This window comes from Gastrolobium bilobum, unplaced genomic scaffold (assembly GCF_033153095.1).
Source record: "Gastrolobium bilobum isolate Gb01-03AN ecotype WA unplaced genomic scaffold, APGP_CSIRO_Gbil_v1 utg2530, whole genome shotgun sequence".
NCBI classification, from domain to species: domain Eukaryota; kingdom Viridiplantae; phylum Streptophyta; class Magnoliopsida; order Fabales; family Fabaceae; genus Gastrolobium; species Gastrolobium bilobum.
The window spans coordinates 333,001-391,948 of record NW_026899712.1 but is presented as its reverse complement, the minus strand read 5'-3'; the positions used below and the strand labels follow the sequence as shown (position 1 = coordinate 391,948).

Genomic DNA, 58,948 nt, shown 5'->3' with positions numbered 1-58,948 from the left:
TTCTTCTTCTGACTCATCTTCTTCTACTAATTCTTCTTCTGAATTAGATTTCGTTTCACCTAAAATCAAGGAAATCATGACGAGGCGTGATGCAGGTGACAAGAAAAAGCAAAAGCTAAATCCCTATACAAAGAAAAAAGCTCTACAGATTAATCCTGAGGCAAAGAAGAAAGCGCTACAAATTGGTCCTAATGAATCCCCGGTCAAACGTAAGCGTAATCTTCGGAATGAAGAGTCCCTGAGCTGGGTAGCGGATACTGTTCTGGATACTGCCTTAATATATTGCTCTCCAGAAGAATTGGCACAATTGAAGGTTGCCGTCCACATCACCCCTGACAAAGCTTTTGATGACCAGTGGGAGATAGATGTCGTCCCCTAAATGAACGTGTTTGTTCAACGCGCACTGAGGGATCTTCTAGGCATTACATAATGATGTATGCCCATTTTTTTCTATCACCCGGAGTTCGTCTGCCGTTCTCCTCATTTGTTTGTAGGTTGTTGGCGCATATAAATGTGGCGTCTTCTCAATTAACGCCCAACGCCTGGGGTTTTATACGAGTGTACGAGATAGTGTGTCAGGCGTGCAATTTGTTTCAATCTCCAGAGTCTTTTTTGTTTCTTTTTAACGTTATGGGGCCACATTCCAGCTGGGTCTCTTTCAGAGGAAAGGATAAGTGGAAATTCTGCTCTTCCTATCAAAGGAAGGTGCACAAGTGGTCTACTGACTACTTTAAGATTTTACCCACCGCAGACTCCCAACCATTTTTCTTGAACAGAGAAGACAATTCTCTTGTTTTTCCATTATACTGGAGCCAACAACCATTAGAGGGTCGAAAATTGAGCTACAACTTTGATGACTACATTATGTAACATCGCGCGTGAAGCATCAGATGATTCGGGTTACTTAAGTACCTTTATGATTTTGAATGAATATACTGATGCAGATATTTGAGCCTTTTTGGGTAATTTGACTTTTATTTGTTGTGTATCTATCACATTTTTGTATATGTCTAACACGGACTCTTTGATTTATTGCAGATAGTTCAATGGCGGCTTCTTTGATTAGGCTACAGAAGATAGCGATAGTGCGAGGTGCGATAGATGCCAGTCTTTCTGCTCCTAACGCGGCCCACACTATGTCTACTTCAGTTGGTGCCAAATCGAGTGACGGTGCTGCCACGCGAATGAAGTCGCCAGGTCCTCCATCTTCCACCACCCATGTTGTCCCTCTTGAAAATAAAGAGGTGGAAAACTCCGCAAGGGGGCAGAAGAGGAAATTCGTTGAGGCTGACGTAGGATTTTCGGACCTAATTTATTTTGGGGAAGGCTGGGGTTTTGATAAGGACATGCATGCCAAAGGAAGAGAGATTGGTCCACGCATTGAAGAGTTGTCGATGGACAAATGGTTGGCGACCTCTGGGAAGCTGAGAGTGGCCAATCAGCTCATCATGTCTGTGCCTGGTAAGTTATTTCTACATGTGTTTGGTATATATAAAACTTTATGTCAATCGTTTTAATGTAACATTTCCTATATTCTAGGGTCTGTTGGCTATTTGAAGGAATGTATCGTGGACCTGAAGGGTGATATTTTCCTTCAGCGCACTGATTTTGAAGAGAAGCTGAAGAAAGCAGAAGATGAGATGGTGAAGGTAAAACAAGAATTGAAAGAAATGAAGGCAGCGAATAAAGAATTAAAGACAGAAAAGATTGACTTGAACAAGCGCGTTTTGGAGCTGGAAGGAGATGCCGATGCGTGGAAAGAGAAGGAAGCCCACTTAAATGATGAAGTAAAGAAGTTTCAAGAATTGTTTGAGAAGGAAGCTGAAGGGACTTATATTAATGTTGCCTTGCTAACAGTTGTGCAAGTAATGCGCGCAAGTATACGCGACAACAAGTAATATAGGGCTGTTATAAGTCCCAGTTATCGTTCCCACAAGGATCGTTGGCGTTTTGAAATGACTAAAATTTGTAATTGCTTAAAACTGAGTTACTATTTGAAAATAGAAGAAATAAAATTGTAAAGTAAAAAATATTCTAAAATGGACCTAAAACACTATTGTTCACTTTTCTTTTAAAATTTTCTGAATTACTTTCCTAAGTTATAAAATACGAATGAAGAATGAAGCAACTTAAATGAAAGATGTGACAAAAATATTGAAAACAGAATAGAGATTGAAATATGAAATAACAAAGGAAATTGGAAAATCTGAATTGATAAAGAGGTTTAAAAAGGTGGGTTGAGTTTTGGTTCTCCTTCCCCACAGTGCTTGAAAAATAATTTGATTAACAAAATGCTCATCCTAAGATTCTCAGTTAACAGAACTGTATTGTTAATTTTTAATCTCTTAAAAATTATTTTAGCCCAAAGTTGCCCACTTCCATATCTCTATGCCAAGTGAGATTAGGACTCTTGAGACTCAGGTCCAATATTACATGAGGACTCATTCATTTCTGAATTGAGATCCCTTAGATGATTTCTCATCTAAGTCCATGTGTCTAATGCAGAATCCAGAATTAGTTATTTCTCAACAACTAAATCCTAACCAAACCTCTGACATTTGGCCAAAATGCAGATAATTTTAAACATAAAAAACATTAAACAACTGAGATATAAAAATTAAAACCAGGAAATCAAATATTTGACAAGCACTGAGGTTTGGGTATCACCTAAACCCAACCTCTAAAAAGTTAGCCACTATCCATATGGATGAGGCTTACACACAGTAACAGAGAACTACAGAAATCACAAAATAAAAATTCTAAAAACTAAAATTACAGCACTGGCCTAACAACCGGCAATCTCAGTGCTGTAAAGACATGCATCAAGTTCATCAAATGAACCAGAATCTCATTACAAAACAGAAATTAAAAGAAAATAAAAATTGTTCAGAAAACAAAAACTAAGAAAAACGATAAATCAGAAATCAGGAGTGGGAAGAAGGGGCCTGTTTGACTCACTCCTCTTTCCCTTTTTATAGGATTCCTTTCCTTCTTTGCGCGATTTTCCTCTCCAGCTCAGCAGGTATACACGCGCTCCTTGCGCGTTACACACCGGTGGTCCCCAACAGCTCCCTCCTCAGACAATCTAAATGGATTGTTGCTCCTTCACCCCGTACGTAAACTTGTGCCCAAAAATCGCTCAGCCTTACTCTCGAAAAGTATCCAGCTCACCACTCAGTAACGGTTTTCCTTTGTCCTTTTTCTAACTCAAGATAGTGGCTAGGTTCTGGTTGTTTGCGAAATTGTGCGGTTTGGTGTGTCAATCGGGTAGAAAGGGTGCAAACGATGGAGATGGGTTGCATGAGGGTTAGGGCTCGGTCAGAGAGAAAAGGCGTTAGGGTTTGCAAGTCTCAGTTTTTCTTTCTTTTTTTACGCTGCTGATTTGTGACAAGGCTGCTTGCTTTTCTTTCAACCTCTTCCTTTTCTTCAATTTGGGCCTCTGACTTGCCTTGTAAAAGAGTGGCCCAATCTGTTTCTTTTGCTCTCTTTTTTCTATTATTTCCTTTCTCTTTCCTTTACTTTTCTTTCTTTCCTTGGGCTGTATCACAAGTGGGCCTGAAGAATGCAAATAAAAACCCATTAGCACTTAAATCAGAATCATTCATCTTAATGCAATTTGGGGTATCTATTAACACAAAGTGTATTCTTTTTTTACATTTTCATATTAAAAACCATACATTGTAAGTATTATTTCATGGACTTATCAATTAATATCATGAAGCAAGTGCATCTTTTCAATCTGACGGCCAAGTTGGATAACGTTCATTATTTCAACTATGTCAAAGATGGCCAACTGATGACTCTGAATGACAAAGATGAAGAAGTTTTGGTGGACTTAGTTAGCGCAATGGATACAGAGACCATCGCGCCGTCCATTCCGGAGCCAACCCCGCAAGGGCCAAATATTGAAGGTGATGGTGTAGCTGCTAATGAAGATCCCCAGATGTCTATCCAAACAATTTGAATTTTATTTATTGATTAATTCAGGATCTTGTTTGTAAGGGGATTGTCCCATATTTTATCAAACAATGGCTAACATGGTAGTTTTTTGACAATCTGATTGCTAATGTTGTGTAAGTCGCGATGTCTTTACCTTATGTTTGAAATATATGAATTGTCTTGTTTCTGCATAAGGATGCTTTATGTCTTTATACTATGTATGTATCGTTTCGTAGAATGATTGTGGATATTTTTCTTTTAAGATATACCTTCCCTAAATGAATATCTAATTTAAAACCAAATTCTTTCAGCGTACTTTACCGTTATAAGACTTTTGGCACAATTGAAGAGGTAGCTTTGAAAGTTGATAACCTTCGAGGGTTATTACCCTTCTCATCCTTCTTCTCTTCTTTGCTGTGAGTCTTCGTCCTGTCATAACTGGAGGAAGTTTTATTAGCTTCATTTCATAATTGGAGGAAGTTTCATTATCTTCCTTTCATAATTGAAGGTCTTCATCGCGCTTTCATTATTGGAGGAAGTTTCATTATCTTCCTTTCAATATTGGAGGAATTTTCATTAGCTTCCTTTCCTAATTGGAGGAAGTTTTATTGGCTTCCTTTCATAGTTGGAGGAAGTTTCATTAGCTTCCTTTCAAAATTGGAGGAAGTTTTATTAGCTTCCTTTCATAAGGAGGACCTTTCATAATTGGAGGAAGTTTTATTATCTTCCTTTCAAAACTGGAGGAAGTTTCATTAGCTTCCTTTCAATTTCTTTATCGCGCTTTCATTATTGGAGGAAGTTTCATTATCTTCCTTTCAATGTTGGAGGAAGTTTCATTAGCTTCCTTTCATAGTTGGAGGAAGTTTTATTGGCTTCTGTTCTGTCTGAAAGACAGAGATGTCCAGCCGATGGCTGGTATATTTTATGTAGGATCTATGTTCCCTCTCTCAGGTATATGAATGAGATACCTTTGATGGTAGGTAGATCACTGTGCACAATAATAATCGACATAGTCAAGACGTGGGGTGTGTGCACAGTGACAAGCTAAGAGAGAGGGTTTTGAGAGTCTGTACCTTATTGGTTTAACCCCTTATTTATAGATGGGTTACCTGAAGGAATGTACTTCTGGGCCTCTTAGGAATATTGGGGGCCCAAGTCCAACTGCTTAGCTGTCTGGATAGGATTGTCATTAATAGGAGATTCTCTTCCTTTTGTGTTGTCCTTTATTGGTCCTTCTAGAATATGGGCTTTTGTCAGGTCCATAACAGCTTCCTTTCATTGTTGGAGGAGATTTCATTATCTTCCTTTCAATATTTGGAGGAAATTGTAACCGTCTTCCTTTTTATTAGAAGGAAGTATGTGTTATGCGCGATGAGTATAATAATCATGTATTGTATAAATATTCGCGATGAATGCAATAATCATATATAAATCAACAGTCTTTATTTGATGAATGAGAATTACAAATGTTAATATAGAGAAAGGTTTTAACGGTAGAATATTTTAAGTTTATCTGCATTCCATGTACGTGGAATGGTAAGTCCAGATAATGTCTCAATGACGTATGCACTTTTCTCAGTCTTGCTCTGGATGCGATACGGTCCTTCCCAATTTGCGACCAGTTTACCTTGGCGCGCATTTTTATTTCCAATATCTGCTCTTCTTAGGAGTAATTCTCCTATGTTGAAACTACGTTTAATAACTTTTGAGTTATAGCGCACTGTTATCCTTTGTTTCAGAGCTGCCTCCTTGACGTGAGCAATTTCGCGTATTTCATCAATTGCATCTAAATTATGCAGTAATGCCTGCGAATTGCCATCTTCATTTGTGTACATCCTTCTCCAGGATGGTTCACCAATTTCAACTAGGATCATTGCTTCACTCCCATAAACCATGTGAAATGGAGTTTCACCAGTAGTAGAATGTGGGGTGGTTCGGTAGCCCTATAATACGTAGTCCAATTGTTCCGGCCATTCTCCTTTAGCTGCTTCTAATCTTCTTTCTAATCCTCGTTTCAAGACTCTATTTGCGGCTTCTGCCAAACCGTTCGCCTGCGGATGTTCAACAGATGTATATCGAATGGCTCTAATTTTTTAGTAATGTGAGTCATTAGATACAAGTGGATCAATGGTTAAGATTGAGTGTAAGACTTCTAACTCTTACACCGGTGTAAGAATATCGTGCCATATATATATATATATATATATATATATATATATATATATATATATAGGGATAGGATCAACTTACACCGGTGTAAGAATAATAAATCTTACACGAAATCTTAACTGTTGATTTTCGTGCATCTAACGGTTGAGATTTATTGGGAATTAAAAATTAATTAATGAGTGAGACCTAATAAATCTTAACCGTAAGATGTAAAAAAATTAATGGTTAAGATTTGATTTAAGACTTATTATTCTTATACCGGTGTACGATGATCCTCCCCCATATATATATATATATATAGGATCTTTTTACACGGGTGTAAGACTAACAAGTCTTACACTGCATCTCAACCATTGATGGAGGGAAATCATCAGTTGGTATTTTTAGTGTAATTAATGATTAATTAATATTAATTAATTCATATGACTTCCTAAATTATAATCGTTGGATGTACGGAAATCAATGGTTGAGATATGGTGTAAGACTTATTAATCTTACACCGGTGTAAAATGATTCTGATCCTATATATATGGGATAGGATCAACTTACACCGGTGTAAGAATAATAAATCTTACACCAAATCTTAACCGTTGATTTCCGTGCATCCAACGGTTGAGATTTATTTGGAATTAAAAATTAATTAATGAGTGAGACCTAATAAATCTTAACCGTTAGATGCAGAAAATCAATGGTTAAAATTTGGTGTAAGACTTATTATTCTTACACCGGTGTAAAATGATCATGCCCCTATGTATATATATATATGTGTGTGTTGTAAAACCCATATTTTTTTTCTCTGTTTTCTCGTCTACACATTTTTATGTCAATAGAAAATAATTAAGATAAAATTATCTCCTACTATACAAGAAACATTGATCCAAAGGTGAAATCATTTTGCTCGTTATGCATTATGATTTGAACATTTGGGCTGAGCATCCCCCCTCGTCTATGATTTCGTTGATAAATGCTATTTCGCAAGTTAATCGAATTACCTTTTCAGATCGAATTCTTTTTAAACATGTAATAAAAAAGAGATTATTTTTTAAGAAATTAATTCAACTCCAAGTTACCATAATGTTATAGTGGTAGCGATCGGTAGATGGCGGCAGTGGACCGTGGATGCTTGTGCATGGAAGAAAGATAAGAGCGAGCAACGAATGCGTTACGTGATTTACCACATACGATAATAATAATCAATGGTGCACCACTGCACCTCAAGTCAAAGGATGCACCATAGATTTTCCTATCGTTTTAATTAGGCAAAACTAAGCAGAAACCAATGGAAGCTTTACTACAGAATTTCAAGAAGTTAGTGTCAAGAAAGCATTATATACGCATACAATATGTACTATCAACATAAAATTAAAACTATATATTACCTACAACTGAATTCCTAAGCCTCCAGATAAGCTCAAACTTATACACCATAAGCCCATTATTAGTTTTTCTGAATTTTATACACCATAAGCCTCCGTCATATGATACAGATGCTTTTTAATAGTAGCAGCATAGTCACCGAAAAGTTTGGCAGCCGGAGGATGCAGGCCAAAAACATATGAGAAAGGCCTTGATATCAACATTGGCTTCTTAGAGGGAGCTGCGTCATATAATGCCCCAAAGCTTGTTTCGTCAAAAGCAAACGACTCTTCAAGGATAAAGAAACAGTCTCTTCCCAAGTTTTCTACCTGAAACCACGACATAGCAATCAGTGAGATAACATATCACTATTGCCACCATCATAATGATTGGTTGCATGAGGAGTTCCGCATATATTCATTGACATCTACTTTCTCAGCACATATATATCAATTAAGTGACTATAATAGTCTCTAACGTGATAAATAACGCTATTATTTTGTGATCATTCAATAGTAAGAGCACAAGCAATCACCTGAAGTTGGGAAAATCTGATATTGTTCATGGTTATGATAACTTGCACCTCATACAGATCATCAGCCAAAATTCGAATGGCTAGATACTCAAAAAAGTTCCGCAAAGCCTGCTTTTGACCATCCAAATCTTCACCATAGCTATCAAGGCAAGGATACCACAGCACACATTGAACTTCATTCCAAGGAATAAGGGTCTGCCCTGCTTTGGAAATGATTGTTTGGTATGGGTGATATAGACCCCATAAAATTCTAACTCCTGCAAGTGATGATTCCGATATGGTTGTTTCTGCCAAACGTGAAGTTGAAATTATTTTGGATGGATCATAGCAGGAAGCAAGGCATGAAGAGAAATGCAAATCAGTGTCATCCAATATAAGAATTGATCTGTTGGTAGATTTGGGAAATAGACTTAGAAGAGATGCAGCATTCACGTCATTATCTTCTGGCAGGCAGACGTTTGAACTGAATGACACTGCTGATCGATCCATATCATGTGAATATAAACAAGACTCTCCATTTCGGCAACCCTGTTACGATGAATAATAGTCATAATCATATTAAAGTTAGCATCTTAATGAAGTCAAACTAACAAATTAATTACCTGCAAGGAAAAGAAGAATTTGCACTGGGGTCTCTTAGCTTGAAATGAGTGAGAAAATGAACATTTACTGCCTCTATTGCAGGATCCACGGATGAAATATACACAAGTAGAAGCCTCCCTATTGACAAGAAAATTATCAACGTCAACACCTTCAGGTCGATGAGCATCCTCTTGGTATTGAGCTCTTATCTGTTTCATACAATAAAGAAAAATCCGACCATTTTCAGAGAATGGAAAACCTTTTACAATAAATTGTATGGAGAAGAGATCCAAAGGACACTACCTCTTTTATAATTGCAGCAAACACTTTTGCCACATCGTAACTGTGAAAGTGATTTGATGTGACATATGGTACCGTAACACATTTTTTTGTTTCACTTGATGGTTCAAGGCCTTCCTCATCTCCAGCAACTACATCTATATGTCTATTTGGCTGACTTCTGAACAGGCATGTGTGTTTGAATTCATAAGGATCATAATAAGGTGGTGGGCCATGAAAAGAGCTCAAAAACTTTGGCCGGTAGCGATGTACTGAATTTAGCACATCATTATCTGAGATGTCAGAACTAAGGAGCATTACAAGATTGAAAATTTTAAAAGAAAACAGTAAAACAAATTCCACTAACAAAAATGTGATACACTTTCATCAAAAGAAAATCCAAGAGTACATAATCTGACATTAATATAACATAGATACATACAAATTTCCCACAGTTGATGAAGAGATGACCGGGAGAGATTATGTAAAGAACACCAATCTTCCTCATGCTTAGGCATCAGTTGTGTGGCAGGATATACATTATTAGTCCTCAGAACGTGCTTCAAATGTTCTAGCCGGTACTCATCCTGCGTATGACAGAAAATTTTCACCATCAAACTCATACAACCTCTACAGCTTACATACCACATAAACACAAAAGGCAAATCTTATTCCCAGGAAAGATGCGGCTACTTGCACCCACTCACTTGTGGGTATTCCTCACAAAAAGAAGAATACTGTTTGGTGAGCAATAAATAAAATTCTTTCAATGAAAAAGCATCATTTCACAAATTTTTTGTCTTCCACCTTTCACTAAGAAATCCTCAAGATACTGAATAATGACAATGTATTTGGTAGTACAAACAGCAAGGGCATACAACTTTACCCTGAAAACATGCTGCCAAAACTCAAAAGCACAAAAGTTAGCCACAAATTCCATCTCCTTTCGACCAGTTAAGATTGTTCGTTCACCATAATACCAACCAATGTACTTCCAAAACTGATGAAAATAAAAAGATTCAATTAGAAGATGATTCAGAGCAGTTGGAAATGGTAAAGCTGATTCAACTCAGAAATTACCAACTCTTCCTCTCCAAACGGATGAATAATGGGTAAAGGCTGTGTATCCATCATTACACCCAGCAGGATGCCCTCACGTAGCATACCAATGTCTCCAAACTTAAGGACTAGAACAGAAGTATCAATAGACAAAGGAAAACTAGCAAGTAATCGTCCATAAAATGTAGGTTCATGACGTCCCCTCGGAGGTGTCCTTTCCAGTGCATGTATCTGAACAAGCGAATTCAATGCATCTTCAACAACTTGAGGATCTGGTGGATCTAGAGCTTTTTGCAACAGAACTGCCATCAAACCCATCAGTCAGGGCAACATACTCATAATTGGTGTGAATTGGATGACCAAATATTTTGTCGAGAGTATAGTGCAGATAGTTAACTTGTTAAAACCAATACACATAAAGTTCCCTTCACAAACTCTAATTATACTCATAAAGGTGCTGTTGTTGTTGATGTTAATAAAACCCAGGCCTTACACATTATACTTATTGTGAAGGTACTCATTAATGGGGTTCTTAGATGTAAAAAATAAGTTTAAACACGGATTTCAAGTCAAATTGACAGCCTCTTCCTATATTTTTGTAATGTCCACAATTACTAAGAGAGATCATAGTTACATTTATTATTTATACAAATAAACATTAATAGTAACATCATTTTCTACCCAAAAATAGGATCATATTAACTTACCATTGGGATCATTGATAGCCTTAGATCTAGCACAGCACATCAAAAGAACTTGCAGCCTCAATGATAATTTAAGAATAGCTGGACTCTCATGATCCTCAAGCTTGTTGAAAAACGATCCAGTAACCAACCTATAAACTTGGCCATCACAAGTTCGACCAGTTCTTCCTCTACGCTGTTCAGCCTACAAAATCATATGAAACTAAGAAAAATGTAAGAATAAAACAACATGAAGGAATAAGAAAATTTGTACCTGAGACTTGGAAACCCAAACCAGCTTTGTAAATTCCTTTTTCCGGGACTTGTCCCAATACACTTGTAATGATCGGCACGAATCAATGACAAAAGCCAATTTAGGTATTGTCACAGAAGATTCAGCAATATTGGTAGCCAATATTACCTGACAGACAGCAACATCAACCGTAGATTTTGAATAATTATAGTAGAAATTATATCTTTCAGAAATAATTTTAGATGAAAAAAATCCACTGAAAGTAAAAAATTTCTACGCTGCCAGAGGTAATTAAAAGAAACATCAAGGGACAAATACAGTAAAGACAAATTATACATACATATAAATTAAATTACATAACACAATTAATATTGGATATTTAGAAAGTGAAAACAATTGCTGTGACATTTAATTTACAATACAATAAAACTAATAAATTTCTGCAGCATATAAATGTTCACAAGATAACAGCCAAATTTGCACAATTAAAATTTACCATAAACAGAAAAGAAAAATCCAGTTAAAATCAAGTTGTGATTCATACATTAAAAATGTATAACCTTAGCAACATATAATTTTATAACAATAAGCTATACACATGTCCCTCCATAGTCTAAATAACCTCCTACTATTAACTGCACAACTGGCTGAGTTAACTAACATCTACCTTTCGATGTGACCTACAAATCTTCATAGCCATGAGAGCTTGTTCAGTATCAATGCTACGATGTAAGATATGAACTTCAAAAGTTGATTCAAGTGGCTTCAGAAGGCGCCATTGTTGCTCCAATGAATAGTAGGTTGGAAGGAAAACCAGAATGCTTTTCTCGATATCTGGCTCATTCTCATGGATATGAAACACCAGATCATGAATAAGCTGGTGCATTTCAGACTTAATGGAAACATTGGCTGTGGAAGGATCTAGATCACGAGAATATGTTGAACGCATTAATTCAGAACTTATCCCAAGAGATTGAGCTACCTGTGCAAATAACAGTAGCACTATCATCACTGTTATCATATCCATGAAATGTGTTTCAGAAATAAATAAATGTGAGGGGCATATTGAACAGCATATATCATACATAATAATCTACGACAGAAAAGACTTCTATTCTTTCACTTATACTGCAGCACTCTAAATTGTTTTCTGTAGTTTTACTTTTGTCTGAACATATTAGTATGGACATGGTCTCCAGCCTCTTTTTTAGAAAAAAGCACATCGGTCTTCCAAAGCTCCCATAGTCCCATCAACTAGCTAATAACACGCAACCAGCCAACTTATAAATGTACATCAACTAAAGCTGCTATGCACCAAACAAAGTTTAGTAACATTCCAAGGTCAAAACAATATAGAGATGCTAAAAACTTTTGGTACTTTACTTTTGCGTATACAGAAAATATTGTTGATTAAATACTAAAGAGTATAATCCTAAATAGATTCATGACAGCATGTAACTCACACAGAAACTGAATCCTCTTACTTGGTGGGTAATTTTGCAAAGAACAACTGGCTTTCATATGCAGGATATAAGGAAGTATATGGATCGTGAACGTTTCAAATGTCCATTTGTTTTGTGCCCCGAAATTTTTTTTGAAGGTGCAGCATAAATTTAAAACCATTCAATATAAGTGTGAAAATACTTGATTCACCAATGAATAGGTTACAACATATATGCACATTACATGTGGGGAAAATAAGGAAACCAAATCAATCCTAGTTAATTTAATTAAGGGTACAACGAAACGGATCCTAATTGATCATAACTGATTCCCATAAATCAGGCAATTGATGGTATCCCTAATATATGGAAATAAATATAATATTTTGATTTTCTACAATAAGTAACATATTTAAGATATACAAAACTAGTATTGAGATGGGATGCAATTAAAAAGAAGAAATTTTTTGGCTGAGTAATATGCATGCCTGCTCAATATATGAAACACTTCGCTGAAAAACAATTTTCTGATTTGAGCTAGGAATCGCAAGTACTTCAACTCGTTCGCCTCTGCCAAGATCCCTAAAGTAATCCCTGTATCTAGAAATATCAGCAGTTGCAGACATCAAAACCACCCTGCAAAATCATACAAATATTAGATCCACAGAGCAACTATTTCCCTCCTACATTAAAATGAGAGACAGTGCTTTCAACCAAGTCCAGCCTAGCAGTCAGGGATCAGAAGTAAATAGAGTTTCTCAACTTGGGTCCTCTTAATAGGTAGATAATTGGAAATATGTAGTGAAGTCTTTTAAAACTAAAGGAACCGATAGCAGTGCAATTAAACAAACAATTATATATCCTTCTCCTGATCTTGAAATATACAAATAATTTCTTTCAAATATTCATATTAAACAATGTTTGATTAACTCTTCCCAGCTTGAAGAGAATCTCAAACAAGATAAATAAATGAACGGAATGAGAATCAATCTAGAAAATGATAGGTTTGCCACATATCAGTACCATAAGAAATTCCGCTGAACACTTATGAAACCAAGATGCTAACCTTAGTTCATTGTTCTTTAACAAAAACTGCTTCACACAAACAAGGACGAGATCAGACTCCACTGATCTTTCATGTACTTCATCAAGAATAACAGCCTTGTACTTCAGTGCAGTTAAGCCCTTCTCTCGCAGTTCATCCAACAACACTCCAGCAGTTTTAAAAACAATCTTTGAACTGTAGTACGGAGATGTAAATGCATGGAGAAAAAAGTTAAGCATGAGCTTCCGATGCACAATCTAAACAAGATAATTATAAGAATCATACAAATAAAAGATAAGTGCCACATCACTTCCTTAAAAAGGTTTCCCTGCGACAAATGACAACATAGTCAACTTCTTTATATCATGTAAATCAACATTATCTTTACCCCAAAGACTCAAATTAATTGGGGTTAGCAGTTGATGAACCCAAATAAAAGCATGAACAGGTTAAGGGAAGGAATAATAAATAAGAAAAATCACACTCACACACACATATACATATATATAATATATATATATATATATATTATGTATATGTATATGTATATGTGTGTGTGTGTGCGTGCGTGAGAAATAAAAAAATAAATGTACTATTGTCGTAAGGTGAAACTTGTCTCTCAGTATGATATATCGCTATTAACACCCTTGTCAAACAAAACTTCTTTAACTTAAAAGAAATATACGTTAAGAAAAGATGAAAGCCAAATTTCTTCCTTAAAATACTTCTCTGAGACAAATGACAATGAATTCAACTGTTAACTTTGTTATATCAAGAAAATGTTAATAATTAGTATACTATTTTAATAAACATGCATGTTAGTAATGATATTGGATAATAATATTCTATTATTTTCAAACAAGGTGTCCTCCACAGTAAATAGTGATGACTGACAAGGCCTCTTACAAATTCGATCAAAATTTAATCTCAGTAAAATATATATATGTATATGTATATGTGTGCGTGTGCGTGCGCGCGTGAGAAATAAAAAAATAAATGTACTATTGTTGTAAGGTGAAACTTGTCTCTCAGTATGATATATCGCTATTAACACCCTTGTCAAACAAAACTTCTTTAACTTAAAAGAAATATACATTAAGAAAAGATGAAAGCCAAATTTCTTCCTTAAAATGACTTCTCTGAGACAAATGACAACGAATTCAACTGTTAACTTTGTTATATCAAGAAAATGTTAATAATTAGTATAATATTTTAATAAACATGCATGTTAGTAATGATATTGGATAATAATATTCTATTATTTTCAAACAAGGTGTCCTCCACAGTAAATAGTGATGACTGACAAGGCCTCTTACAAATTCGATCAAAATTTAATCTCAGTAAAATATATATATGTATATGTATGTGTGTGTGTGTGCGTGCGTGCGCGAGAAATAAAAAAATAAATGTACTATTGTTGTAAGGTGAAACTTGTCTCTCAGTATGATATATCGCTATTAACACCCTTGTCAAACAAAACTTCTTTTAACTTAAAAGAAATATACATTAAGAAAAGATGAAAGCCAAATTTCTTCCTTAAAATGACTTCTCTGAGACAAATGACAATGAATTCAACTGTTAACTTTGTTATATCAAGAAAATGTTAATAATTAGTATACTATTTTAATAAACATGCATGTTAGTAATGATATTGGATAATAATATTCTATTATTTTCAAACAAGGTGTCCTCCACAGTAAATAGTGATGACTGACAAGGCCTCTTACAAATTCGATCAAAATTTAATCTCAGTAAAATATATATATATGTATATGTATATGTGTGTGTGCGTGTGCGTGTGCGTGCGTGCGAAATAAAAAAATAAATGTACTATTGTTTTAAGGTGAAACTTGTCTCTCAGTATGATATATCACTATTAACACCCTTGTCAAACAAAACTTCTTTAACTTAAAAGAAATATACATTAAGAAAAGATGAAAGCCAAATTTCTTCCTTAAAATGACTTCTCTGAGACAAATGACAATGAATTCAACTGTTAACTTTGTTATATCAAGAAAATGTTAATAATTAGTATACTATTTTAATAAACATGCATGTTAGTAATGATATTGGATAATAATATTCTATTTATTTTCAAACAAGGTGTCCTCCACAGTAAATAGTGATGACTGACAAGGCCTCTTACAAATTCGACCAAAATTTAATCTCAGTAAAATATATATATGTATATGTATATGTGTGCGTGTGCGTGTGCGTGTGCGTGCGGGCGCGCGAGAAATAAAAAAATAAATGTACTATTGTTGTAAGGTGAAACTTGTCTCTCAGTATGATATATCGCTATTAACACCCTTGTCAAACAAAACTTCTTTAACTTAAAAGAAATATACATTAAGAAAAGATGAAAGCCAAATTTCTTCCTTAAAATGACTTCTCTGAGACAAATGACAATGCATTCAACTGTTAACTTTGTTATATCAAGAAAATGTTAATAATTAGTATACTATTTTAATAAACATGCATGTTAGTAATGATATTGGATAATAATATTCTATTTATTTTCAAACAAGGTGTCCTCCACAGTAAATAGTGATGACTGACAAGGCCTCTTACAAATTCGACCAAAATTTAATCTCAGTAAAATATATATATGTATATGTATATGTGTGCGTGTGCGTGCGGGCGCGCGAGAAATAAAAAAATAAATGTACTATTGTTGTAAGGTGAAACTTGTCTCTCAGTATGATATATCGCTATTAACACCCTTGTCAAACAAAACTTCTTTAACTTAAAAGAAATATACATTAAGAAAAGATGAAAGCCAAATTTCTTCCTTAAAATGACTTCTCTGAGACAAATGACAATGAATTCAACTGTTAACTTTGTTATATCAAGAAAATGTTAATAATTAGTATACTATTTTAATAAACATGCATGTTAGTAATGATATTGGATAATAATATTCTATTTATTTTCAAACAAGGTGTCCTCCACAGTAAATAGTGATGACTGACAAGGCCTCTTACAAATTAGATCAAAATTTAATCTCAGTAAAATATAAGCCTTTGCATCTACAATAGAAATGAAGAAACAAGACCAAAGATGGAAGAAGTGATCAAATAACTATCACACACAAAAATATTGTTAAGGAAATAAATATGAACAGGTTTAAGTTAATGTGTGTCTGGAATACCCTGCTGAGAAGTGCCTTGAATGTCCAATATGATATCCAACTTCTTCTCCCAATTCACAATTTCGAGCTTTTGCAACCATTTTCGCAACAGCAACGACAGCAAATCTCCTAGGCTGTGTGCACAGAATGGGTGACATGTTTTCTTCCAGAAGAAACTGTGGAACTTGTGAACTTTTTCCTTGAGAAGAAAGGAAGCAGATCCATCAGCAACATGGTAAGAATAAATCAACAACTAATGCATGAAGTGGACCTATTCCTTATAATTGGCAATTCTAACATACCATAAATGTTAGCCAAAATTAAGACAGGTAATTTTCATTATATAATGCATGGAAGTGTACAAGAGGGACAACTAACAATCCTGCACAACCATTTAGCTGAACTTGGCCAAGATAGATGGAGGATGAAGGCATAGAGCATAGTTCATAAAGGTTGTAAAAGGTCCACTATCTTCCAAGTTTTTATATTGCTCTCATATAAAAAAAAACCCACTCTCCGTTAAACCCGACTAGCGAGTGTGAGTGGAGGCAATCCTTGTACGCAGTTTTACCCTTGCATAATTACAAAGAGGTTGTTTTCTAGATTCAAACCCATGACCTTTCAGTCATGAAAGAACAACTTTACTACTGCTCCGGTTCGCCCCTTTTTTATATTGCTCTCATATATTCAAGTAATTTTCCTTTTTCTTTTATTTTAAATTTTTAATGTTTATGTCTACAGATCTAAAGAGGGCAAGCCCACAGTAGTGATAAAACTGCTTCGTTGTGACTTAAAGGTCACGAGTTTTAGGAAATATCCTCTTTTGATATATACAAAGGTAATGCTGTGTATAAAGATTGTCCTCACACTTACCATAGCTCATCTGAATTTAATGAGGAGTGATTTTTTATTTTTATTTTACATCGATTTCAAAGGTTTTAGGTAACTTCTTGGTTGACATGACATCATATCCAATAATTTATAGCAATAATAATCATGTTCATGGTAACTGCAAATATTTGGTTTTATCCACAGTATTTGAAGAGTAGATAACAAGTCTATGGAAGCTACCAAATTAGTATATGTTAAGACCAAAGTACTAAAATTTAGCATAATTATTGTTTATAAATACAATGATAAAATGCAGAATGAAAATCCAATAATTATCATTTTTTAATGTAATTTAGTGAAAATATGTATAGTTGAATTGGTAATAAAAAAAAAAAAAATACAAGAATGGTTGGACTTGTAGTTGATTTTTCTTGCAAATAGAAAACTTATACACTAGCAAAAGTAACAACAATTCGAAAGTGATTTTCCGAGTTCTTTGATGAGTTAAGCTGAATTTTCATTTCATAAATGCCTAAAATTCTCTCTTCAATAAAGCTAGCGTTTGGCTCAGCTTCATTTTTATTTTTTTGGTTTACTCCTCAGTTTATTGGCTTACAAAAATCAACGATCGCAAGTGAGATTATTCAAAACTAATCAACACCAAAAGGATACGAGACATTAGATTACATGAACACGAAAAATACATAAGAATAGCAAGTACTAAATTTTCAGGCAGTACTTTTCGGTGATGTCATCGTCCAGACAAGGTAAAAGATCCAGCAATATACTCAATGCAGGTAGAACGTAAAATCAAATATAGTCATGCAATAAAAAGGAGTTAAGAAATCAAACCAAAAACCAAAATAAATTAATTAATTAAAAAAAATGCACAGTTAAGAATGCTTTACCGCAGCCGGTCTCGCCGACGATGAGCGTGACGCGATTTTCTTGAATCTTCTCGACGATCTTCTTCCTGAGAGACATCACAGGTAGGTGGGAGAAATTCGACTGCGAAAATGAGGAAGAGCTGGACGAGATACGTGAATGAGGTGAATTAGATGGAGACGACGACGACGACGCCATTCTCAGAATTCAGTAACCGTCACACACTCTGCGTTTTTGATTTGGTGAAGAAGACGTATGCACTGACTCTGTGAGAAGCACGGAGGGTGTAGTGACTGTGGTACAGTTACACGTCACAGCCCTGACATTTTAAAAGAGGAGAGAGGTGATGGTTCAGGTGAGCTCGATTGAGGGGTTGACTGCAAGTCAATGAATTTTCTTTTTTAGGCTCCTCTTTTAACCAATCATTGCGCTGGTTTGGGAGTAGATACAATGTGCGCGAAGTACGCGGAAGCTCTCCATAATACTTACCTAGCAAGTTTTATGGAAAATAAGGAGAAAAGAAATAAAAAGGTGATTGTTTCTCCTTGCTCGGCAAGTTGGCAACTGCAAAATCGAATCGGGTCGTGGGTTCGGATCACAGCACATTTTCGGGTGAATCAGCATTTCGCTGGGCCAATAACTAGAAAACTTTCTCTGTAAATATTCCATTTTTGATTTATCAAATTAATATTTTAAATTTAATTCAATAGTATATATAATTACGTTGTTTTTTTATTTTCAATTTTAATAGACTGAGAGTTTCAATAGCACAACTAACAATAAATTGATAAATAAATGTCACAAATTGAGTTTTTCATACACATGGTAATAATCATATCATTGAGGTTGTCTTGTTGGACCAATGAAATTAGAACTCATCTTAACGTCTTATATATCTTGTTAATCTTTGAGATTCTTATTATGCAAATGGATATACAAATTTATTTATATATTTTAATGGGAAATATTTTCTGCATTTGTGGTATAAATTTGGTATCTGTCATATAGAGAAAAAAAAATAGGGTTCATTAATTACCATATTCTTTTTTTTATGAGTTTCTCTTTCTCTTTTTTTTTTTTCTCCATGTGGCAGATAAAAAATTTCTCCTACAATGCAGAAAACATTTTTTCATATTTTAAATATTGTTTTTTAATTTTGACATTTACATTAGGTTTCACATCAAGTTTAATTTCTCGCGTTTTATCTCGTTCAACTATGAGTAAAATACGGAGAAATCTCAATAAAGTAGAGAAAAAATTTGAATTGGCATCTATTATTCTATGATGATATCAATCGAAATATAAATGCAGGATGATACTTACATATACATATATTTTTTTATCACACGTGCATCTTGGACTGAGTGCAAAGAGAGGTTAAGTCTTGATATTTTCTTGTCCGTACAATCATTAATCTCCGATACATAATCTTGGACCGAAAAGAAATAAATTATGTTCAAAAAAAAAAAATTCACTTTAAAACAAATTCTATATACCGAAGTAAAGTATCCCTTAAAGTTAGATACATATTGTTAATTTTCTATTCTTGGAAAGATAAAATGTTATTGTTTTCATACATATGTAATGAAACCAAGGTGTGCTGGTGACTATATATAATTATGTTTGGGAGGGGTTATTGACTTTTACACCAAAAGCTTTTAAACGGAGGTTATATATTGTAATTACTTTTGAATTTTTCAATCTAACTCGGATACAACACTTTGACATTATTCAATATTCTTTTAAGTTAACATTTTTCCCTGATTATAATTAGTAATAAAAAAGAGGTATGCCATTTTTGTAATTGGAGTTGAAGCTGGCCGGTTTAAGCCGGGAAATCAGTGATCGGATCCATCTTGGTGCGATCAACACTAAGTATTGAAATTTGAAAGTGTGTAATGGAGAGAGATCAGAGATGGCTTTAGGGTGGGGAATAACAAGGAACAAAGGTAGGTGCTACGATTTCTGGATAGACTTCAGGGAGTGCAAGTCACGCTGCCGTGAGCCCAACGGCTGTTCTCTTCTCCGTGAAGACTACCTCGAGTGCCTCCACCATTCCAAAGAGGTCAACCCCTTCCTCCAATCCCACACTCTCTCTTTTTTTCTTTTTTTTAACATCTTGAAATAGAGTATATCAGGTTCTTGAGATATATAGTCTAACATTGGTGGTATGAGTAACTAATGTTTTATAAGGACTTAGACACTCTCATCCTTTGAGCTAGTTTTGGGGTGGTATATTCCAAGGTTCTTTACATGGTATCAGAGCTTGAGTGACTACAAGGTCACAAGTTCGATCCTCACCACCTCCCACTTTAAAGTGGAATTAAAAATAAAAAAAAAGCACAAAAGGTAAACCAAACCAAAAAATTGGGCCTGTGCAATTTCCACGCTTCTATAGCCTAAAGGGCTCTTGCGTGAGGGGGGCATGTTGAGATATATAGTCTCACATTGGTTGTATGAACAACTAATGTGGAGTTTATAAGAACTTGGGCACTCTCACCCTATCCCATATAGATTGTGACTTGAATCAGATCAATTCTTTTTTGAATCTTTATTCGTGCAATTCCCTCGACGCCGGAAGAAATTCTTGTATTTTTTTCTATAAAATTCGTGATACAATCTCGTATTTTTTTACCTTATTGTAGATTCTCCATCATCTTTCTTTGGCTTAGTGGCATGTATTTCCACTGTGCTCGTTTTTCCAATTATGAAGCGTGGCTAAGCGATCCTACTCATATTCGACCTAGTGCCCAGGTGGTTTGGCCAATAGTGGACCAAGAAATATTGAATGGTGATGTAGGTGAGGGTTTCCGAGGAATACAAATAACCTCCGGAGGGTCAATCTACGTCTGGTCCGAGGAAACCTTTAGCTTTTGGAGTGGTGTATCTCAAGGTTCTTTACGAACATCGCTAAATAAATATCACTATCTTCCTTTGATTCATTATAGCCTTAACATTCCATTGAAATTGTTTATAAATCTATCTTTTTTTTTGTGGTCTTGGGATATTTGAGCTGCAAATGTTCTCTACATTACAATTTAATTAATCAACCTACTGATTTTGTGCTTTTTTGAAACGTATGGAATTTGTTATCACCTGCTTGTTGATATCTTTGTAGTTGATTGCTACACACACATTAAAGAACTTAAGCTATATATTTCTCTAACACGCCACCTCACACAAAAATTCATTGGACTTGAAGGGTAGATAATGCATTAGGTCCAACTTAAGAAACTCCCAAAAACTTAATTAATTATTAATTAAAATAGAGACGGTGAGGATCGAACTCGTGACACCAAAACTCTAATATCATATAAAAAATCAATTCAACCCAAAAACTTAATTATTAATTGAGGCTACATTAATGATTGATATTATTCTCTATCACACAAATTAGTTCATGGCATGTTTGGACTTTGAATTGTTGATAGAAAGGAATAGAGAACTCTATATCAAAATTGCTCAAGCTAGGAATATCACTTCTTAGATATAATTTGCTTGCAGTTACTCAAAGTAGCATAAATAATGTGAATTGTTCATTTAATTCTTATCCTGGGAACTCACAATATCCGCACCGCTTTTTAAAATGTGCACACTTCCCTTCCTTGTTAGTATCCACCTCATAAAGTGAAGACAAATGCAGTGTTGTGGAAATATAACTGAAAGGGGAAAAATTCCTCTTAACTGAGTTTGTCTCTAAAGTGTCTATTCACCCTTGATTTAATTTAAAGTACATCTTGATCTTAACCCATTAAAATTCAAAGTTAGGTTTACCTTTACCTGTGTACTTTGGAGACAGTAGGAGCTTTATCTAACTGAAACCTCTGTTATCTGATTTGTTATGGGGAATTTCTTATACATAAACCCTTATTATTGTATGCTAAATGATATATGATTGCATTAAAACACGGTTATCTTAAAACCTCTGTTGTGGAATATCATTTTAGAATTTTTTTTTAAAGAAACGGACAGAAATTAATCTAAAATTAATCAATTTTTTTTTTTTAAAGAAACAGACAGAAATTAATCTAAAATTAATCATGTTTGATTTTTTATTATTAATTTATTATCGTTCAAACCCATTTTGATGCATTCCTAAAGGTGCAAAGAAACATTTTGTGTTCAGGTATAAGCTTTTCTCTCTGTCTGTGACACTAAAAAATATTTATATTTTGAAAATATATGTGCATTTAATTACATTTGAATAACACATATCCATTCTGTTAATTGGAGACTAGAAACAAAACAAATTTTGTAGTTATCTTTACTTTGAATTTGTTTTTTTTAATATAGTCTAGGTATGTATATTGTCTAATAGCAGTTTAATAAAGGTGCGAAGTGGTACAGTGGGACAGGTAATTTGTAAAATGGGAGGGTATGTAACATTTTCTTTTCCAAGTGAAATCTCCAAATATATAAAAGAGTGAAAAAGTTCTTTCATTGTTCTCCATTCAAACAATTTTTGTATTTTTTTTAATATCACAATAAATAATAATACAAATAATCTAATAATAAATATAGAATAATATACAACATATAGTTATGCATATGCTATCTTTATGTATTACTAATTTCTTTGCATAAAAATGAATTTTTTCCCCTCCACCCACTATTTGTCCTACTTTTTCCTCTCTCAAAAAGATGAGAAGATATACTGAGTAAAGCCCATCTAGTGATATTGTACCTTTAGGTGCTGTTTGGCTCGCGGCTTTTTACAGTTTTTCTATGCAAATGTAATAAGGAATCTTGAAATGTCTTGTTTGGTTTAGGGTGATTTACTCAGAAAGTCATCCATCCAATTTGCATTGGTTTTTAAATTTTGGAACGGGATGACAACTTTCTTTACTATTTCGAAAGCGTTTTGGAAGGTGGGTTTTTGTTAAAAGCTGGGTAAACAACTGTTCACTCAAATTTTTCACACCCATTATACCCTCTGAAAAGGCAAGAGAGTGATAGGATTTTTGCTTGCTTGTGTGGTCAGCAGCTTAGGGCGTGAGTAGATTCTGATCAATTTTTATACAGCCATGGTTCTCATTGTTCATCCGCTTTCTTTCGTTACGCTCCCAGGTCGGTTCTGATCACTAACGTCTATTGGTTGCTCGTGTCTTCTTTGTATGCTTTAATCTCACTGTTGAACACGGCCTCGACGTTCCCCTTGCTTGCAGAGCGGAACCCTTGACGAAGAACAAGCCCACACACATAGATATTTTTTCCCCTTTCTTTTTTATGGTCGCTGGATAGAGTCAATTTTTTCACATTGAGGACATTGGGATTTGACAGCTGTGGGGTACCATGCCACCGAAATAAAACATTTAAAATCAGGGTTATTTTTGTAATTTAAGATTGTTTTCTCATCTATATATTACCTCCAACCAAACATACATTTCTTAAAAGTTACCTAATTTTCCCAGTAAAGTTTTTCCCCACCAAACTACTTTTTTTAACATTTTCCTATCTATCTCACTTTATCTCACTTTCTTATCATTCTCCTATCAATTCTATTTCTCTAATATTCAAAAAATTTATCCTCGACCAAACGCCCCCTTATAGTACTTGTTTCCCTTGCGTCATGAGCCATATTTTGGCCTTTTGACCCATCTCCAAATTCATGTTATGTTATTATGTTGGTTTCAGTATTAGACTTTAAATGGGTGTTTCAAGACTTTAACAAATTTTGTTTCCATTAAATCTTAAAACTATTGTGTATTACTTTGTTTCTATATTCATTTTGTGTATTACTTTGCTCCAGATGGCCAGAATCATGAAAAAATATATGTATTGTTTCACACTGCGTATGTAAATTTTGTGATATGGTGATAATTTGAGTAGAAAATATTAACCCCTTTTATTTTCACGAATTATTGATATTGATAGCTATAACCGCTTTTGGTCTCAAATCTTTGGGGTTTCTTTTTCCAATAAACGTTGGTTACATTTCTTTGCCCGACTTATCAATTTATCTGGTAAACTACTAGGTGCCCATGTAGCCCATGCCGGATTAATAGTATTCTGGGCTGGGGCAATGAACCTATTTGAAGTGGCTCATTTCGTACCCGAGAAGCCCATGTATGAACAGGGCTTAATTTTACTTCCCCATCTAGCTACTCTAGGTTGGGGGGTAGGTCCCGGGGGGGAAGTTATAGACACCTTTCCATACTTTGTGTCTGGAGTACTTCACTTAATTTCTTCTGCAGTATTGGGCTTTGGCTTTTCCATTCTTCGGTTATGTATGGAAAGATAGAAATAAAATGACTACCATTTTGGGTATTCACTTAATCTTATTAGGTATAGGTGCTTTTCTTCTAGTATTCAAGGCTCTGTATTTTGGGGGTATATATGATACCTGGGCTCCAGGGGGGGGAGATGTAAGAAAAATTACCAACTTAACCCTTACTCCAAGTATTATATTTGGTTATTTATTAAAATCACCTTTTGGAGGCGAGGGTTGGATTGTTAGTGTGGACGATTTGGAAGATATAATTGGAGGGCATGTATGGTTGGGTTCCATTTGTATACTTGGTGGAATCTGGCATATCTTAACCAAACCCTTTGCATGGGCTCGGCGTGCACTTGTATGGTCTGGAGAAGCTTACTTGTCTTATAGTTTAGGTGCTTTATCTGTTTTTGGTTTTATTGCTTGTTGCTTTGTCTGGTTTAATAATACCGCGTATCCTAGTGAGTTTTACGGACCCACCGGACCTGAAGCTTCTCAAGCTCAAGCATTTACTTTTCTAGTTAGAGACCAACGTCTTGGGGCTAACGTAGGATCTGCTCAGGGACCTACCGGTTTAGGTAAATATCTAATGCGTTCCCCGACCGGAGAGGTTATTTTTGGTGGAGAAACTATGCGGTTTTGGGATTTGCGTGCTCCCTGGTTAGAACCTCTAAGGGGTCCGAATGGTTTGGACTTGAGTAGACTAAAAAGGGACATACAGCCTTGGCAAGAACGACGTTCCGCGGAATATATGACTCACGCTCCTTTAGGTTCTTTAAATTCCGTGGGTGGCGTAGCTACAGAGATCAATGCAGTCAATTATGTCTCTCCCAGAAGTTGGTTAGCTACTTCTCATTTTGTTCTAGGATTCTTCCTATTCGTAGGTCATTTATGGCACGCGGGAAGAGCCCGCGCAGCTGCGGCAGGATTTGAAAAAGGAATTGATCGAGATTTTGAACCCGTTCTTTCCATGACACCTCTTAATTGAAACATGAAATCTAGTGTTGGAACTAGGAATTTTTTGAATTTCACCATACGCATTGAATTGAGTCAAGAAGGTAGGTCATATTGAAAAAGTCTTTTCTTTTCTCTTTTTTCAACTCATTTATATCTATTATCTAATCTTTTTGGGGGCTCGGCTAAATGGTGGTATGTATAGCCGAGCCCCCAAAAACCGAGCTAACCAAAAAAAAAAAAAAGAATAAAAAATACATTCGCCGAGTAAAAGGAGAGAGAGGGATTCGAACCCTCGATAGTTCTTTGTTTTGAACTATACCGGTTTTCAAGACCGGAGCTATCAACCACTCAGCCACCTCTCCAAAAGATAATTTCTATTTTATCTTTATTCCACTGAATAGAACATGACCATATCTATGATATCTCTATTCTCTATCTATGGTAAAGATATCAGATGTGAATTTTTTGGTCTAGTTTTCTATCTGTATATCTATATATACATACATCTAGATGCGGTATCTAGCATGCGAGTAAAAAAAACCCTTGATCCATGCCCCCAAAGACCAAAGAAAGAAAGGGGTAGTAATAAGTCATATAAAACAAGTGGATTCATGATAAAACCCCACAATGTTCGGTTTTTTATTACCCATTTTTTTTTAGGGGATACAGGGTTTTTTTTGGGGGGGGGTCAAATGGTATAGTTCTTTTGTTGGTAAATTAGAGGATTAGAAACATGACTATTGCTTTCCAATTGGCTGTTTTTGCATTAATTGCTACTTCATTCATTTTATTGATTAGTGTACCTGTTGTATTTGCTTCTCCCGATGGTTGGTCGAGTAACAAAAATGTTCTATTTTCCGGTACATCATTATGGATTGGATTAGTCTTTTTAGTGGGTATTCTTAATTCTCTCATCTCTTGAAGATATTTGTTCTAGATCAAAAAAGAAATGACCTAGATATTTGTTCTAGATCAAAAAAGAAATGACCCCCCGAATTCTTTCGGATTTTGAGGCACATTAAATTGGAATATAAGTCCCCAAAAATAAAGAAAACGAAAATAGTATTCGGGGGGTCAAACTTCTTCTATTGGAAGAATGTTATCTCATATAGTTAATAGGGTATATCGTAAAACCAAAAAAAACAATCCAAAATGGAATAAAAATAAAATAAATAGAATCAAAATAGAAAATTTGGAATATGGAATTCGAATATTCTCTGAATATTCTAAATATTCGATAAATACTATTAATAGCAGAATATTCTTAATATAAATAGAGTTACTATTTATGAAGCATTAATAGATTATATAGACTATATATCTATAATAGAAAGAATACATATAAGTTTAATTTAGAAAGAATATATAAATATAGAATTAAAATAGAATATTAATAAGAATTCTTAATATTCATTAATATTAATAGAAAAATAGACATATAGAATTGCAATTTAATAGAAACTAATATGAATCTAAAATATTCTATTTAGAATAGAAAAATTTAGATTATAAATATATATGGATATCTATATATCTTTCAACTTTATTTTGAATTTTATATAGTAAAGGAAGGATTTCTTCACCCATGTTCTCGGAAAAAGCAGCCAAAGCATAGTATGACTTTTCCTGAATAAATTTAAATGTAATGCTCAGATAACATGCAAACAATCCAATTAACTTTTTAATTTTAATTTTTTTTTGCACTAGCACATAATCTAGCAATCTATTGTATTGAGCAAACCGCTCTCTTCTCCAACGTGTACCTTTGCTTCATCAGATGCATCCTCAAGAGCATTTAAAAAGCAGGGAAAAACACTCTCATAATGGGATACAATTTCAGACTGCAAGTGCTCACAGTAGAAGATCGACCAGCTGTCAAAAAGGAAGGATATAACTGTCCAAAAATATCAGATTACAAATCCTTACATTGGGTATTTCACAAATACCACCTTTTTTGTGGTAATTTCATAAGGTAAAGTACAACACATTTTGCTCATAAAAGCAATTCCAGGGCAAATTGAATACCCATGCAACTAATGTGAAAACTCCTACCAAATTTGGCCTTTTATGATACCCATTATAACTTTCCTGGTATTTTTCTAAACATACCTCTACCAAACAGTAATGGATCACCGATCACAACTATATTAAATGTGTAGTCTTATTCTTATTTTGATATTTGTTCTGATTTTTTAAATTGTTTTGGTACACACTCCAAAGAATATTTTCTTTTTTTGCAAGACTTAAACTTCTGACCTCCGATTAAGAGGTATAAATATCTTATCACTTGAATTAATAGAATTAAGTATGTATCATTTGAATCAATTTCACTACTCAAAATTCTTTTTCAATTGCTAAAGAAAATGACAAGCAACAATAGTCATAATTTACAAGTGGACTGGGTTAAAGCACGGGCTAAGGACAAAAGAACTGCAAGGTCTTATTTAAACAGAATTAAGCATGTATCATTTGAACAAACTCCTTTACTCAAAATTCTTTTTCAATTGCTAAAGAAAATGACAATTCTTGTTTGCAACAATAGTCATAATTTACAAGTCGACTGGGTTCGAACACGGGCTAAGGACAAAAAAACCAGCGGCCTCAGAGTTATTGAACAAAAGCGATAACAACTAGAATTTTTTTAAATTTTTTAAAGAAGAGATCACTACCTGATAAATGTAACTTAGTTTACAACACATGTGGAGGAGAGTGGGAAAAAAATTGGGTTGAATTTTTACCTAGTATATCTTTGGGGAGGAGTCAAAAATTTTAACTGTAACTATGTCCGACTCGGAATTAATTATGCCTAAAACTCAAAATTAATTCAAATTAATTTCATAACCGATTCAAATAGTCGAAGTTTATATAAATATCAAGAGACAACACACCTAAAAAAAAATAATTAGAGTCAATATATAAAAATAAAAAAGAGATCACTGGTTAAAATTATTGTGAAGAAGAAACCACCCGTTGAAATTTTTAATTTTTAATCTAAGTCCAGATAGAACCTATCTAATTTTTAAATTGTTTATGTCCATTTTCATTCTCTCTTCATGACTTTGTTCACTCTGCACTGCTCCCAGGAGGAAAGTAGGTCTGCTGCTATTGGAAGGCAGCAGATAGTTACAGAGAAGGATGGAAATCTGATTCAGACACTTGGTGGGGGATCTGTTCGAAATGAAGAGAAAACTCGCAGATTACTTGCTGGAAGTGAAGGGTTGGATAAAAAATAAAGAAGAAGAGGTGAGGGTGAAATCTTGTAGTCATCCAACTTAACATAATGATGGAGAGGCAGAGGGTGGAGTTTTGCATTGAGGCCATAATGAGTGAACTGTAATGAACATGGATGGTGTTGGTGGGGACCTATATTGGAGAGAAGAAGAAGAAAAAAAAAGTAAGGTAGCAAATGACGTCGTTTGCTATCCAGGTGGATTCTTCCATGGTGACTTAGCTGTTTAAAGGTACACGTCAGAGACGTTAGTAACGGCGTTAGAGCCCCACTAACGGAAGGACTAACATGGGCCTAATTTGTAAAATTTAGGGACTACAATGTCTCTTTTTTATTGCTAGGGACCAAAAAGGGCTTTGTGGATATTTCCAGGACCGAAAAGAGTATTTACTCTATATTTTTTTAAATCCGATTGAACTTCTTATGATCAGTAGGTCTTCTAAATTCCCGGTAGTATATGGTTAGGCCCAAAAAAATGTTCACAGTGAATTTGACATTTTGACCTGCATTTTTATTTTTCTATGGTGCGTTATGAGGTTTAAATGATGGGAAAATTATTTTAATATTATATGAGATAAGTTTTTTTTCTCACACATCTTTTCATAACTGTATAATCTTTTTTTTTTTTTTTTTTTTTATTTTTTTATTTTTGAGGTGGTAAACTCCACTACTATATATATAACATAAAATTCATTCCAAGATGAGACTAGATAAGCTTTTACAAAATTTTAATTAGAAAAATGATACATATGTAATTCCCGTGTCAGACACGAGAGGTGCACGAGGCATGATGGGGCGCGGCGCACTCTATAGTAACTCCAATAATTCGTCATAGTTAACCTTGTTCCATTTCCGTTCCTTTCTACCAATTTCTCGATTTCCCTCTCTAAAACCCTAAACTTCGTAGCTTTCGCTGCAGCACCTGATATCCCACAGTTAATCAAAGGTAATCTTACATTTATATCTCTTTAATTCAAGAAGAGAATTAGAAACGTCAAATTTTGAATTGATATGCTTTTTCTTTTCCTCATGAATAATTGAGATTGAAATTCCCCGCCGAATGAGTTAATTGCGATTTTTAGCTAGGCGAAGAAAAAATTATTGTACCCTTCCATTTTCATGTTTTTCTGTTTTCTTGAATGATATTGAGGATTCTTAGATTTCTATTGGAATTTGCTCTTGCTTATTTTCGATTTTTTTTCTTGTCGCAGGGAAAATGAGAAGACGTTCGAGCAGAACTATCTATGTTGGGAATCTACCTGGCGATATTCGTGAAAAAGAAGTGGAAGATTTGTTTTACAAGGTACTTTGGTTTATTTTTTCTTCAGAAACATTTCTGTGGGGCGTTTAATGGAGGAGAAATTTTTTTGTTCCCGGGAATTTCCGATATGCTAAGAAAGTGAATTTACAGGAATGTTACCAAAAAGTTATTTGATAGGCCAAAATATGACTAGAATTGTTGGCTCAAGTTTTCTAATTCTATATTTGGTTGATTGTCAAATATTGTCGGGGATGTGAGGTCATTTTACGAACTAACCTCTATGAAGCAAGAGACAACCCACCTTCCTGACTTATCAAGCACGATAAAATTATCCCCCCATTTGTTCTTGTCTCTTTCTTTTGCATGCTTTTTTCATCCAAATCGAGTTTCGGGTCTGCGTTACAATGTGGTCTGGGTCTATCTTCCGTCGGACCCACTCCTTGCTTCATGCCAGTCGTATGGCCATGTTGTCTTCCCCACCGCGATATTCGCCGAAGAACCTCTTGAGAGCTTCAATGTCTTGCTGGACGTCGAGGAGGCTGCTGGAGTTGCTCCGGCAGACGATTTCGTTGAGGGAATAGGATTCAGAGGAATCAAAACCGGCGTTGAAGGGGACATACTTAGCAGTGAAGTTGTGGGCGGTGGAGCGATGGCAGCGAGCCTCGTCCTTGATGTTATCGGTGGTTCGACGGTGGTAATCATTGGGTGGCAGAGGAGAGTGGTTGTTGGTGATGGAAGAAGACGAGGTACATCTTACTATAACGAAGACAGAGCGTTTATTTGTGTGGGTTGAATCGATGGGTTTTGTTTTTGTTTTTGTTTTTGGAGTGAGGGTGGAGAAAGACAGGTTCAACAGAGAAGACAACATTTTTCTGTTTTTCCTTTTGATGGAGGATTACGAAAGAGAATGGGGTGTGGAAAAGTGTTATTGTTATTTATCCAGAAAGGGGTTTCATGGAGAATCAAACTCAGATCAAGGGGTAACACAAAGGCAGTGAGTGTAACAAGACAGGGTAATTTTGTCCCAAAAAATTTGAAAAAATATTCCCACCGGGTGGAAATCCGAAAATACCACTCACTTGGTGGTATTCTAACTTGGGATTTTGCTTCACAATTTCGAATCCTGGGAATCTGATTTTTCCAGGTAAATTTTCACAATCTTTATACCAAACTTGGGTAAATAGAATTCGTCAGTTTTCCGGGAATTTTAAATTTATCCCTCTACCAAACACCCTTAAATTGTTTTAACAAGTAGCTGAATTTCCCTGTATACAATTAAAAAAATGTACAGAGAACTGTTGGACTCCTAGTGGTTTTATTTTATTTTCCAGATTGATGCTTATGATTTTAGTTGGTTTTTGTGGAATCATTAGTTGTTTTATCATTCTGCAATTTTGAGGTTACTTCTTGTTTGTTTCTCAGTACGGACACATAACTCACATTGACCTTAAGGTTCCACCAAGGCCCCCAGGTTATGCATTTGTGGAGGTGAGCTTGCTGTCACACACTTCTATATGAATTTCTTGTTATTTTTTTTCTCCTAATTGATGACTGGCTATTGCAGTTTGAAGATGCTCAAGATGCTGAAGATGCAATTCGTGGGCGTGATGGCTATGATTTTGATGGGCACCGGTTACGGGTTAGTTATATCTTACAATTGCATGCTCCAGTGATATGATAACCACAGTGTTTTCTATGAGCTAAAGAAAAGAACATAGCTGCAGTGCATTGCCGATACTGTTTGAACTTTTATGTTATATGCCCCCCCAAAACGTTTTAACCTGTATCTTTATAGGTGGAGCTTGCACATGGGGGGCGCGGTCCTTCATCTTCAAGAGACCGATATAGTAGTCGTAGCAATGGCCGGGCTGGACATGGGGTATCTAAGCGTTCTGAATTTCGTGGTGTGTAAGCTGTTGAAACACTTTTAAGGTGATTTTGAGGATGCTTTTAATAAGAGTCTAAAATTTTAATCCTTCCATATGCAGTTCTAGTCACTGGGTTGCCCTCTTCTGCTTCCTGGCAGGACCTTAAAGTGAGCTATTGTGTTTGTTTCTGTTTTATATGACAATTTTCTGGGAAGTATATGAGTAACGCCTCTAAACATTGTTTTACTGAAATTCAGGATCACATGCGAAAGGCGGGGGATGTTTGCTTCTCCCAAGTTTTTCATGATGGAAGAGGTGCACCTCAAATATAATTTCTGGTCTTAAAAATTGTACCCAATGATTTGGATATGTTAGCAATTGAGAATTTTTAGGTTGTTGCCTTGATGGTTTTTACCTTTTTTCTTTTTATTTTTTCTTCATCGCTCTTTTCTTAATTCCCTCTGTATGAGGGTAGCGTTGAACCTGTCAAAAGAATGGTAGTTGGAGTTGCATGCAACTTGATTCTTGAGATTAAGTGCTAGTCTTCAGCTAATAGATACAGATCGCAAAGTTTTGTTACCAGAATCGCATGTTGGAATTGCTGGAATCTTGATTTTGCTGCGATACTGATGATACAGACCTCTAAGGGACAGGGAGCCAAATGGCAACTGTGGGGGCAATGAACTGAGGCAGTGATGGCTGGATCTGGAATCTTGACAGCAGAGAGGTTTGCGAAGGCAGCATCATCACCCGCTACTCAGATGGATAGATGCAGCAAACCAGTGATCAGCACATGGTGGCAAGTGGCTACTCCTGTGATGGCAGGCCTCTGGTTGTAGGATAGCCTTCTGGCAGTGGCAGTGAGGGTGGTGAGGGAGGTGGGAGGTGGAATGCATCTCGGAGGTGTAGACCCGAGATGTGGAGGGGAAAAGGAGAGAGAAACAAATGAGACGGCTGAAATAAATAGTGTTTTTCTTGCTAGGTTTAGATATCATTTTTAGAGATAAGATCATGGAAAAAACCCAATGATTACTGTGCACGAAAGTAAATTAGAAAATTATTCTATTTCTATACTTTTACAGTTATATTTTGTCAAAAATAATTTAGTATTATTTTTAGTAATGAGTCGTGAAGGGTAACATTTCAATTAAGGATTAAGAAAAAATCCCTCTGATCTGTAATTCGATTAGCAATTTGATAATCATGGTCAAATGAGGGATTTTCTTATTAGTTTCTTGCTTTAATGCTATTTGTGGGATTCTTTGTTGTACTGTTGTTGGTTTGTAGGTACAACAGGTATTGTGGATTTCACAAACTATGATGACATGAAATATGCTGTAAGTTGCTTCTTTACTTTATTTTATTTGTCCCGAAGGAACATTGTTCATCTCTAATCAATACCTAATTATGCTTGAGGCATTAATTTTTTCCTCCACAGATCAAGAAGCTTGATGACTCAGAGTTCAAGAATGCATTTTCTAGGGGTTATGTTCGTGTATGGACTAAATTTGATATTTAGAAAAATTATATTTGTTCTCGTGTATCTGTGTGCTACTTATTATTTATCCCCCCTGTAGGTAAGGGAATATGATTCGAGAAGGGACTCCTCTAGAAGTCCTAGTCGTGACCGATCTCATTCTAGGGGAAGAAGCTATAGTCGCAGTCGTAGCCAGAGTCACAGTCGGGGCCGGAGCCAAAGGTTTGTACATCATATATTTACTTTCCAGGTTGTTCTTTTTGGGAGATTCATTCTTATTTGCACATTTTAATCTTCGTTCAGTAAATCTCCAAAGGGTAAATCTTCGCAGCGTTCACCAGTTAAATCTCCTTTAATATCTCCTCCTCGTTCACATTCGAGATCAAAGTCCCGTTCTTTATCAGGGTATGAAACTATCTTTTGAATGTGTATCATTTGTTTGTACATTATTATGCCTACTATCATTTGCTTTTTTAAGTATTATTTTTATAATTGATGCTGTTATTTGGTATTATGCTAATGGCTGGTCCACCATTTACCAATCTGTTTAGAGCTTCTTAGGAATATGCAGGGACCAACCAAAAGAGCCCACCTAGAAAAGGCATATGGAATTGGGGGAACATAGAGAACCCTTGGTACCAATAATGAACGTAATATAAATAAATGGAGTTTTAATTCGCTAATCAATTGAGTTATTGTGTATCTTGTCTTAGCAAACTTCATTTCAACTACTCAAAATTTCAACTTCAACACCCTGTTGAAATCAGTCATGTGTACCTTCCTTGTTTGATAAATATTAAAGACTTTAACTTCTTTCTTTTAACACCCTTCCCCTATCAAAAGTAAAAGATATAGAGAATCTTGTATGTAAATACAACATTGTTAATCCGTTTTCTCTATGAACTACAGATTTATTAATTTTTTTCTAGACACAAACTGTTGCTCTCTTCTCTTTCCCTCCTCTGTCAACTGTTTCCCTTTTTTCCTCATGCTTTTATTCATGGGGTTCCTGAGAAAACATGACTCCCTGTCACAATTTTCACTTTCATTTTCCTTTGGTTTTTGTGAAAATTCCTTTATTTGTTTTTTCCCCTTAGATATGGATACTTGAAGCAAACTTGGAATTGGAAATTAGAAACTTGGTGGGATTTGGTTCAGTTGCCTGGAACTCAATTTGTTATAGAGGTATGGTATTTTTTAGATGGGTGGCTTTGGATACCTTCAAAGTACATCTGTTCTAATGCTTTTAGCACGTAAATGTCCATGGGTGCTAGATTGGGAACAATGGAGATCACAGATTGCTATTTTAGAGCTGCATGTCTTGTGTGTGCATAATGGCAATTGGGATTTGGAAATCACCTCCAGTGAGCAATAGAGACAATTTCAGTACAATTGTTGACTTCAAGATTTGCCAAGCCATAGGTTGCACTATATGGATTCTCTGGATTTTGTGGTGCATTAGGGAAGATTTCTTCTCTCCTGTCCACTGGTGTCTTGATATATTACTTAGTGATCCTCTATTTTGATTCACTTCTCATAACATATTATGTATAAAATGTCTACAAAATCCCCCCCCCCCTCTCTATCCCTTGGGCAGTTATATATTTTACAATGTTTGTTTGTTAACGTCCTTTGATATGATAACTGTGCCTTGGGAGAGGCATCAAAGCTGCTGGAAATTTGATAAAGGAAATTGTAGATTTTTAAATTCTTTTTGTGAAACTTTTGCAGATCAAGATCAAGATCCAGGTCTCCTGTGCCATTGGTGAGTGTTTTACTGATCAAACATTATTTTGCTTCATGTGTTGGCTGAATTAGATATTGTGATTTGCAACATACAATGGGTAGCTTGGCCTTTTGGGTCAAACCATGCCCTGAGGAAAAGCATGTGGATGTTGTTGAACTACACGAAGTCTCATTTTTCTTTGTAAATCCCTACGACTTCTAAGAAATTGTTTTCTACTGAAGTGTGTTGCAAAGCACATTTGAAGTTTCTAATGCATTGATCGGGTTTCCCCATTAATGATATTTTTTGCCAGCGTAATAAAAGCCCAAAAAGGCACAGTCCTAGCAGAAGCCCAAGTAGGAGCAGAAGCAGAAGCAAGAGTTTGTCCCGGTCTCTCTCGTTAATTCTATTATTTCTTTCTTATTGATTTTGCCTTGCATTCCTAACTTTCCTCAATTCGTATGGTGTCTATGTTATACTCAAATCCGTTTTTCAGTTTGGATCTGATTGGATATTGGTCTGTCAGGTGAGCTCCCGATTATTGTCAATCTTTTCAATTCATGAAGTTGTGGATGAGAGTGGGTGCTGCAAAGTTTGCTTTGTAAATTGACTTTAGCCGAGAAAAACACCTATTATTTGGCTTGAAGCTGATTGACCTCCTTTGCATTAAACTCGTAGACTATACCTTATTTGCGTTAGTATGTATGATAATTTAATGGATAATAACTCTGATAGACTGTTGAATGTCAAATTTATGCTGTTTGGTTCCTTCATCTGGTTTATTTGGCATTGCCACATCTGATACTATTGTATTTTTTTTTTTTTTTTTTTTTTGTTTATCGTTATTGCCTTACTATTGCTCACATAACGAGATATTTTGGGTTTAATTGGGTCGTCGTTGCATGAGATTTGCCTGCTAGGTGAGTTCTTAAGAGTTTATTTACTTGGGAGACTGTTTTCCTTGATTTTTATAATTTCTTTCTTACCAGGAGCCATAAGTTTGCATTAGCCTTCACAGTTTTGTTTTAAATTTAAAGGAATCAGGACTTGCTTTTTCATTGGATATTCTTATTCATTATTGAATCTGTGCTTGCCGCAACATTTATAGTACTGCTCCATTCCGTACGAATTGCGTGAGAGGAGATTACATTATAGTTCTTAGCGCGGTTATTGGGTTTTTAATTTGTAAAGTTCAATCTGTACGGGAATTCGATCCATATTCATGCACTTTATCCATTGTTTTGTTGGACTAAATTTTGCAAAAGGTCAGTTTCAATTGTCTTTTGCCAATGAAATGCATGTATTCAGTTCAGACACACTTGGTGAAGACTAGGAAGAGGTGAGATGCTATTGAAAATAATTGGGAGTTTTGTATGTGACTCGTGATTGTAGTTATAGTCATGTTTTTTGAAGTTAATAATTAGTGATTTGTAATCCTTCTTGAATTTGATTTTATTGGTTTGTGTGACATAATTGGGCTGTGCTTTCATTTTATTTTCTCAGTGTCAATAGAGGCTATCAGTACTAAAAGTTTATTTTTTTCAAAATCACATTTTATATCTTTCCTTGATCAAGGTAGTTTACTTATTGGGTTTGGTATAAAATTTAATCATTTATTTATTTTTGGGAGAGGCTTATTGCTAATCGGATGACAAAATTGTCACAATATGATAAAATTTAATAGTGTTATTTAAAGTTAATAGGGGAGTATGAGTGTTTTAGATGACGGGAATATTTTTGATTTTATAAAGGAAATGTTAGGTATTTATAAAGTTTTTTCAATTTATTACACCTGCCACTATTATCCATTATCCGGGAAATAACAAATACTGCTCTTTTTGAAATTTACATAAAGTAAGAGGGGTTTTTAAAGCAAAGATAAAGCAAAGAAAGGGTGCAATTATATAAATAAGGTGGACATGCTTATATCGGGGTTAATTTGTAATTTGCTTGACAAAATAATTATGTAATGGTATTCCTTCTCATTCCCACTCATTCCATTGGAAGAGTGGTGTGTTCCAAAAGTATTTTGCTTTTAAGCCCACGGTATTGTTTTCTGTGGACGGCTTACCCGAAGAGGATCGTGCATATCCTTTCATATCTTCAAGCTGTTTTAACTCTGAAAAGAAAAAAAAAAAATTGTCGAAGATGAATGTAATTTTTTTTTAAAAGCGATGCTTGAAAATTGATTTTTCCTAACTTCCTTTATGCCTTTCGCAGATTTTTTTAACGATGGGTCAGTTTTCGTTCGTAACTTGGTAAAGTTGCTTTGGAAAAAGTTTACAAGAGGACATTCCCATTTTAAAGGTTATGCAACCGTTCCAAATCATCAATAATTTTTTAACATACGTTTATGGAGCAATGGGTTCATGAGGATATTTTAAACTCCCACACGCTTTAGTAAAGTCATCTAAGCACACGTATCCTCTACAAGAGATAATATTGTTTCCGCCACTGCTGGGAACATCCATAGCATCCACAAACTTAATTTTTATTTCAAGACTTTCTCACTCTCAAGCATCCTGACTCACTTAATTATAATCTTCATGGAGAGTGGCAACGTGCGCAAGTGTTAGGAGTGGAAAGATGCATTTATTATGACTTAGCCGATTTCTTCGGCTGTGGCGTAAAAATGATATTCACAAATCACGATGATGAATTCATGCTGCCAACTAATCCTATTTTTGTTATTTCTAACTACAATGCACAGTTTAGAGTAGCCATAAGGACATATCATAAGCATAATTTGATGTAGTGCACAAAATATTATTTGATATAGTGTCTGGCAATGCGTTTCAAAATGCAGGATATGCATATGATACCAGGAGAAATGCCGTCATAACAAAAATTTATCCTATCCATGTGACTAGCGCTGAAGAAAAAGTTAGTTAATATGACACTCATATCTATTGTTATTTGTTAATGATGTCCATTCTCTTTAGAATAATATTAATGAAATGTGAAAGAGAACAAATTGTAGTTGGTAACTAATTTTGATTAGTTCACGAGCTGCCACCAAATATTATTAAATTGGATTTATTCATTTTTAAGGGGTCCGTTCACACGGTGGTTTTTTAACTTTACGTTTGGGCATTAGTTTTTTTTTTTTTATATTTTTTATTTGTTTTTTTTGGTGTCATCAACTAATTTCTACTATTTTTTGAGCCATCAGCTATTATTATAAAGCATCATTATTTAGGTCGCATGAGATACAGTGTTGCCGAAGACTCTCGAGCCAAGTTCACCTAACTTACTTTGCAAATGAAGAAAATAATGTTCACCTAACTTACTTTAATTACAATCTGTCTAATTTTAATATGATTATGTTATATAATGAATCTAAATCACTTAATGCCAATGAGTATGTATGAGATACATGACAACAATTTAATTACTAGAATACGAGAGGGAATGTGTTTAGGATATATATATAAAAAAACACTGTAATTATTAGAATATGGAAAAAAATATGCTTATAAAGACGCCACCGTTATTTAACATTTTTACCTAATTAATTCTTTTTTTTGCCTGGAAAATGGAAATAACAGCTGTAGAAAACGTGTGCACACCGCACCTCCTTGTATTCAATATTGGGGGCGGAGAGAGAGAGAGAGAGTAAGAGAAAAAAGCAAAATAAAGAAAACTGCACAGTGCATAAGGCATTAACCGGAGGAGCAAGTTGTATCTCTCCGTCTGGAACGAATAACGAAAGAGCATGGGTGAAGGTGAAAGCGTTTTCTGGTTGCTCACCGACGATATCGTCCTCAACATTCTAACCAACCTTGAAGACGATCCACGTCATTGGGCTCGCCTCGCTTGCGTCAGCACCAGATTCTCTTCCCTCGTTCGCAATTTCTGCTGGAAGAACAAGTGCTCTCACTCCCTCCCTTCCGATCTCCTATCCGATTCTCCGTCATGGTCCTCTCTCAACAAGCTCGCCCTCTGCTGCCCTGGCCTCCTCCACGCCGGCTTCCTCCATCGACCTCCTTCCCTCTCCGATGATCTCCATTACGACGCTTTCGTTTGGAGGCCGCATTTGGCTTCTGAGAATTGGAATCTTCGGAGGGAACAAGGGAGCAAGCTCCTCGCGAGGAAGTTCCGCGATGACTGTTTGTATATTTGTGATTGGCCTGGCTGTGTCCACTTCGTGGAGAATAGGAACTACATGCTCTTCAGAGGGGTTTTCAAGAATTTCAAAGGAACGCGTGTTTGGAGAACCATCAATGATGGTAAACGGATGAAGGTTAATATTGGCTGTGCGTTTTGCACGTGTGCACAGACTTGGGACCTGCGCTCTTCGTTCTGTCTCAGGCGTGGTTTTGGGTACCATCACGATGGGGAGCCAGTTGTTCGAGCTTATGTTTGTGAAAATGGTCATGTCTCTGGGGCTTGGACCAATGTTACCATGTTCTCTTGATCCGGTAAACTCGCCCTCCCCCCTTTTTTTTCTTCCTTTAACTTTCTAATGATGCTTGATGTGCTCTTTGCTTTAATTACTGACAATTCATAGCATAACTTGTGCTTTTATGGTTTTTACATTCGTTCTTTCTTTCTATGTCTATGCGTGTTACTGTCCAAAGAAGGATCCTAGACATGTTGAAACTTGAATTGAATTGTTGTAAAAATCTTTCACAGATAGTGAAATATAATATAAACTTATTAACTTGGCCTGTTACTTAATCGTTTAAGATCTTGAGTTGTAATGATATTTTATATGATATTAGTGCTCACCAACTGGTTATGAATTTGATTCTCACCTAAATAATTAAATATTGTGTGATTTCTTACTATACTTAGACATATTTGTATATTGTTCATCTTTCAAGTTCAACTGACTCTTGTGTTAGGGAATACAGAGAAATATAATATAAAACCTATTAATGTAACTACCACTTAATACCTTAAATTTTTAGGCTGAATTAATTCTTTGGTTGGAGGCAATAACACTTCATGTAAGAGATGTCTAAGAAGTTGTTATAGCATTTAATTCTTCATGAAAGTATGGAGGATCTCTTGCTATGTTTTTCATTCAGGTTAACCGTGTTGTGATTTCGTAACTTTCTTGTGGTTTCTTACTTTATTGTCCTTCATTTAGATGGTTGTGCATTTCGTTTTATTTTGTTTTATTTTTTTCTATGGAAGAGGGTGTCTTAACATTTTCCAGTAGTCAGTGTAGAGGTTAATAAAAAGAAGATGATTGGGTCCATATCATATTGCAAATCATGCTTATGCAATTGGAATTGGCTACGGCCTTCTGTTTGCAGGGGTTTAGGGCCTTCAATATTTCAATCTTATATGTTGCGAAATATGTACTTGTAAGTGGGGTGTTAAATCATCATGCACTTTGTAGTTCTTGGATTATATTATTGTTGCTAATTTTGTTACTTATTCTAGTTTCTCTAGTTGGAGAATTGGAGAGGAAAAGGATTTGAGTATGTTGTAATATGTTCTGGGTTGGCATTTTGGTTGCTTTTTTTCTGGACTCATATATTGGGCTTCACATGCTCTTGGAGGTTATGGGCCTTATCCATTATGGGGTAAACTCTTCTATAAATAAAGAATTAAACTTCACACTAATTATGGCCATTGTGCACACAGCCTTTCCTTTTGTGCACAGTAACAGTGATTTGCTACAACCTGTGACTACCTCCTTCACAGATACCATAAGCTATCATATCCTGCATTAACGACAATCCTCTTGTATCGAACACTTTTATATAAATCTCATTGATTTTTGTCTGCGATCTTATGTAGTTCAAAATCGGTCTTTCGACTTATTTTGTCATTGTCGCCAAGTAGTATAAAATGGAGTGGGACTTCCAACTTTTTCTATTCATATTCACCAAAAGAAAGAAATTTTTAAAAAGAAAAGGAAAAATGGGGTGAATTTCAGTATTGCTCTCTCTTGATACCAGAAATATGATGAATTGTGTTTGAAAGTCTATGTAGGCATTTGTATGCAGTGCCAACTTCAAATATATAATCTAGGAGTATATTTTCTATACAACTGGAGTAGGTATTCCCTTACCAAAAAGGAGATATGAAAGGAAATAAGCATAAAGGTAATAATAATGTAAATGGATTACTTTTTCCACATTTGGTAAAAAATGTAGTGAGTGCTGCTTAGTATATCCATATTATTGAAAATATTTTCCTAATCTAGATAGGTTTTCGATGGAATATGGGACATCTAATGCTGATGCGGATCTTCAATCTTTGGCATAAGTTGCGCATGCATTGTTTTACACTGGCTATACAATTTGGGATTGATTTTTTTTTTTTTGTGAATTCAAAGATTAACGTTAGTCTATGTCAAACGCCCGGTTTTGTGTGATACATTGGATGATTTTGATAGTCTTCAGACCTCGGATTTATAACTATGATGCTTGAGAATCAGTGTCATACTTGGTTTTGAATCATCTTCGAAGCTAATTTTTGAAATGGATGTGTGAAGAAGAGTAAGGTCGTTAGGCAAATATGCTGTTTCAGTTTAACCATGTTGCAATTTGAGCTAGAAGACGTGGGTAGAGACTAGAAATACTGGAAAATACTTGCTTGGATATGAGGGACATCTAATGCTGATGCGGATCTTCAATCTTTGGCATAAGATGCGCATAGCATTGTTTTACCCTGGCTATACAATTTGGGAGTGAATTTTTATATTTTTGAAATACCGGATATAAGGATTTCTTTTCAAAAATTTTCGGACAGTTGTACCCTTCTTTTGCAGTTGGTCTTCACAACGTGGTCTCTATTTCTTCATTAGAAAATATCCTTAGAAAGGATAGAGTGCACCTTATTTGTGCAAGTACTACAACCTTAGCAACTCAAAAAATATAATAAATAAATAAAGGAAATAATGTAAATCATCCAATACCGGTAATATTTTATCATCGACCAAACATAGACTCAGGCAAATTATTCAATATTCCCGGTATTTTTTTTTACCTACCAAATAATTTTTTGATCACATTTTTAAAAAACTCATTTTTCTACTATATTTCTAGGAATCATGATTTTCGGATAATTTTTTTTTCTCTTATACCAAACACCCCTGATAATCTTCAGACCTCGGATTTATAACTATGATGCCTGAGAATCAGTGTCATACTTGGTTTTGAATCATCTTTGAAGCTAATTTTTGAAATGGATGTGTGAAGAAGAGTAAGGTCGTTAGGCAAATATGCAGTTTCAGTTTAACCATGTTGCAATTTGAGCTAGAAGATATAACACCTCGGAATTTTAAATTTTATATTAAAATATTAAACATTAATTAAAGGAAAGGATTAGTGAAAATTCTGAGAATTAGGTCAAAATACAAAGAAATGGCAAAACAGTAATTAGCTAACACGCAACCCTATGAAGATAAAAGTTGAGTAGAAGGTCTCAGATGATGAAAATAACCCTAGAAATGAATTCAGAACGAAAAATTGAATGGATAGACAAATTTCAGAAAATTCAGTGAATAGTATTTTTACCAGGTAAAAATATCGCGGTACGATTACACCGTAAAACGTGCCGATTGAGTTTTGAGATCTAGGTCTTAAATACAAGTTATAAATGGTTTATAGAACTAGGAAATAAGATTTCTGATGAAACTTGACGAAAATTAGTAAGTTTGGAGAAGCGTGCCTACAACGCGCGCAACAGCTTAAAGCAGCATTTTCTCCGACCGACCGGAAAACTCTGGATTCATCTGATCAAGTGTAATTAAAGGACAATGGTTAATGTTAAAAATTAGAATTTCTAAATAGGTTGTGAAATTATGGACGTTTAGTGGAATCGTAGGGAAATTCAAATAAGTTTGAAATGCGTGAGGTGGCGGTGGGACCCACCCGACTTAAGTAGGACATGCCACATGTGCATAGCCTCACTATTCATCATCACTTCTCTCTCTCTCCCTCCCTTTGAAACCCGCGGCTGCCCCTCCCCCATGGACACACATTTGATTTTCTTTCTCTCTAAATCCACCAAATCCTAATCAAATCCTAACCAAATTCATTGATTTTTGTGTTGAAATTCATTGGAAATCATGTTCTAAAGCCATTGGTGGTACCTTTGAACTTTGAAAACCACTAGAAATTGAGATATTTCCTCCCCAAGGCCGCGGCTCATAGTGTTAGATTTGTGTTCATTGAGTTGTTTGGAGCTCCAATAGTTTAGTATGTTTTGGAGGAGCCTTGTCTAGCTTTTGAGTAAGTTCCTACACATTTTCAATGGTTTAATCTTTGGATTTAATTCATGAACCCTAAAGGGGGTTTTGTTGATTTGTGTTGTTAGAGAGCTCAAATGGAAAATATATATTAGATGTTATTTTATGTTATTTATATGCATCGAAGTGAGCCATTGGACGGAGTTTTCTCTGGAACCTCTGGGTTACTGAGATATATTCGTATATCTCACCTCGTCTTGAGGGCTTTATTTCAGAAGGTAGCAGTGGTGCAAGCGCGGCGGGCAAGAAGCCCTTAGGATGACTAGATGGAGCATTTTATATTTTGCATTTTGATAACCACTGGGCCTAAGCTAGACTTAGAGCATGAACATTTCATATGTATGTAGGAGGAGGTTCATAGTTATATTTGTTCATGTCATTTTTGCTTAAGTCTAGTTGTATTTGAATTATGTCATTTTGAGGTTTCTTTATCATGTATTATTTGGAGATTAAAGTTGTAATTGTAATATGTCATGGGAAGCCTTGTAAATTATACATGAGTTGATGTAATTACGAAGGATATGTAATATGATGGAAGCTATTTTAGGATTATGATTATGTGTATGATTAGCAAATGCATGCAATTGGACTTGGATGATTGAAACCTGTTAAGTATTAATAAATAAAGGAATGTGATACGAATTGTATAATTAATATAAACTGTGATGAGTTGTAAGTGCCCCAAGGCATTGTTGGTCCTTGTGTGTGACATCCAATGATTATTAGGTACATTTGAGCTTCTTGATCACAATGACAACTTTGCGGATTTTTGTAAAAACAAAGGAAATTCTGGCAAATTTTCTAGAAATTGGCATAATTTAGGCGAACTTCAGGAGACCATATCTCCATCTACAGAGGTTCGATAGGGACGTGCCATACGCCATTTTGAAGCTTGAGATGTCCTCTATCTTTTGTAAAATTTGGTAAAAATCTGGGTTGGACGTCGGCCTGTAGAAAGCAGAGAGTGCAGACTGCCCATTTGCTCACTGCACATGTGGTAGTTCTGGACTAGTTTTGGGAAATTTATTCCCGCTTCGTTTCTTGGTCAAATTAGGTGTATTATATATCAAATTGAAGCTTGAGGTGTCTAGTTTGTTGTATAAAAATTTTAGTGCAATTGGTTGAGTGAATTTTCTGCAGTAATTCGTGGAGTGAGGGATGTTTGGAGCCGTTTTGGGGTTGGTTGGCAGTTTTGCTTGTCCAACTTCAAACGGCGATATCCGGAGCAAACGAGCTCTAAATAACTCGTGTGATAGCTTCCTAAAAATTTAATTGAGTGTAGAATAACATATCAGAAGATGGGAGGCTTGTAGAATGTGGTTTATCCGCAGAAAATTAATGACCGAACCATGTTCGGATAGGTAGAAAAAGTAAAAGTGAGAAATATGCTAAGTGGATTTATGGGAACCCCTTAGTGACTTGTGGTAAGTAAAATAAGTTTTAAAAGTAACCTAATTAAGCATTCCGCAAAGAGTTTACAGTTAAGGTCACAACTTTTAATTATTACACTTTTATTGTTTTAAATGTTTGGGTAATAAATGGAAAAAGTTTACTTGCATTTTTATAAATGAATTGTTGTGATTGTAACTGCGCTTAATATCATAATTAATGTTAGCAATACCGATGTAAACGTTACGAATAGGACACATATACACCAAACCTTTGAAGGATGAGGTTCCAGTTTGCCATTCCTATTATTTATAGGCTGCAGTCTCCTCAGAAGTCCGCTCATCTTCGCAGAATTCACCTGGCTCTCTTACTCACCTTCGCGTCTAGGGCATGATGTCTTTATTTATTTTAAGATGATTCAATTGGTCAATCGTCTTGTTATTCTCAATCCATTCTTCCGGGCCTCTCTACGGGATTGGAAGAAGGAGTTTTCACCCAAATGAGTTAGAGTTCCTCCGAACCGTGTCATTCTCGAAGTATGGTCGAAAACACGAGGCGGGAGTGCGTCGAAGCATGAATTGACCTAGCGACGTGAACCTTGGGTGAGGTGCACTACGTGGTTAGAGACTAGAAATACTGGAAAATACTTGCTTGGATATGAGGGTTGATATGAATGCGCTTTATTTAATAAGTAATTTCGACGGCTATAGAACTCTAATGGAAGGGAGTTGAAATTTGTTAATTATTGGTTCAAAAATTACTGCTGAAATCTTAAAATGTATCTTATGATAAGCAAATTTAAACTCTTGACATGAGAGTATAACGAATTAACCAAATATGGAATCAGGTAAATAATGCCAGTTATACGGTATCGTAGTGTCTAATTTAAGTAAATACGCGGTTCATATCTTAAGCTTCGCCTTGTCTTACTCTTCGTTAAGAAACTATTCTCTCTTTAAAATAGGTTATCTGGAACAACAGAGTTGGCATTATTTCAAAAATGGGGGTCGTGTACAACAAGGCATAAATTCATTGATGATTATAATAAAACGCCACTAAAGTGTATTTTAAGAGGTTACTAAATTCTAAGCAAGGTATCAGAAAAGAAAATGCTCATATCTGAATATTAAACTGAATTAGGGAAATTGAAATTATAAGTTGATTACAAAGTGCTACCAATATATATAGGAGCTGAAATACACACTCCAAGAGAAAGAGATACAATCAGAGAGTTAAAACTGAATCTAACTAAGTGTCCGTTTGGATGGACTTTTATTCATAAGAAGTTACTTTTTTTTTTAAAATAAAAGTCATTTTGAGAATCTTTAGATGTTTGGATAACAACTTTTTAAAAAAGCAAAATTTAAATTAAAAGTTAAAATGCTGCTTTTTTTATAGCGAGTAGTTGGTTGCTTTTGGAAAAAACAGAAATTAAAAGATAATATAAATTTTTAAAATACAATTTTAACCTTATCCTATCATACCTGTTTTATCTCTCCTTTATTGTAATTTTATATATAAAAAATACTTTTTTATTTTAACATCCAAACAATTTTTTTTATGTAAAAGTGATTTTCAGATCATACATCCAAACATAAAATAATTTTACCTTTTAAAAAAATTTATTTTAAAAAAAGCAATGCATAAAAAGTCATTTTTTAAAAGCTCATCCAAACGGGCCCTAACTCTAACAACTTAACAACTCAACTAATTAGTTAACTGCATAATAACAGAACTTCCATGCTTTATTCTTTCATGGTTTGTGGCACATGCATAGACTGAGGAGAGTCTATGAGATGAAACTGATGCTGCTACATTTTGAACGGACTTTGAATCGTTGAGCTTGGGCTGATGATCAGATTTGGGCCATTGATCATTATACTGTATTACCCCCCCACAAGATGGGCGTAGAATATTGACAATGCCCAGCTTGCCTATCATGTCTCGAAAAGTAGAAGCTGGTAAAGGTTTGGTAAAAACATCAACAAGTTGAGCTGATGAAGAAACTGGTAACAAATGAATTAAACCAGAGCCAATCTTTTCGCATGTAACGTGACAATCCAGATCAATATGCTTGGATCTTTCGTGAAATGTGGCATTATGGGCTAAGTTGATTACAGATCTGTTATCACAAAATACAGAAGCTGGACGATGCCATGGAATTTGAAGGTCATGAAATAGATACTGCAGCCATTGCAGTTCACAAGATAAAGCAGCGAGAGCTCTGTACTCTGCCTCCGAGGATGACCGTGACACCGTGGATTGCTTTTTTGATCTCCATGCAATTATAGAAGAACCAAGGAACACACAAAAGCCTGTAATGGATCGACGTGTGTCGGGATAACACGCCCAGTCTGCATCAGCGAATGCACACACATGAAGATTATCTGTGGAAGCAAAAAATAAACCAGCTCTAGGAGTAAGCTTTAGATATCTCAAAATACGATGAGCATCAGCCAAATGGATATCTGTATGATTGGAAACAAATTGAGATATCTGATGGACTGCGAAGGAAATATATGGTCATGTTGTGGTCAAGTACAATAGACGACGGTAAGGAGCTGCATCAGAAAGAGGAGTGCCCTGAGATCGACTGAGCTTGATGGAAGGATCCATTGGAGAATTTGATGATTTAGCTCCCAATATATCAGCATCAGAAATCAATTCAAGGACATATTTTCGTTGATTAAGGATTATTCCAGCCTTGGAGCGAGCTACTTCAAGTCCCAAAAAGTATCTCAAGCTACCAAGATCCTTGATTTTCAATTGGTTGTCAAGATGACGTTTAACACGATTGATTTCAGTGAGAGAGTTGCCAGAAAGAATAACATCGTCAACATACATCAATAGAACCGTGAAAGAATCATCAGAAGAAAAAGTAAACATGGAATGGTCAGTAGTAGCTTGCTTGTAACCAATTGAAAGGAGAAAAGATGAGAGCTTGGCATACCATTTCAAATCGTATAGTGATTTTCGTAGTTTGCAAACAAGATTGGATGAATCAGAAGAAACAATGAGACCTTGAGGAAGCTTCATGTAAACTTCTTCATGAAAGTCACCGTGTAAAAATGCATTGTTGACATCCAACTGCTCAAGATGCCATCTTTTAATGGCAGCAACAGCTAGTAAGGTCCGAACAGAGGTGAGCTTTGTTACTGGAGAAAATATGTCAAAGTAGTCCTTCCCTTCCATTTGGGTGAACCCTTTTGCAACTAAACATGCTTTATAGCGCTCCACTGATCCATCAACATGATATTTAATTCTGTAAACCTATTTACATCCAATGGGTTGTTTGCCAACAGGTAACTCGACCAACGACCAAGTATCATTCTTAGAAAGGGCAGATAACTCAACCTGCATTGCCTTAACCCAATGATCATGCTTAATAGCTTGTGAATAACAGGTAGGTTCAAATTGTGTGCAAGAATTGAGACAAAAGTGTTTATAAGGTGAGGAACAATTATTATATGAAATAACATAAGACAATGGATGAAAAGTAGAGATAGGTTTGATCAAACCTGGTACTGATGTGTTGTGCTGAGCAACTGAAAGGCTATGGTGATAGTCCACTAAGTATTGAGGTGTAGTACGAACACGAGAGGAACGTCGAAGCTGCTGTTCAACAGGGAGTGCAGCAAGTTGGGATGTGTCTGGTGTAGGTATTGATGTATGTGGTTCACATAATGGAGCATGTGTGGTTGTGTCAGATAATGGTATGTTGGATGATAACGGAATGTCAAATTCAGGTTGAGGATTACGGCCAAATGGTAAAATATAATGGTTGTGAAAATCAGATTGGTATGTGGTATGAAAGGGAAACTCATTTTCATAGAATATAACATGACGAGAGACAAAAATGGCATGTGATGATAGATCATATAAAATAAAACCTTTTGTGGCATCTCGATATCCAATGAATGCAGACTTTCGAGCTCTTGGGGAATACTTTGTGCGATTATTTTGGAGGGTGGTAGGATAGCATAAGCTCCCAAATACACGAAGATGAGTCAAATTAGGTTGTTGTTGGTGAATCAGTTCAAAAGGAGATTTTTTATTTGTGACAGGAGAACAAATTCTGTTGATGAGATGCACAACATACGTCACAGCATAACACCATAAGGTTAATGGAAAAAAAGCTTGGAAACATAATGCTCGTGCAACATTAAGCAGGTCGCCATGTTTTCTTTCAACCTTGGCATTTTGTTGAGGTGTGATGTATCACACCTTTTTGCAAGAAAAAGTCCTTCATAAGGAACTCAGTTCCATTATCACTTTGAAACACTTTAATGGTTGTATGAAATTGATTCTCTACATAAGCAAAGAAATGCTGAATATTTCCTCGAGTGTCTGCTTTGTTTTTCATCAAGATCACCCAAGTGAAGCATGAGAAGTCATCAACTATAGTCAGAAAAAATCGATGACCATGTATGGTTTGTATACCAAAAGGTCCCCAAATATTTGCGTGAACTAAGTCAAAAGGTTTTGTGCTTTTGGTTTGGCTAATGGGAAAGGAAAGACGTTTTTGTTTTGCTAAGTGACAAGTGTCATAAGGCTGGATTTGGTGAGATGAACTAATAAAGGAGAGTTGAGAAGACATTTTATTCATGATTGCATCAAATACATGTCCTAAGCACATATGCCATAACAGTGAGGCATCTATTACATGAGAGTAACTAATAAAATTATGTTTATTCAATCCTTGAACTACATTACTTTGGGCTGTGGTCTTTTCATGAACTATCACATATAAGCCGGTCACTTGCTCAGCAAAACCAATCGTCACCTTGTTTGAAATCTGTTTAATATGACAAAAACGACCAAAAAATGTTAGAAAACAGTTAAGAGAACTGAGTAATTTGGTTACAGATATCAGATTCACATGGAAACTTGGTACATAAAGCACATTTTGTAAAATAAGAGTAGGTGACAAAACAACAGAACCTGAGAAATGAGATATAACTTGTGAACCATTGGGCAAATTTATAGTTATAAGATGAATTTTTCGAAGGAAAGAAAAAGATGAACTATTAAAACTAATGTGATCAGTGGCACCAATGTCAATAATCCACTGAATATGTGTTATACCTGTAGAGTTTGTGTCAGTGTGAAAAACATGTTCAATATTGACTGAATGTGTAGACTGAGTTATGGCAGTGTTAGGATTTGGATTTTGAAGTAGTGAGATAATGTGTTGGTATTGTTCGTGTGAAAGCTGAGGATGGATAAGAGTGATGTCATTTTGTGGAACAAATTGTGTTGAAGCATTTTCATTGAGGTTTGTATTTGAGGCATTGTTAGCAATATGATTATCTGAATTTCTGGAACGATATCCTAGTGGATAACCGTGCAACTGATAGCAAGTCTCCACTGTGTGATTCAATCTACCATAGTGAGTGGAAACTCTGTTGCCATAATTTCCTCTTCCTCCATTATTTCTTCCACGTCCTCTACTATTTCTTCCTGGATTTTGATTGAGATTTCTGCGGCCTCCATTGGCACCTGCTTTGTTATTAAAGGCAACAAAATTCTGAACATTAGTTAAAACTTCATTGTTGGATTCTGAGCTGAACTGCCTTTCCTGCTGTACTACCATAGAGAAAGCTCGGTTGACATTTGGTAGTGGATCAATTATCATAATTTGTGATCTAACAGATGAATACTGATCATTAAGCCCCTTGAGAAATCGAATAACATGATCTCTGTCACGATAATCACGCATTTTCAACAGTGCTCCACAGTTGCAAGAAGGATCACATTCACATATAGGAAGAGGTTTCAAGTTCTCAAGCTCATCCCACATGGTTTTGAGCTGAGTAAAAAATTCACTTACAATGCGATTTCCTTGATGTATCTTATAGATCTCCTCCCGTAGATCTGACACACGAAATATATCTGACTGAGAAAAATGATCTTTTAAGTCTATCCATGCATCTCTGGCACATTCAATCCATAAAATGGATTTGGCAATTGAATCAGAGATAGATCTATGGATCCAAGCCATCACCATGGTGTTGCATCGTTGCCACTGATTGTAAATAAGATGATCAGTAGCTGGAGGTTCAATTGATCCATCAATAAGAGCAATTTTATTCTTCGAGAGTATAGCTACGGTCATTCCTCTCGCCCAAGTATGATAATTGCTTCCGGTCAAAGGTGGTGAAACTAGAATTAGAGAGGGACTTTCATTGGGATGCATGAATATCGGATGAGAAGGATTTGTGTGAAAATCCAATGTAAGATGAGGATTCGCCATTGATAACAACAAGCAAAGAAAATTTTCGAAGGCAAGTACCAAATCTCAGTGAGAGCTCGGATACCATATCAGAAAAGAAAAATGCTCATATCTGGATATTAAACTGAATTAGAGAAATTGAGATTATGAGTCGATTACAGAGTGCTACCAATATATATAGCAGCTGAAATACACACTCCAAGAGAAAGAGATACAATCAGAGAGTTAAAACTGAATCTAACTAACTCTAACAACTCAACTAATTAGTTAATTGCATAATAATAGAACTTCCATGCTTTATTCTTTCATGGTTTGTGGCGCGTGCATAGACTGGGAAGAGTCTATGAGATGAAACTGATGCTGCTACATTTGGAACGAACTTTGAATCGTTGGGCTTGGGCTGATGATCAGATTTGGGCCATTAATCATTATACTGTATTACAAGGAGAGGCTTCGATACATGCTTAAATGCACTACAGAAATAAAAGCACGTAATATGATTTGACTTTGTAGAGTGTATGTGATTATAGTATGGTCTCTTTGTATTTGGCTCCCAAAAAATAACTTTCGAATATAAAAATTGAAGGGCTTTAGCTGTTGATAAGAATAAACGAATGATATTATAATAAAAAATGTGGATATGATTACCAAAAAAAAAATGTGGATATGCACAACAAAATATGAAATTGTTATAATTTGCTCTTGATTTTTTTATCTTTAATTGAAATCATTCACTTTTTCTGTTTAAGTGAATTACTTATTTTGGATGAGTAAAAATAGGTTTGTTTATATTCTCTACTATTATCTTAACATCTTAGGAATGGATCAAATATGAGAAATGAATTGTTTGTGTGGTAGATTACGATTTGTTTCTCTTTAGGGACGTAATATGTTGATGTGACAGTGATTTAGTGAGATAGATATATAGTCATAAGCTTAATAGGGGAATCACTGTAAGTGAGTGTCATATACATATTGAGAATCAAGGGGCATATGTAGGGTTTGGTGTCTCTGTGGTTTTATTCTGACAAAGTAACAATAAGAAGAAATGGTGAATAAAATGTGTCCCTTCAAAAGTAAATGAAGGGTGTTTATGGGTGAGAAAATCCTCCAATGATGAGAGAGAGTCATGATCATTTTTGTCATTGTGGTCTCTACTAGGTGTGAGATAAACAACCTTATTTGGTGCATGTGTTAAAGGAGAAAGATTCACTATAGTGAGATAACGCTTGTTTCCCTTTAGTGATGCAAAGATGTATTATATCAAGACCTAGAATTTTTTTTTTAATGTTTGCACACTTAGCATAAAAGAATAAAGGAAAATTTTTTTAAAGAAAATTTTAAATATACTAAAATACAAAAAAATATATATAAAAAAAACTTTAACTTAATATAAAAAAGTAATCAAGAGTCAACTAAACTATTGCAACAGAACATTTTGGGTTTTTAACAAAAATTACAAGCTTCAATTTAATCTCTTAGGGGAAAAAAGTCTACTCGTGATCCCTCAGAATTCAAAAATAAACTCAGATAATCAAAATCGCGGTCCTCTGAAATTCAAAAAGATCCACATTAATCCTTCAAAAGGACTAACATGGGTCTATTTTAGATTTTAAAGTAATCACGAGTCAACTTTTTTTTAAGAGATTAAATTGGATCATTTTATTTTTGTTCATGACCCAAAATATATTTTATTTTATTTTTCTCCAAAAAATTAGTGTGTGCACTTGCACACACTAAAACATACACAAATCCACCACTAATATCAATTGAGCATTAGAGGCTAGACCAATGCGTTGGACGTGTGTGCTCCAAAAAAGAAGATATTTCATAGAAAAAATAACTCTCATGTTACAGGAGAGTTAATATTTCTCTTGCACAAATGTAAAAAATTGCACCTTTATTTTTTTTATATTTATTTCATTTTATATGAGAGAAATAATTTTTCTACACACACAAAAGAGGGGTGAGTCTCATCACTTTTTTTTTCTCTCCTCTTACTTATGAGTTCCACTTATAATTTTATTTCTATAACATAAGGTTATTATTTTCTTACAACATAAAAAAAAAATATATATTTTTTTTATATTAAATTACGGCTGGCTCCACTTTTTTGTGTCAATTGGCAAGTAAGCCCTATTTAATATACAACTGTTGTGACTTTTAAGTTTTAAAAATATTTTTAAATGCATGTATAATATAGTACCAACCTTATAAATTAGATTAAGTATCTTATTTGTAAATAATTTATTTTATAAACATCTAACGATAAAGTATACAAACATAAAAAATTATATTAATTAAGCCAAAAAAAAAATATTGTATTTTTTTATCTAGTTAATGGTATGTTGTCAATCATCTTGTATAGATATCACAATTGATATTTAATTTCTATAAATACTTAAATAGCACAACGAATATAATCATGATCAAAATATGGTTGAAATTGCTTAAAATTTTCTTCATCCTAAGTCATAGATAAAAAAACTAAATGTTAGATATCATAAAACTAGATATAATAAAAATTTAACACAGTCAATGAAACTATATTTTCTTCAAATAAGGCAAATAGTCAAAATGCTGATTCATTTCATTAAAATATTAATAATATTATTTATATTACATTAATATTATTTATATTACGATGTGATCAATATATTAAAAATAATTTTTTTATATAAAATTTTAAGTTTTTAAGTGATGATTAATTTAATAATTTTATATTAAATTTTTTTAACACACCTTTTCATACTAAAGTTTATATGAATAGAAGAGCGAATAATTCAACCTAATAACTTAATAACTTATAAGTTAGATTAATAATTTTATATTAATTTTTTTTAAAACAATCTATAAGGGCCTGTTTGTTGCGGAGATTATTTTTAAATACCTGGGAAAAAGAGGTTGGCTTTCTTAGAATGCAACGTTTGGTGGCATAAAACTTAAAATTATCAAATGAAACTTAGTTTCCCGGATTTTCATTTGTAGTGTAAAAGTGGAGACAAAATTTAACCAAAAAATACCACAAATAGGTTGGTATTCATGAAATCCTGATATTGAAAAAAATTGATATTACTTTTGGGACAATAATGCCCTTTATTAGATGCTTTCTTCCTCCACGCATCTGTCCCTATTATTGTTTCTCTTTTCCGTTTTGTTTCATAAAACAATGAGATAAAGTTGAAGTTTTTCTTTTTCTTTCGGATATTTTTAACTATCAAGAGGATGATTATAACAATGAAAACATAATAGAAATTCAATAAATTTTGCTAAGAAGTTCACCTCCAGAACCACGACTCTTGCTCATGAAGCTTCATCTTTAGAAATACATTGCACTCTCTTCTCAAAATCATCTCCACCAGATCTAAATATCACATTCCAGATTCGTGAAATAATCTCCTTGCGCTTCTTTTTTCCGTTCTTTTTATCATTGGTACTCGTCTTTCTCCATTTCGATTAGGACAAAAAAATCTTGATTTCCATTTCTGGGTTTGATGTTTAAGAAAATAAAGGGTAAATTTGTAAAATCATGTGACATTTTCAGTAATATTTAACAATCAACCAAATATAGAATCAGTAAATTTTAACCAATATTCTCGGTAATATTTTTGCCTATCAAACAATTTTTTGGTCACATTTCCATAAAATTTACATTTCTAACATATTTCAAGTAATCATGATTTATGGACACAATTTTTTTTTTCTCTTACCAAATGCCCTTAAAAATGTACGAAGATACACCACACCGGATGGATGTCTGACGATGAGACATCCAATGACAAAAGTTTCTGTGTATGGTTTAGCCTGGAGTTGTATGGGGATAAGTCATGAAAAATTACATAAGGAAACATTGGATGGGGACATCCAACGACAAAAGTTTCTTGGAGGAGACATCCAATGACAAAAGCTTTCTTGTATGGTTTGGCTTGTACTTGTTTCCGCATGAGCCAAGAAAAATACGTAAGGATGAACTCATGAACCACATTGGATCCAATGGCAAAAGCTTCCTTGTGCGGCTTTGGCAATAGCTATTCGCGACGTTTTGTTTGGATTTTTTTTTTTTTTTTTTGGTAATCTTGTTTGGATTTTAACTATGGAATGAAATTGAGTAGGATAGAATAGAATAAATGACATGCAATGAAATAAATTTGTTGTATAATTATTTAAATATTTTACATTAAAATGGAAGAAAGTTTCTATTTTATTATTTGAAAAGTAAAAGAAATAATAATAAATAGATTCTATTTTTTATTTTTAAATTGAAAAAAAGAATATTTATTAAATTATATTTCTTCAACTCAGTAAATCATATTTGTAATCCCCCTGTTTTAGCCTTAAAAAGCTTGTAAATTTAGTATATTGTTGTGACTTTGACAAGTGCACTGATCGTACAAGTAATATAGTGAAAATGAGTGGAGTTGATGTTCCCACGAGGATTGATTTATCAAGCAATAACATATTTATATAACCAAAGTTGGATCGATCTTAGGAGTAGGGTTGAAAGTGGACTGAGTTGGGCCGAGCTTTGCCCCGAAAAGCCTAAGCCTATGCTAAAAAATTTCAATTTGGCTTGACTCGAGCCTAGTACTAGTCTAACTATTAGCTTGGCTTGGCCCGTTTATAAAAAAACAAATGGTCTGGCTTGTCCCGTCAGTCTGTTAATTTTTAACTTATAAGCAAAATCATGAATCAACTTCACAAAATACTCAAATTCTGTTGCTAAAACAAAAATCACAATTTCAACGTCTAAACAGAACCATGAATCACAATAAAAATCATCACAATATGCATTTAAGTCACTTTTAAAAGCAAAATGCTCAAACTAAATAACATATATTTTATCAGATCCAATTAACAAATCTATACTACGTAAATTAAAATAACTACATAAATCCAACAAACACATCATGATGCTTGTAGTAGCCAAAAACTTCTCTTCATCTTCTCTCCCCTACAAATACAATTCCAAGATTACATAAGTTGGTAAACAATTTGTAAATGTAGAAAACAAAAAACAAGAATAAAGAATAGAAACAAAAAAAATAAGATTAAGAAAAAAAAAATCTTTTAATAGATTCATATAGGCAATATCACATGCTGAGATATTGGTTCCTTCTACATAAAAAATAAAGTCAAATTTCTATTAAAATTTAATCGAATATAATTATATTATAAAATAATTTCAATTGATTAAATTTACACTTTTTGTTTTTTTCAAGTCATACCTTTTACGTAGCCAATTTCTGCCGTATATTAAAGCTTGGATGGTATCTTCAGCCAAGCTAGAACGATAAACATTAATAACTCTTCCTCCAGCACTAAATGTTGATTTTGATGGTATTGTAGATATTGGTACAGATCTTATGCCACTCTCAAAGATAGTATTGGTGAGGGAACGAACCTAGGTCCTTCCACCACTTACTTAGCTCACACGTGTAACACCCCGTGTGCACCCAGTGTATTAAACATATAAATGGTAATAGCGCAGTTTGATATGCCTCCAGCATAGATATGATTTTAAGCCAAAAAGATAAAGAATCTTGGTCAATCTTGGATAATAAGGGCTGGAATTGTTATTAATTTGATAAATCCCAATCAGATACCTCGTAACTAATTTTCTTTTGATTTTGTAGGGAAACAGGACAAAAAAAAGCCCATTTGGAAGAACCAGGCTCAAGCCCCACGCTATTAGCGTGAAACCCGCGCTAGTAGCGCCAGAAGAATTTTTTCATCCAGAGACTCCCGCGCTATTAGCGTGGAACTGGCGATAGTAGCGCCAGCCATTCAAAACTCCCACGCTATCAGCGTGGGAACCACGCTAGTAGCGTGAACTTTCAGTATGCTGAATAAAACTCCCACGCTATTAGCGCGCGGGAGGTACGAAAAATCTTTATTCTATCTCAGGCTGAATCAGAGGAAGATTGGACCAAGATACAAGATGAAGATTTGATCAAGATTTCTAAGCACAACATAAAGTCTATAAATAGAGACTCAGACCTCAGAGCAAAGGAATCTTTTGGCTGGAGAGAATTCTTGGAGGCTCACGCTGGAGATCAGGATTCCGACGGAGTTGAAGATCGAAGACCATTGATCCTTCATCATCTTCTTCTTCTTTTTCTTTATTGTTTTCATGAATACTTTTTATTTATTTAATTTGTTTAAGCCGTCTATGTCTGGCTAGTTTGTTTTTGTAGTTGGGATCACGGACCCAATGTGAATCCTTTATATTTTCTGTAGTGATATTTTATAAGTTAATTAGTTTGTTTGTTTTATTCTACCTGTGTTAATTTTTCCATATCTTGTTTAGAATTGGCCACTCTAAATTATAGGGCTTTGAGGGTTAGAATTCACAATAGACATATTGGGGTTTTAATCTGGACAAGGGTAGAATAACAATTTGTGTATGATCTAGACATAGACTTACATAAATTGCAGACTCATAATTCATTTGCTTAATGCTTAATTCAAGAGGGATTACTAAGACATTAGAATTCTGATTGGGTTAAAGGGTTGAAATCACTAAGACATTAGGGTTCAGCTATTTTATAGGGAAATAATGAATTGTCTGAACAAACGAATTAATTAATTATAAAATATAATATAGGAATATAAGGGAGGATCGGAGGTGAAGTGTATCCTGGCTACATCCTTTTTATAAATTTTTCATCAATATTTTCTCGCGTTCTTGATCTTTTCTTGCATGCGTTGGAAATTAAATGCTTTTAATTTTCTGTTTTAAAGTTAATTATTTTTAAATTATGTTCTGAAATTCCAAAATCAATTACTTTCACAACTTAACCAATTTTATTTTTCAACTTAAGAGGAATAGTTAAACTAGTACTTGGTGCATTAATCCTCGTGAGAACGATACTCTACTTATCACTTTATTACTTGAAACGAACGATATACTTGCCGTGTTCGTAACACCACTCAATAAATGCGGAAGCTAAATTTTTCCAATTATGAACCTTATCATATTAACCAAGTGGATTTACTTATTTATTTTCAAAATATCGCTTATATGTAAATTGCAATAAATAACTACACTGAATAACCTCATAGTATAAACAAGTATCAAGTCATGGATCTACAACTCGTAGACCAGACAATATCTTGATACAATATTACAACTCGAGTCTGAAATAAACATAGATTATACCAATGTGGCATGGACAACCCCATGCTCACCAAATAAAATAACATAGTAATTCATGTCTCAAGTACAATAGCCATATAATGCTAATCAGGCATAATCATATGAAAATATGGCAATAAAGAAGCATGCATCGTATCAACTCAACTCTGGCCTCCTGCTGCCAGAGGTCTCAACCTCAGAGGTACCTGTACTTGAAAATGTACCCCACACGGGGTGAGATCTCTAAAAAGAAATCTCAGTAAGACAAGGGGTCCTCAAGGATCTTTCCACCACAAGCTCACTTACATGTGCAATATAAGTTCAAAACGATGATCACGGTATAATATCGATATCCATGCAATCCAACATATGTCTATGTCATGTGTGTATGCATCCTAATGGCCAGAGAATAAATGGTAGGGATTACATACGTCTACAACCTACAGTACAAGGCTCCTCGCTTGTACCTCACCCACAGAGTTATCATCTTGTATGTCACCACATAATCAGGGATTACCATCTAGGTGGGACACCCCACATACATAGCATATGACATTTGCACTTATAAACAGCTCAACAACATATCAAATATTCTTCACATAATTTCAGAAAACACAACATGCATATAAACCACCCCTCCATGAGGTATGGTGGAACAAACAATGGGCGAAATCGAGGACACGAAAGCTTACCTGTCAAGCTAAATCCTCCTTCACAACTCGGCGCCCAAGGGGTCACAAGTATTAACAATGTCCAGCCAGGTCACGGATCTATTTTCATAACATTCACATCATCAATATTACTAGAGTAGAATTTCATTGAGGTTCTATGTTGTATTTAAGGCTTCCCCACTTGTTTTAAGTGATTTTAGGCTCAATCTGCCAAAAATATTCGAATACTCCTTGATAAGTATTCGAATATTTCAAGTTCCCCGAAAAGTATCGTAATACTTTCACTAATGTATTCGCATACCAAAAGTATCCGAGTACTTTTACTATACTATCCGAATACTCCCCGATAAGTATTCGAATACCAAAAGTATCCCAATATTTTTACTAAG

At 34.8% G+C, this 58,948-nt stretch overlaps 5 protein-coding genes and 1 non-coding gene across 11 annotated transcripts; 3 read left to right on the top strand and 3 right to left on the bottom strand.

Moving 5' to 3' along the window:
• Window positions 1-7,389: 7,389 nt before the first annotated feature.
• Window positions 7,390-18,476, bottom strand: LOC133292833 (DExH-box ATP-dependent RNA helicase DExH8). The gene is made up of 14 exons (XM_061491290.1): window positions 18,212-18,476; window positions 16,494-16,671; window positions 13,364-13,537; window positions 12,786-12,933; window positions 11,523-11,837; window positions 10,877-11,023; window positions 10,627-10,807; window positions 9,941-10,221; window positions 9,747-9,860; window positions 9,303-9,447; window positions 8,885-9,153; window positions 8,602-8,790; window positions 8,000-8,527; window positions 7,390-7,793 (listed from the first exon to the last, which is right to left on the bottom strand). The coding sequence occupies exons 1-14, from the start codon at window positions 18,384-18,386 to the stop codon at window positions 7,563-7,565; spliced, it is 3,075 nt and encodes a 1,024-aa protein (XP_061347274.1). The 5' UTR covers window positions 18,387-18,476; the 3' UTR covers window positions 7,390-7,562.
• Window positions 18,477-24,125: 5,649 nt separating this feature from the next.
• On the top strand, window positions 24,126-26,075 carry LOC133292865 (photosystem II CP43 reaction center protein-like). The gene is given in 2 exon segments (XM_061491351.1): window positions 24,126-24,395; window positions 24,397-26,075. Coding segments are annotated over 2 exon segments (1,179 nt in total). The 5' UTR covers window positions 24,126-24,210; the 3' UTR covers window positions 25,391-26,075.
• TRNAS-UGA (transfer RNA serine (anticodon UGA)) lies at window positions 25,629-25,721 on the bottom strand. The gene has a single exon. It is a non-coding gene; the product is annotated as a tRNA-Ser (tRNA).
• Window positions 26,076-29,403: 3,328 nt separating the features above from the next.
• LOC133292864 (serine/arginine-rich-splicing factor SR34-like) lies at window positions 29,404-35,713 on the top strand. Of its 3 annotated transcripts, XM_061491349.1 has the most exons (14): window positions 29,405-29,534; window positions 29,800-29,891; window positions 31,272-31,337; window positions 31,414-31,488; window positions 31,645-31,753; window positions 31,838-31,884; window positions 31,975-32,032; window positions 33,005-33,054; window positions 33,156-33,212; window positions 33,295-33,416; window positions 33,498-33,599; window positions 34,926-34,959; window positions 35,234-35,310; window positions 35,447-35,712. In XM_061491349.1, exons 2-14 carry the CDS (start codon window positions 29,805-29,807, stop codon window positions 35,448-35,450), a joined length of 888 nt encoding a protein of 295 aa, XP_061347333.1. In that variant the 5' UTR covers window positions 29,405-29,534; window positions 29,800-29,804; the 3' UTR covers window positions 35,451-35,712. The 3 variants fall into 3 exon arrangements, with proteins under 3 accessions (XP_061347332.1, XP_061347333.1, XP_061347334.1); XM_061491350.1 differs by lacking the exon at window positions 29,405-29,534 and having other exon boundaries at window positions 29,796-29,891; window positions 35,447-35,713; XM_061491348.1 differs by lacking the exons at window positions 34,926-34,959; window positions 35,234-35,310; window positions 35,447-35,712 and adding an exon at window positions 34,292-34,915 and having other exon boundaries at window positions 29,404-29,534.
• Window positions 35,714-38,499: 2,786 nt separating this feature from the next.
• On the top strand, window positions 38,500-43,523 carry LOC133292850 (phytochrome A-associated F-box protein-like). Of its 4 annotated transcripts, none has more exons than XM_061491323.1 (2): window positions 38,500-39,341; window positions 43,348-43,523. In XM_061491323.1, exon 1 carries the CDS (start codon window positions 38,636-38,638, stop codon window positions 39,335-39,337), a length of 702 nt encoding a protein of 233 aa, XP_061347307.1. In that variant the 5' UTR covers window positions 38,500-38,635; the 3' UTR covers window positions 39,338-39,341; window positions 43,348-43,523. The 4 variants fall into 4 exon arrangements, with proteins under 4 accessions (XP_061347307.1, XP_061347306.1, XP_061347305.1 ...); XM_061491322.1 differs by lacking the exon at window positions 43,348-43,523 and adding an exon at window positions 40,324-40,680; XM_061491321.1 differs by lacking the exon at window positions 43,348-43,523 and adding an exon at window positions 40,315-40,680.
• A 4,268-nt stretch (window positions 43,524-47,791) lies between these two features.
• Window positions 47,792-50,774, bottom strand: LOC133292872 (uncharacterized). The gene is made up of 5 exons (XM_061491358.1): window positions 49,607-50,774; window positions 49,401-49,462; window positions 49,235-49,316; window positions 48,713-48,764; window positions 47,792-48,596 (listed from the first exon to the last, which is right to left on the bottom strand). The coding sequence occupies exons 1-5, from the start codon at window positions 50,772-50,774 to the stop codon at window positions 47,792-47,794; spliced, it is 2,169 nt and encodes a 722-aa protein (XP_061347342.1).
• Window positions 50,775-58,948: the final 8,174 nt, after the last annotated feature.

What these genes read in the sequence shown, in the direction of transcription:
- LOC133292833 (XM_061491290.1), bottom strand. Translation starts at nt 18,386, where the DNA reads ATGGCGTCGTCGTCGTCGTCTCCATCTAATTCACCTCATTCACGTATC. An exon ending in CGTTTGGAGAGGAAGAGTTG is followed by an intron (nt 9,861 to 9,940) that starts GTAATTTCTGAG and finishes TATTTTCATCAG; the next exon opens with TTTTGGAAGTACATTGGTTG. An exon ending in TCATCAACTGTGGGAAATTT is followed by an intron (nt 9,154 to 9,302) that starts GTATGTATCTAT and finishes CTGACATCTCAG; the next exon opens with ATAATGATGTGCTAAATTCA.
- LOC133292864 (XM_061491348.1), top strand. Translation starts at nt 29,805, where the DNA reads ATGAGAAGACGTTCGAGCAGAACTATCTATGTTGGGAATCTACCTGGC. An exon ending in TTGATGGGCACCGGTTACGG is followed by an intron (nt 31,489 to 31,644) that starts GTTAGTTATATC and finishes GTATCTTTATAG; the next exon opens with GTGGAGCTTGCACATGGGGG. An exon ending in CTTCCTGGCAGGACCTTAAA is followed by an intron (nt 31,885 to 31,974) that starts GTGAGCTATTGT and finishes ACTGAAATTCAG; the next exon opens with GATCACATGCGAAAGGCGGG.
- LOC133292850 (XM_061491323.1), top strand. Translation starts at nt 38,636, where the DNA reads ATGGGTGAAGGTGAAAGCGTTTTCTGGTTGCTCACCGACGATATCGTC.
- LOC133292872 (XM_061491358.1), bottom strand. Translation starts at nt 50,774, where the DNA reads ATGGCGAATCCTCATCTTACATTGGATTTTCACACAAATCCTTCTCAT. An exon ending in TGAAAAGACCACAGCCCAAA is followed by an intron (nt 48,765 to 49,234) that starts GTAATGTAGTTC and finishes TTCCTTATGAAG; the next exon opens with GACTTTTTCTTGCAAAAAGG. An exon ending in CACCTCAACAAAATGCCAAG is followed by an intron (nt 48,597 to 48,712) that starts GTTGAAAGAAAA and finishes TCTCATCAACAG; the next exon opens with AATTTGTTCTCCTGTCACAA.